This window comes from Equus przewalskii, chromosome 1, assembly GCF_037783145.1.
Source record: "Equus przewalskii isolate Varuska chromosome 1, EquPr2, whole genome shotgun sequence".
Taxonomy (NCBI): Eukaryota; Metazoa; Chordata; class Mammalia; order Perissodactyla; family Equidae; genus Equus; species Equus przewalskii.
Window position 1 is genome coordinate 14386923 of NC_091831.1, and position 72089 is coordinate 14459011.

A 72089-nucleotide genomic window follows, 5' to 3' on the forward strand; every position below is an offset into this window, starting at 1 on the left:
ATTTCAGACTTCTGGCCTCCAGGACTGTGAGAGACTAAAGTCACCAAGTTTTTGGTAATCTGTTACAGCAGTCCGAGGAAACCAAGATACTCCCCACATGCCCCATGCACAGAAAGCTCCAAAATTGTAAGCTTCATGAGGGTGAGGCCTTGGTCTTTTTCTCTCTCTATCTCTGGTGCTAGAGCAGTGGTAGACATTTAGTAACCAATACTGGTTAATGAATGAATAAAATCTGTTCTCCCTGCCTCCCTCTAAAATAAATCAAAAGCCCTAGAGGCAGAGAATAATAGGTCATTTCCTACAGACTCTAAAAACACAGATGCTTAGGACTGACCATCTTGAATATAAGAATCAGCATTTAGAGAAGGTTAAGTAAACTTTTATTATCTTTATTTATGTAAATAACTAAAGGAAAGCTCTTCCATTGTATTTCAGCTCAGGTGCAATGTTGGAGGTAAATAAGAACGGTTCATGACTTGCCTAGAATAAGACATTCATTCATTCAATTTTCGTTCAATCAATGAATATTTCAGATATGTCTTCAGCACTATAGTGGTGGTAAGCACTTTGCTCAAATCATGGGTCTGAGGCTACAACAAACAGGGACTTGTGGGACCTTTAGCATAATGGAAGAGGAGAGGGCGGTTCATCAAGTTTCATTGCAAACATAGTAAGGGCAGTGGAAGGGAAGCACAGTGCGCTCTGTTCACAGGTAACTGATTAGTGTGTGTTCCTGCAACTCACCTACAAGGTCTGTGGGGCAGGGACCATTTCTCTTTTTGCTCACCTCTCTTTTGCTAGTGCCTAGCTCAGTTCGTAGTCCAGATATATTTCATTAAATAAATAAATGTTATTGTTCTATCATCTAGAATCCCAGTTACAGTGTTTTTCTGCCTCTTCCAACTGACTTTCATATAGCAACAGAAATGCATCTTTTACCATAATCAGAGTTAATGGGTAGGCCAGCATCCCAGGCCATCAAAAGTCAATAAGAAGCCAAAGAAAGTCCATTATCAAGGACGTGGCTTAAGGTGAGGATCACGGGCAGAATCACAGGGTCTGGCTTCTTCACAGTGAAAGGAAACTTCATCCAGAGAATCGCCAGCATCCTGCCAGGCCCTCTGCTTTGGCAGCTTCAGGCACCTGTTAAAACATGTGGCACCTAAACAGAGCTGGTGTCTACAGACATAACCACTGTGAGCTGCATGACGTCTGCTAGCTAAAAGAAAAAAGTCATCAAGGCAAGGTTTCGATTAGCCACAGTTTTAAAAATGTTGATTATTTCTGGCTTTGGTGATATTAGTCAAAAAGTTTATGTAGATAGTTATCAATCAACTGATGCCCTCTTGAAACACCTATTGAGTGTAGGATCCATTCTGGGGAAAGAACAGAGGTAGGAGCTGAGATATCTGTCCTCAAGTTAGCTTATAACTGGATAGGGAGCTAGTCTCTATGGCGCGTTTGCATCTCTGCTAACTGTATCCATTGTCTCCTCTCCTTCTGTGAAGTCACTCCTCCCCCACTTTCAGTCCATGTGCTTCAGGTAGATTTGACTCCACCCAAGACTGGAATATGTGGCTTGGATCAAGCTAATCAGCTCATCACATTGTCCTGTTCATGATCAATGAGATTCTGACTGGGAATGTGGTACCAAGATCTTCCTATCTCCCACTGCATAGGAAGCTGGCAGGATAGAGCCCTGGGAGCTGCTGGCAGTCACCTTATGCCCAGGTAGGGCCACCGAACGAAATCAACGCCAAAGATACGGAACTGAGAACTGGAGAGAGGAAAACTGGATCTCAGGCGCAGCATCTGAATCAAGACGGGCGTGAAATCGACAGAGTCCCCCCTGGACTCTGTTCAGTTATAACAAACAGCAAATTCTTTTCTTTCTTTTTTGCCTAAGCTAGTTTGGTTTGCATTTTGTGTCACCTGCAACCAAAAGAATCTTAACCAACATAGCGATACTATAGAAAGGAAGTTAGCAATAAATGCTAAAAGTCAAGAGAGTGGCCATTTTGGGCTATAGATGCAGTAACAGAGGAGGCAGAAAGGGAATATCCTGGGCTCAGTCTGGTGTGTTCCTTAGTAGAACAGTGTGGCTGAGGGACATCTCGGAGAGCAGAGGCAGAAAACAATATGAGGTAGGCTCCTGCCAGTTCATTGAATGGCTGAACAATGAGTTTGGAATTTAACCTGTGGCCCTTAGAACTTTTGTGCTGAGGAATGACCCGATGAGGAGGAAATTGATTCTTAAGGATATTCAATTTTGTCAATCAGCTCTCCACACAATTAGGAGAGAGGGCCAGGCTGGCTTGAAAGGCAACTTAATGCTTTGTTTGTTTAACCATTCTTTGTAGAGGCTTTTAGCCCATCAGAGGATACTTTACGTTGTCCTGTTCTCTTTGGTGACAGAAAGCAAACACAACAAGGAGCCCTCACCTTACCCATGAAGACAAAGAGCCAGGTAAATGTACCATTAGCCCCCAAGGAAGATGGCAGCAGCGTGTCAGTAACTGTCCAGGCTGCTTTGGGGGATGTCAGGCCTGATGGTCAACCACTATACTGCCTTTGGATAAACCTTAGTCTTGAAAGTGCATCCAACACCAGGTGACAGCAACCTGGGAACTACCCAGATCAGAGCCTCTCGAGTCTAATAATTACAGGATCCTTACATAGGAGCTTCTCCGCTTCTCTTTCCCAGGAGACACAGAGCGTGTGCTTTAGGCGTTTGACTGAGGCTCAAACACATTGGATTAAAACCAGATCTGCAACTTGTCTCTAGAATATTCCTAAGTGAGTCTACTACTATCACTATGGATCCTGCTTATAAATTGGGGGCAGAACTGGGAAAATCAAAAGGAATGTTTTTATTCTCTTTGAATAGATGTGTAGACTCTGTGACTCCAGCATTGGGGTAATTATCTTTCAACAGCAATTAATTCCGAAGTTCTAAAACATAGAAGTAAACAGTTCCTTTTCTACATAGCGTTTGTTTTAATATACCATTACAAATAGTAGAAAAAGGCATCCTTGAAGATAAAATTCCAAAGGAGGAGGAAATTATTTCAGAGAAAATTTTGTAGGCTTTTAAGGATAATATGAGACTCACAGTGGTATTATGTGAAAAAATGCCAGAACATCTGTTATGTTAAGTATAACAACAACAAAACCCAAATAAATCTCTAGTGAGGAAAAAAACTCATAATAGATTGTTGTGGGGCTTCTGCATTCGTTAAAGGGAAACTGGCAAAAGCCCTGCAGTGGGAACATGATGGGGCAAAAGTAATAATATGATCTGAATGAAACGATGCCAACTTCCAGGGTCTGCTAGCTCAGTCTTCTCATGCCTGGCATATTTGTGCAACGAATCCGAAGTCACAACAGCTAGCTCCCAAGGAAACCAGCTGTCAGTCACATACAACTTTGTTCTTTCTTGTTTTCTTCATTGTTTTCAATATAAGCATTTTTCTATTAATAAGAAAAGTGTGATCTGATTGGTGACAAAAAAAAAACCACACACACGTTGTCAAGTCAGCTTCCTTCCGTTCATTTTAATGCGTAGCCATGCCATTTGAGATGAAAAGACTTTAGTCTAATCTGGCTAGATATTAAGAAATAAACAGATGAAATGCTAAAATCATAGCAAATGTTCAAAATCCAGATTGGCTCAATCTGATTTATAAAATTTTTGAATAATTTTCTAAATACAGCTTATACAGGCAAACTTCCATATCCTCAGGAAATAAAATGCTCCTGATCTAGTCGAATCTGAGAAGTCTTAGCACTGTGTAATACATTTAGAATTTTTTGAGCAAATTTAAGAGATCCGAGGTCTAAATTGGTCTAACCAGTAACAACTTGACGTATTCTTTACATCTTAAAAACAAAAGCTTCTAAATAATTGGTTAATGAGCATTAAGCATCTTCAAGTTAAATGTCATGATGTGATGTTTTGCCACTTTTAAGGTAGAAAGTCTGTCCCTTTTGGAACAGAGTAGCTGAAATCTCAAAAATTTAGTAAATCTAAATAAGAGGAGATTGCTGAAAGATCTCCAAAAAAATTTGTCACATAGGGAAAGCCCTTGGCTAGAATATTCTAATGACCTAACCCCTGCCGTCCTCTCTAGACTCATAGTAAGTCACTGATGCCCTGGCTCTCCACCCTTCAGACATAATGATCTTCTATTAGTTTCTTTTAAGTGTCAATTTTTCCTGCCACTCCCTCTGTCTGGAACATTCCTTCCCACTCAACTCTTCACATGGCTAGTTTTTTCTCCTCGGATCTCAGATTGTCATTTCCTTTGGTGGACCTCTGTTATGCATGCCTTCTGGGCATTTCTCCCCACTTCTTTTGGTAGCAAAATCCAAATTTTCCTTTGGAGGAATCAGCCTGCCCTACCCTCAGTTGATGAGATTTTGGAGGAAGAGGCCAAACCCTTTCTATGAAGTTCCAAGGCATATAACCTAGCTCTGACTGCAGCGATGGGTTCAAGGATTGGCATATGATTTATGATTGGCCAATGAGGGTCAGCCTCTGAAGTCTTTCTGGAACCCATGAGAAAGAGGTATTTTCTTTCCACAGGGTTGGCTAAGTTGGTAGGACGTGAGCTTGGAGTTGCAATGGCTATCCGGGAAGCACAGGAGGAGACTGGCAGGGGGCGGGGCTTGGGGGAATAGAGAAGACCGGAGAGTCAAGAAACAGAGAAAGGGACAGAGAAGCCACGTCCCTCCCAATGACGTTGACTAAGGCCTCCAGTACTCATGCCTGCTTGCTTGCTTTCTCTTTCTTCCTTTTCCTTTTTCTCTCTTTCTCTCTCCCCCTTCCTTCCTTCTTTTCATTTCCTCTCTTTCTTTGCTTTAAGTGTTTTGAGTTTGGTTTTTGTCACTTGCGAACCAAAAACTAGGGACTGATGGGCTTCCTCAAAGAGGGCATTTCTGCTCACACCATCTACAGCGACTGCTTGCCCCTTTCTCATTATTTTCTTAGCATGTTGGGGTTTTAAAAACAGCTCTAATCATAAGTTGCAATTATTTTATGGTTTACACATTTATTCTCTGTCTCCCTCCATAAAATATAAGCTGTGTGAGACCCGAAGTGCCAAACTAAGGAGGACATTTTATTCTCTAGGCTCTAGGATGGCAGCAATGGTCAAATCTGAGTTTTGGTCCAAAAAAAAAAAAAAAAAAAGGAGTACAAAAGCAATAAGAATATTAAAAGCAAGATATGAGTAGATAATAGAAGAAACACTTGTGTGTCTTAGAAGTCTATATCTGCTCTTTCTGTAATGGGAGACACTTACTAACTTAAGTTAGTAACCAATATCTTTATCACAAGGGTCGGTTCACAAAAGAGGAGCCTTGAATTCCAAACCTTTCTGTGGAGCATCAAACATCATATGGGTGGTGAGTGCTTTTGGTGGTGCCAGTTATACTGGATAATCCAACAAATGAGCCTTGGGAATTCGTGTATAAGTGGAACACCAATAGTTCTCTGGAGCTCCGCTGAATTGCAGGCTTTATGTATTTTGGTATTTAGTTAGATAACTCACTGAGTGAGTCAACAGGCGGGGAGGATCCCACGGAAATGGCCATGAGTTTTCCATGTCATCAACTTGGGAATATTTAGGGGAGAGGTGAGATTTCAGAAACTGTTGAAATGTTGTGGAGGGTAGAGGTCTCACAGCGTGCCGAGTGGGGCTGGGGAAGTGCAGGCCTACAGCGCTATATGAGAGGGGGGTCAGGGAGTTGTCTCGGCACTCCTCTCTCCCCACCCCCAGCACTTGGGATGGATGGAAAAGCTGAATAATCTCACCTCTGCCTTTCTGCGTGAGGTATTAGTTCAGGATTCTAAAACTTACTCCACAACAAAATGACCTGAGGACGGGGCCAGCCTCCTCTTAGAAGGACCCCCTGCTTGGTTTAATGCTCTGCTGTCACTGTCTTGAAATTCTTTGTAAGTTTTTAACAAGGGGCTCCACATTTTCATTTTGTACTGGGCCCCACAAATTATGTAGTTGGTCCTGCCTGGGGGAGTTGGCAAATGCAGGTATCCAGGCCCTGCCCCAGAGCATCTGATTCCAAAGGTCTTCATGAGTCTCAGAATCGTCATTTCTGACGCATAGCCTGGGTGATTCCTTACGGACCACCCTTGCAGTAATATTTGCACCAACGCTAACTATAGACTCACTTAGGGTACCCAGGGAGTTTAAATGAATTTTCCTAAGAAGAGCTGAGGTCTGAGAGCATGGAAAGGGCAGGCCCCAGCATTTACAATAAACTGGAAAGAACATTGTTCCCAGTTCCCCCTGAAAACAACTTCTTTCTGTCTTAACTCTGTTGTTTCTCTGATGATCACTGCAGTGCTTAGAAATCCTTGGATCCCTGGGTTTTTAAGAGATCCCTTACAAAGAAACTCAGAAATGCCAGGATCACTGTCATCGGTTGTCCAGAAAGGAGAAGGGCTCAGGGTGCCTAAATTCATGACCTAAATGAATCTCATGGTAACTGACAGTGATGGTTAATACAAAGGAGCAGTCCTTCCAGCCCTTTCCTTAGCAGACTTCACCAATCATGGCCCCAGACATCACTAATCACTCACATCACTCATTTCCACCGAGCCCAGGTAAGGGCCCAGATCCCCTCTCAACCAAGGCAGCACCCCCCCCCCGCCCCCCTCCCCCCGCCCCCCCCCCCCCCCCCCCCCCGCCTCCCCACCACCACCAATGAACCAGACTTGACAATGCAGGTGAAAACTATTTCCCAGGTCTATCAGTTGGACCCGGAATGGGGAGCCAAGGCTAAGTGAGTGTAAAAGAGTTACTTTTTTTCAGGTAAAGTGGAACCATTAAAAGGGTCACTCCTTTTGAGGATAAATTTACTTACCAGCTGCCTGTGTTGAAAATAAACAGAAACCCAACTCTTTCAGGGGAATGATATTATCACTGTCCCTCCCTCCCCTGGGGTGGTTTAAAACTCTGGGGCCCTCAGAGTAACTTAATCACTTTTAATGGGAAAAGTACTGGGTAATTTTTATTAACATAGCTCTGTTTAACCAATGGTAGGGCAGACCTCTTTGAGTTCAGATAGGGTTGGGGGCTTCTCGACTCAGCTAAATTCATTAACTACTGTGCTTCCAGAGGAAATGGAGGAATGTGCATCCTTCAACAGGAGGCAGCTCCGAGGTTGCCTCTGAGATCAGGATCTCATTAAGACACAACAGCACATCTTGAGAGCTCTCTCCCCAAACTGACATTCCTCTGAACTAAGCTTTTGGTTGAAAAATGTCACACATACTAAAACTCACTTGAAAGTATATTAAATTCCAAGACCTTGCTGTTGGGTAGAGATGGGGGCACATACAGCCCAGGTGATTCTGGGATCCAGAGCTCTGGTTCCAACCACGGCATTATTGAGCACTTCATCAGGGCACAAGCGCTTTCTCTCAAACACAAGCTGATCCAGCCACTGCTTGCAACATGCTGGGGGTGGGAAGGGGGGACAAGGCTGCAGTCAATCCAGCCTTTCCAGAGGCATCCTTGGAGCTTTACAGCTCCTGCAGTGACAGTGTTTAAATAGGAAAACAACCCCTCCAAACAAGCCAACAACAAAATTCCCTTTGTCACCTTCTATAATGTTCTATATAATTCTATAATATTTTAAACTTTAGAAGGCCTTGCATCAGGATGTGTGCTATGTTAAGAGCAAAGCTGGAGGGAAGGTCACAGGGACAAAAACATGTGAGCAACAGTTTAGTAAATTTCAGTCAGGAAGTTGCTTGACCTGTGAAATTCATCATCTCAACAGTGTTTAACTTTAGTAGCAAAAGGAGACATTTTCCCCAATCAGCTGCACCAAAAACCTGTGTGATATATACATATGCAAATATATAGAGGAAGGCCTGGAAGGAAACACAGTCACCCCCCTCCCCCAAAACACAAACATAAAGGTGGTCCTCTTGGGGCTGGGGACCTCGATTAGGAATGATGTTCAAAGAGGGCATGGTCTTTTTCAAGCTTCCATTTTTCTCAAGGAAAATGGACCCAGTTGTGAGTTATAAAATTAAAAATTACTTTCAAAAAATATTTTCTATGATCTCCAGATGGACATTTCATGTCTACACCTGCCCTTTCCCCAGCATCATGCTGGGTTTTACAGAAAATACAAAAAGATGTAGTGCCAACAAATTACATGTGACAAAGAGATGAGCCAGTGTGACAGGGAGGCTGGCTGGCTGGCTATTGTGAAGGCAGCTTAAAACCAGGCAGACACTTTAGCTCTGGTCTCTTAAGCTATGCGGGTCCCTGGTGGAGAAGGAGAGAGGAGTAGCCTGATGGGGGTGGTGTTTGAATTAGGGGCTCTAGGAGGAGCTGTGGGTGGCAGCTGGAATCAGACAACCCACCCAGATGATCTTGTGGGACTTGATGAGAGTCTGTGTTAGGCAGCAAGAAAGATGGAAGGTGGGAGAGATGTGTCTAAGGAGCTGTCTGAGTGTAGTTCAAAAATGATACTGTGGTTTTAAATCTAGGAGACTTGGAAACCTGGTAATGCCACCTATATCTCCATATTGGAAAGGGGAGTCTTGGGAGTTGAAGAGGAAGAGAAGCTAGTGAGAAAACCAAGGAGGAGCAGCTAGGAAGCCAGGAGAAGAGTGGCGAGTCTCACAGACAGGAGTCACAGAAGCAAGGATTTTCAAGGCAGTTCGTCAGCAGTGTTCTGCAGACAAACCATAAAGAAAAGACTAAGGGACATTTTCTCTTTGAATAGCAGGGTCTAAACTCATGCTTTTGAGGACCTGGTGCTGTCACTCAGAATTCGGAATGCCGATATTGACTTCTTTTGTCTATTTGTCAGTTCCCCACAGTTTAATGGGTCAACTCCTCAAAACAAAGATGGGACTAGCCTTCTCAAAAGTCAGCAGAACTTCCTCCTAAAGCATCCGTTCAGTCTGTTGTGAGAGGAAGCTGTCAATTGACTGGGGGTGGATGGGAACATGTATGTATATATACACACACATATGCATGTATATTTTTTAAATCAACACTGCACAGGTTAATCCTATAAAGTCATAAAAAATCCACATATTTTCTCTCCAAGAAATAGTAATATAGCACAAATATAGCATTAAATTCAGAACTACTCAAACTTCTTCATTAAATGTCATTTCCAGTCAGGAAGGTAAAGTAGGGGAAATAGGGTAATTTCTGCTTGCTCAACGAACAATTGAGATATCTGAGAGCTTACTCAGGTATTTCACTGTTGTGAAATCAATTCAGCTCATTGCTCCAACTGTCATGTCTGCAGGTTATGTCTGTATTTAAGAGACTTAAATATTTATCAGTATTTTTATTGAGTCATTTGAAAAATTGGCTTCTGCAGCTCTCTATCATTGGAGGGAGAGTCCCGAGGAAGGGCTGCCCACCGCGACAGAGCTGGGGATAGTCTCCCATTTCATCCTTTGCCCCCTCTCCGCTCTGACCCCCACCAAGAAGTACACGTTTCTGAAGAAGCAGCTTTGGGAATGTCAATTATGCAATTGATTATCTCTGAAGATAAACATGAAGGGGGCGTGGGAGAAATATTCTGCTCAAAAGCTGTGCTGAAGCTGCTGAGAGAGGATTACTTTTTCTCCTTCCTCTCTCAAGCAGAATGATTCTAATTGTGAAGACAGCTCTGTTCTCATATATGTTTTTGTTTTGTAAGCCTTTGGTAAATATTATATTATTTCAAATAATTTAACATATGTTAGGTGACAAAAATAAATTAGCACCTGTCTCACTTAGCCATCACTGTATTTAATGTAAAGATAGTGATTTTGTAGATCTGCATCTTTGTGTGTGATCATATACGTGCACTTAAGGTTAAAAAAGAAAATCAAAAGCCTACAGCAAAGTAACATGGTATAATAAAAAGAGCTGAGGGGCTGGCCCGGTGGCATAGCGGTTAAGTGCACACGTTCTGCTTTGGCGGCCTGGGGTTTGCCAGTTCAGATCCCGGGTGTGGACATGGCACTGCTTGGCATGCCATGCTGTGGTAGGCATCCCACATATAAAGTGGAGGAAGATGGGCATGGATGTTCGCTCTGGGCCAGTCTTCCTCAGCAAAAAGAGGAGGATTGGCAGCAGTTAGCTCAGGGCTAATCTTCCTCAAAAAAAAATAAAAAAAGAGCTGACATCTCTTCAGTGCCTACTATGTGCAAGGTGCTGTATGAGGTATTTTATATCCATTATCTCATTTTATCTCACAGATGTTTGAAGGTAGATGGGGCTCTCTTTTTTTTTTAACAGAGGCATCAACCAAGACTCACAATGGTTAACTGACTTGCCTAGGATTACCCAGCTGGTGAACGTTGGAGTCAAGATTCAGTTCTAGCTCTAGCCACCCAAGGTTATGCTCTTTCTACTCATCTCCTTGCCCATCTCCATTATAGAGAGGAATTTCCCAAGCACCAATGGGCTTTGTACTCCCTGCATTTGATTGTGTAACATTTCCCAAGGGAACAGTCCAAGAACACACACATCCCTCGATCAGCGGTTTTGGACCACACTCCCCAGAGTTTGTTCAACAAGGTGCTTTCTCCATCAAAATGTTCTTAATTTTGAGCTGACTGAAGAGCCTAAATCATCATCAGGTAGGGAAGGCTTATAAAGACTCCATCGTCACAGCTGTTCACAGGTGCTTTCGGCTCTTCAGCTACTTGTGTAAGGCAGTAGCCGTAGCCTCCAACAACAGGGACCATCTCATTCTTCCTGCTTACCCCAGAAGAAATAAAACCTATCCATTCCCATTGGTGTTAATTTTCCTACTCTTGAGCATATTTGTAAAAGCATATAGTGCCATATGGATGGCAAACAAACAAACAAAATCTTTGTCTTTTATTACATTTGCTTAATGATCAAAGATTCCTAACTAGACCTTGCTTCCTACATTGATCATTTGCATTGAATATGCAAATCTTCTCTCTTGCCAGGCTGGTCTTGAATATATTTACAAGAATATCGATGCCCATTGTTTCACTTAAAAATAGATTATGAATACTGACCAATATTTTTAGTCAAAGATTTTGATCATTTTCAGATTAAACTTCACACTAGGACTTAACCTCAGTTGACTTCCAACAACTTTCAGGTACGCATTCCCGCAAACCCAGAGTTTCAAAAAAATGCATTAAATAACCTTAAAGCCCTTTATGAATAATTATGAGTTTTTAAGTTTTTGTGAATCTGCATATTAATTCTGTCCCATAAATAAAACATGAAGCAAAAATCCAGCGTGTTGAGTGTCAAGGGGATAGAAGAAGAGAAGGAAAGATAATTATCAGTTTAATGTGGGACCATACTTAACCTAAAAGATTACCTCCAAAATTGGTGACATCCTAAATATATATAATATACATGGATGTTTTCATTTAAATAAAAGGAGAAAAAGATTTGTATTGAGTTTCTGCCATTTTCATAGCTCTCTCAGCAATCCGTGGTTGAAAAAGCAATTGTCGGAATTTTTATTTGCTAGGGATTAATCCTTCCCACATATTTAGTTCCTTTCTTCCCCATGCACTGTGTGCTTTGATGCCATATAATTCACATTTCATATTTGCTGTGTGTTATTTGGTTATCCATCTATAACTATAGGCTTTCTTAGATGAGAGACTTAATAAGCTGCTACAGGCAACTAAATTGACTGGATTTTATTTGCTTTCAGACCTTACACACATAAAGGGCAGGAGGAAGCAGAACTGGCGTCCAGATGATTCCAAGTCAGTCATGCTCAGAGTCGCTGGGGTGGTAGCACGGGAACAGCGGCAGCCCAGGGGGTGTGGATGGGAATCCATGACGATCTCTGCTAAGAGCGTGATGCTCCCAGACACCATCTTTGCACCTTTAACCGGTTTGCAAATAAGAGCGACAATGATTAACCCAAGGCTCTGTGGGCTCGCAGAGCCTCTCCCTTCACTAGAACTTGTCCAACTAGAGCACTGACTCTGAAATGCATGTTCCTGTGCCTCCAATGTCCTCCATGTTTATAAATGTCTTCTGAGAAGAGCTCAAAGTCCTCCACAACTTTCACTAATCATACCTGCCTCCATACGTAATTTTCGCTTACCAGCCCAACTTGGACTGTCACCCAAGGTGGCTTTTCTCTCAAGATTCCAAGCTGCCTTCCCCAGGACATATGATGGCCAGAGCCACGTGGGGTGGAAATGGGTTCTGCACAGGATACTCTACTGCTTAATTGGTGAAAAACAGTATCAAAGACTTTTTGAGGGCTTTGAAAAGGACCAGCCAAGTAATGATAATGGTACTATGGACTCCCGAATTTATTTAAAATGTTACTTTCTAAAGGAATTTTTACCTAAAATGCCATCTTTTCCCCACTTTCTGATTCCCACCGAGCTGGATGGGGCAGGTGCCAGGAAGGCCTTGTTGTAGATGGGGACACTGAGGCAGCCTTCCCCAATGCCATAGAATTTGATAGAGTTTCCAGGGCCTCCAGTGACTGCAAAGGTGTGCAATTATGGATGCTCTACTGCAGTTACTTTTCTTTTCTTTTTTGATTTTGTTCTCTCTCTTCCTCTCCTATTTTTTTCTGTCCCATTTGCCCAATTATGAAGAGTTGGCATGCCTAAAAGTTTGTGAAAAATGGGCATATGATGTACAGCATGGTGACTATCGTTAATAATACTGTATTCTATATTTGAAAGTTGCTAAGACTATAGAGCTTAAAAGTTCTCATGACAAGCAAAAAAATTTGTAATTCAGTATGGCAATGGATGTTAACTAGACTTATTGTGGCAAGCATTCCACAGTATGCACAAATATCGAATTGTTACATTGTATACTTGAAACTAATGTTATCTGTCAATGATATCTCAATAAAAAAATAAAAAGAAAGAAAAAGTTTGTGGAAAGACAAGTTTAAAATAACACACATATCAGCGACTTAATTTCACCAACTCGGCCTGCTCCTAGTGTTACTGAAACCGAAGTGGGTCCCCTCCTGCTGAGTTAAATCAGACTCTCCACCCAAAGTAGTTGTCTCACAAAGTAAAGCATATTGGCAGCAAATAGGGGACCATGAGGAATCATTTCCAGAGTCATGGCATCCCCCGAACAAAGGGAACCAGGGCCATTTATTTTGGATGGAGAATGAATATTCAAAAGGGAGAGGTGGGTATTTGCTTGCCAGGCTCAGTTGGAAAACACACTTCCACATACACTGCAGGTTATGGTAATAAGGCCTAAGCTCGTCCTGGAGAGATCTTAGTGTTAAAAGTAAGGCAAAGGTCATAGGCGTAGCTCTCTGGTGAGGCTTGGTCTAGTTCAGGGTGGTTTAGTGATTGCATCTTCTTAACATAACAAAAGGAAAAATAGCAATTTGGAAAAACAGTTAAAATATGCAAACTCACCCTTGAGTTTCTTGGGGTAAGTGGTTGGTGACACCAGCAGTAAAACATGCTCTCGGTTCAGTTGCGCAACCAATATAGAATCAATACAGAAATCAATACCCTTAGAGAACTTCTCATAAAAAGCCAACAAAATGGTGACTTAGTGTTAAAGCTCAACAAAATATACTGAAGTTTGGCAAAAGGAGCCTATGGTTTGGCCTGATTTCAAAATGGGTTCTAACCACCATTGCTCCACACACCCTGAGCACGATGGGCATGTCACTTAATCTCTTGGAGCTTCAGTTTCCTTATCCACAAAATGAGGATGTTTGGAAGAGTCTTATGGGGTTTAGAGACAAAAGTATGCCATGACCTCTGAGTAACCGTGTCTCTGAAAGTCTTCTCTGCTATGGTTACATACAATAGAGTTCTCTAATGACAGACAAGCTGCCTCATCAAAACAGAAGGATAGCTTCATTGTCTGATCCATTTCTTTTTGAAGACCTTCCTGTTACTGGCATTATGCTTGGTGTGAGAGGTTTAGAGTAGAATTAAATAAGCCTTCCAGCCTCCATGAGCTCAGAGGGCAGCCAAGGAGACAGAGAGACACGTAACCCGTTTCAACCCAGTGAGGATGGAGATCTGAATTCTTCTGGGGACTTGGGCAGGCTGCGAAGAAGAGAGCATCTTAACCAGATTCTCAAAGCATGAGCAGGACATTCCCAGAGGGAGGAGAAGCAAGGGCCATCTGGCAGAGAAAAAAGAGGAGCAAGGTCATGGAGGTGCAAAAGTCCCTGCATTCTGGAGAGAGCATCGAGGTCCCCTAATTCCCACTTCCATTTTGTAGACAAGTCCTTGGCCCTTACTACGTACGTACCAGGCGCTGCTCCATCCTCTGGGAATGCAGCAACAGGCAAGGTCCCTGCCCTCCGAGAGCTCATAGTCCTGTGGGGATGCCAGACAGTGAACAACAACCAGAAAGCAGAAGATGGACAATGAACCAATGCTGGCTGATGGGGTGGAAGCGATTGGGAGCTGCTCCAGGTGACCATCCAACTTGTGAAGGCGACATTTAAGCTGAGACCTACCTGAATGACAAGCAGAGGCCATGAGAAGATCCAGAAGAGAGGATTCCAGGAGGAAGGAAAGGCTACTACGAAGGCCTTGAGGCATGTCTAAACAATGGAAGGAGGGCTAGATATCTACACCCCTTTCAAGACTGCATTCGAGAGAAATTCCACATAAAAGAAGAAGAAAGGGTATCCCTAACTGATCCTGAAATTCAAAAGGAGTTAGAAGTTTCCAATTTTGGAGAAATCACCTTTCCAGAAACTCCTTACAAACGTCAGGCAACAACTAATCATTTTGACTACCATGATTTCCTTTTTCCCACTGGTTCCGCCCCATTAGGAAGGGAGAAAGCGTTTGTCATTAAACTTGAAAGTTTATAAAATGTGTAAATTCAAACTACTCCTATGTACCAATAGGTTCTAGTTGCTGAAAAAATAGGCATACACAAGTGGGATGGGCTTGAATATTATCCAAATTCAGAGAATCTATTTCATAGAGTGATAATTCTTTTGAATTTCACAATCACCATTCTATACTTTTTGGTTTTAAGCAAGACTTTAGTGCATGGGTTGGTACTGGCAATGCTCGATCTCTCTAATGAATGGGTTGTCAATTCAATTTATTAGTGAAAAGGAACGTTCTTAAAGATCTGGGGTGAGAAGAGAGCTTGGAATTCCAACTGAGGAGGGGTCTGCCCCACTCAGGTTAAGGGAATGGTAGAATAAAGAAGCATGCACCTTCATAAAAACCTTTTTAAAGTTTATGCTCTTGTTTATAAGTCTGTTACTTAATTATCACTAATAGATGATAGAATAGACAGCAAAATTCCTTCTTTGAGCTACACAATTGGCCTCATTGCTGGACCTCCTTAATTGAATCAACATTTTATTGACAGTACACAAATCATATTTGGCTGATTTCTCTACTTGTATTCTAAGATAAATCTTAGATGATAAAACTTTGGTTTCTACAGCCAACATTTTAAAACTATATAAAATTGAAAAGGCTGTGCTCTGGATCAGCAAGAAAGCAATGTTTTGATAGTATGCTTGCCATTGTCACATTAAAGCAAAATCTGAAATGCATCACATAACTTAACATAATCAACAAATATTGTGTTTCATTTGGAGGGCCTGGAGCTATATTTTTCCCCCTAAATTGCGATATTTTCAGCTAACCTTGTAGTTCACAGCTTAAGTTAAGTCTGCCATGTGTAGGACTTGCACAAATGCATGGGCTTTATATTATAAACTCAGCTGCAGTTTAAATTATTAGGTAAACTCTTTTCATGGAGCTCTGACACTGTAGAATCCACAACAAAAATAGTAGGCCAGCTGCCCACACCGCAAGGAGAGACCCTCATTAGATGTCATTTGCATTCCATTAACTACCAAGCAGTGGGTCAGTCATTGCCCGTCAGGCATTCAGCTCCTTCTTTTTGTGTTAATTAGCAGAGAAATAAGGAGTTAATGAAGATCTTATGATCTGTGATGACTCATCTGGCTGTTTCAGAGGAGTCGCCACTCTGGACCACTTCAGCGCACCCTGCTCGGATGCTCTGAGCAGCGCTGGGGGGAGGCTGCTGAGCGAGCCTTCGGAGGGGCGTTCTCAGGGGCCTGTGGCATGGTGGGCTTTGTTAGCTCAAGATTAGAAGGAGTTAATTGCTTCAAGATTGCTGGGAGATTAGGTTACTGGGTGGGATGTATCTATGTAAGCATATGTCAGCACTAGTTAGAAGATAGGAGACGCTTATTTTAATAAACTTTTGAAAAGAAGAATTAATTTGTCATTACATTGGAAATCTTATTTTATTAACTTAATTTGAAAATGTAAAGCTGTCTGAAACGCCGGTTTTTCACTCACTTTCCCTCTGAATATGTATGAATCACAGATTAGTGGAGGTGCAACACTGTTCATTCAGGGCTTTTTTTCCTGGAGGGTTTTTTTTTTTTTTCTTCCTAATTCATTTTGCTGCTGGCATCTGGCTTTGGGGCAGTGGGCTGGTTCCAGTGACCTCTGGGTTTTCCTCTTGCGGTGGGTGGAACACGGCCTCTCAGAGACCCTCGCAGTCCTATCAAGAGAAGAGAATCAATTTGCTTGTGCCTGTCCTGCATCCTCCCCAGTGAGTGCTAGTTGCCTACAAAGGCTGTTTCTATGTGGTGCCCATGAAACAGAGCGGGAAAGAGAGAACAGGAGGGAGCTGCAAGTTCAGTTTCTGAACTAAGGCCATCAAAGATGTTTCTCAATGCTTCCTTTACATTTTGTGGCTTTTTGATGACAAGGTGTAAATTGTCCTCATCTTCCATATTCTTAGGGGCGGGCATGTTACTATATGCCAGAAACTGCTCTAAGCACTTTATTCTTATTACCTCTTTTTAATCTTTACAACAAGCTTAAACAATAAGGACTATATTATCCCCATTTTTCAGGTGAAGAAACTGAGGCCAAGAGAGATTCAGTAACTTGCCCCAGGGGGTGCAGTGAGACCTGTCAGCTGTGCATCCCAGAGCTTTCCCTCCCCACCACTGCCCTGCATGTTTCTGTGACTGAATGAGGGAGCTTGGCTGTGTGGCAGGAGGGGTGAAGGCAGTGGTGACTCCTTCCACATCTAGATTGGGCAAGGGCTGCCCCAGTGGCTTGTGGCCTGGGGTAAATGTGGGTTCAGTGTCATCAGAGCTTCTGAGGTTTGGGGTTTTCTTCCCCAAAAGAGAAAATCTGGAAATGGAAATCTGAAGTTTTAAATAAAATTACCTGCTCTTAAAATATTTGTTCAAGATTTTTTTTTTTAATACTACGCAGTTTAAATAAACAAAAACAACCTGTGAACAACTATTGGTGACCTCTGTAAAAGTTGGGGAGTTTTTTAAGGCCGCTTTTCCCCCCAAAGTGCCTTGTACACAGCGGGTACTCAGTAAATAGTTGAACGGAGCAATGCACAGTTACACGAACCCAGAGGTGGGTCCCCAGCCTCGTCGACACAGTGAAACACCGATTTATAGAGCGAGGGCATTCTGAGACTCCGACCCACTGCAACAAGAGTCCTTTTATCGGGTCAGCAAAATGACCCATCCCTCTTGTGACCTTTCCGCGGATTATAATTTCAGCAGAAACCATTTGAATTCTCTTCCTGGGGACTTTACTGGGTCCCCTTTCCTGTCTGGGGTGAATATAAATTTGGCCAAAAATAATTTTCAAAATATTTAACAATTATGTAGCCACAGAAGGGCTAACACCTGGCTTAGCAGAGCCACGAGACCCTGACACATACTGAAGCCGTTCAGCTTGGCCAGTGCCCTGCCATTCTGCTGTTAAATATTTTAATATCACTTCTGCAAAACAGGTCTAAATGTAAAGAAAATAGAACCCTTTTTCCCTCCCTCTCTTCTTTCCTTCCTTCCTTCCTAACAGCTTGTAGCTGGATGCTAGTACCCAGGGCCCCCCCTCCTCTCTCCACCAAGGGAAGCTGGAAAGCTTCATCAGGTCCGAGGGAGGCTGGCTGTTGCAGGCAATGGTAACTTGCAGAGGGGATTAAAGCAGGAGTGAATGTGCGCTTGGACTAGAACTTGCATCTGCCTCCCCCTGGATTAATGCTGCTTTGGGTGATCCACAGGTGCTTTCTAGAACCTGCCTGGTGTTTTACAACTCAGACAAAAACAGGGCATTGACAAGTGTCAAAATGGCCTTTTCTTATTACTTAGTATTGGCAATATATTAAAAAAATTCCAATTATCTCTTTAGCCTGCAGTCAAAAGTTTAGCAGAAGCAGGATGCAAGCTCTCTGCATTAAAAAAAAAAAAAAAAAGTGTGTAGGAAAAGGAAAGGAGTACGACAGCTGCCCATCAACTGAACGCTCGGAGACAAGTCAACGCTGGCTCCTCTCTCTCAGACGAATCTACTGAGAAGAGCAAATGTGGAAATTGTGAACCATCCTTTTTTTTTGTTTTTGAGTTATAAAATAGGTTTCCTTGCAATGAAAATGTTCTGGTTACATTGAATCACTTGTCTGTACAGTAACTGGACCGGACCTGGTCCATGAGATTCACTGATTTGAAAGGGACCAAAAAACAATCACAGAGAGGTTAAGAACCAGGGGCTGCAGGTCGCGAAGGTGTTACTCAGCATCTGAGCTCTAAAGATGGGTCCAAGGAAAGAGGATAGGCTTCCAGAATATCGTTTATTTCCTTATTTCTTGACCTTTATTAAAGAGGCAGAGCCCAAAGGAGGTCATAAAAGGCTGAAAATAAATGATGCATGTGTTTATTTATAAGAAACCATCATCGCTGAAGTGTGGGACAGGTCCTGGTAAGGTGGCCGGCCCCTCTCAAGGGGCATCTTGTTCTAACGTACTGTTTTGCTAAGGTTCTGGTGTAATTGTCACTTGGTTTCCAGTGTCCCAATTTTCTCAGGAAAAATTTGTGTTTCCCACCTCCCTCCCCTAAAAATAAACATTTTGTTCCAAATATACCATGGATGGACATTTTCTGAGGACTGGGGCTACTTTCTTAGGAGAGCTCATTCAGTTATTCAGAGACGTGGTTTCTGCCCAGGACACCTGCAGGCCTCTGGGGACACAGTTGGCCAAGATAGTCCCTGCTGTTCAGGAAACCAGAGTCTGGCACGGGGACAAACTCAGACATTAGTCCATTTATCCATGAAGTGTTTGTTAAATGTCTTCTAAGTGCTGAGCACTGCAGGGACAATTATAAATAGGGTGGTGAGTAGAGGTCTGTTCTCTGTTATAGGGAGCCCAGAGAGAGAAAGAGGAAAGGGAGTTAGAAGGAGGTGACATTTTGCTGGAGGATGGACAGTTGGCAGATGTTAAAGACAAGTGGGAGTTGACCAGGTGAAGAGGGAGGAAGAGAATGCCGGGTAGTCGAACAGTAGAAATGAAAGCACAAAAGTAAGAAACAGCTGGGAGTCCGGGCCCTTGTCATCAGACTCAAGACCCAGCTCTGTGGCTCTGATTTGTCAACGCTCAATAGTCGTGTTATGTGCTGTCCTTAGGCATGATGGTATGATCTGGAAGGATCCATTCATCTTCAGTGAGTGCAGCATTAAGCTGGCTGCTGGCTTTCTGGCCTCCTGTTGGGAAGAGCTGTCCCATGCTGCCACCCTCATCCAATGGCCTGGGGTCCGCTGTCCGTGTGTGCTGTGCAAACCATGCTGATGAGCGGGACCATTCTGAATTTTTCTTAGGGTCTGAGCTAAAAGTGGATGTTCTCTCCATTTAGAAAAAATGTAAATGCTGTGTTGTTTTCTGCGAAGAACTGAAAGCACGTCCTGAGCTGCCCACCCTGCAGCCCACTGCAGGAACTCTGGGGTGGGCTCACGAATGGCTTCAAGCTCTGCGCCACGTGGAACTTACCGCCTGCCCCCAGGAGTGAGCCAAGGTGTAGAAAACAGCTTTGTGAACGGCTCAAATGGCGGTTGAGTGACTTTTTTCGAAAAGCCTATTAAATGCCTACTTTAATGGAGATATAATCTGTAGAGATACAATAATAATAAAAAATAATGTAATAGAGATACAATCTATATTCGAATTCTTTCTGCCTATAATCCAATTTATACAAAAGCTGCTGTATAGATTTTCTCCACATTTGAGAGATATGTAAGGGCTGGACTGGCTTAAAATACAAGCCACGCAGTATACAAAAAAACTGAAGATTTCTGGGTCTGGCACCTCAAAGATATAGTTATCTTCTAAGGGGCCTGAAACTGATGTATAAACCATGGTATCTGGATGACCATAGAGACATGTCATACACATTAACACGCCATGGACAGAAAGCCAACAAAGTTTTCAAATAGCTGCAAACAGAAGGCCACCAGGACACACGCTCCATAGGTGGTGTTTCGCTGCTTCTTACATGAGCAACTCTGTGTAGCAGGCTCCAGGGCAAGTGGAAACAAGGATTTATTCATGTCCTTAGTGATGGCCAATAGTTCTCCCTATCAACACAGAGGGTGGGGAGGACAGCTGGTTACTACTATGAAGATGTCATTTTCAGCTTTCATCGTAAAAAGCGATGTTGGCTCTTGTAGGCAGCATCGTAGGAGCGGCTACACGGCTGAATGTCCCGGGTCCTGAGGTACGATCCCCAGAAGATTATGTTGGGTCCTCCACCCAACACCCATTTTCTTGTCTTATGAGCATGGACACAGATATCAACCCCTTCAACCCTTTACCACCCTTTGTTCTTAGGGCTCATGGTGTTGATGTCTTTCTCTAGTCCCAGAACTGGATATAAAGTCATAGACAGTTTCCTCCCTGAAATGAGAGAAAAGCTTGCCTCCCGTTGAAGCAACAATCCAGAAACTCAGAATGGATGGTCCAGATTTAGGAGGAAGCTTATTATTCATGACGACTGCCTGGCAGCGTCACGACTCGGTAATGAGGACGCTGCTATCACAGAGGGATCAAGCCCAAAACCCGGGCTATACATCTACGAAATGCAGTGTTGTGTTTACACATTGCAACCTCATCCTCAGAAGGGAAGGAAAAAACAGGGCTTCAAACGTGGCTGCAGCTGAGATGTCCTCTCTCCTAGGGCACCCTGGCCTGAGCTGGCCATTCCAGGAGCAATGAGATGGTCAAGAGGGAAAGAAAGATGACGCAACCACAACACTGCCAAGTGAGCTTTAGTAAAACCAGACTGTTGACATTTTATGAACTTAATGGCATAAAGAACATGCAGTGAAAATCATTTGCATTCTCTGATTATATATGTTGGATCCCTAAATATCTTGATCATGTTATTTTGCTAAAGATATCCTGATGGTGAATCTGTGTATGATTTACATAAATGAGGCATTTGCATAAATTAAATTAACAAATATAAATACACGCTTATAAAATGCTGATACCACTTACTACTCTCATAAAAATAAATTATGAGGGATGACATATGATAGGCCATGTGGTTTCTGGGCAATCATCGCGTGCCCCTGATGCATACTTGGCATTTTGTTGCCAGAAGAAGGAAGAAACTCCAACTCAAGCATTTCTGAAGGCGGGGTTGTCCCAGGGAAGCTAGAGAACAGACTTTTGGAAGGAGATGGTGTCTAAAGTGATCAAAAGCCCAGTTTAGTGTGTTGACTAAGCACACGGGCACCAGAGTCGGACTGCCTGAGTTCAAATTCTGACTCCATTGCTAACTCCATGTACAGCTTAGGACAAGTCACTCAGTCTGTGCCTCAGCTTTCTCATCTGTAAACTGGGGGTGGTAACAGTACCTACCTCAAAAGGTTGTTGTAAGGATGAAATGAGTTAGTGTACATGAAAGGATTTAGAACAGTGCCTGGCATATGGAAAATGCACAGTAAGTGTTAGCTATGTTAGCATGATTGTTATGCTATCTCAGTATGCTGGAAAAATAATCTTTCAAGGCTACATAGACCTTTGCTTCCTACCTGTTCTTTCTATCTCTTGACCAGCAACGCTCAAATATTCTCCGTCTTTGGAGCCCTGGAGTGAGAGAAGGAAAATTCCCTGTTACCTATATTCAGATCTCGGCTTGAATTTGGCTGCTGGGTGACCCTCCCTCCAGGGTGGATTCTCATGAGGCAATTGCAGATTTGTACCAGATCTAAGACATGGACCCCGAATGATCAGCATTGCAATGGCAGGCGCCAGTGGACTGGTGTGGCTGCCGGATTATATGGAAAGGACCACAGATAGTGGGTAGTTATCCAATCCCCGCCCCCCCCCCCCCCCGGCCCCAGTTCTGATCAGACCAGGGATGGGATGAGGGAGGAAGGAGAACTTAATTCCACAAGCCCTGATTCTTGGTACCCAGTCCATCTCAGTCTTTGTCACCATAGCAATCACAGGCACCACGTTTTGGGCCAGTGGCTGCTGATAAAGTCTGCATCTGAATCCCCCGGGCTTCTCTACAAACGCACCAGATGTGCCGTGAGCCACCATTCCCTCCCTTGCTCCACACCCATGGGAATGATTTAATTATGACTCCTCTGGAGAGAATTATTTTATTTTTCTTCTCTAAATGAAACTATACTTTATTTCATTCTTTTTAACTGATTCTCAGAGATCAGATTGCTCAGTCTCTTTGATTGCCTTTTGGATCACTGGAGGAAATCGTCTGTTAACTGGTGAAATCCAGATTATTCCTATTGAGCCTGGACCAACCCAAATATATACTTCTGTTCATTAGCTGCTCTCCAAACTGTAAAGCACCTTCAGAAGTTTGTAAACCAACCTCTGATTTCTCTCGTGGAATTTCCTTCCCGTTTGAGAAGAGCACTGCCCGCAGCGCCCTCACTGGTGTTGAGGGCAGGGCTTGGGGCAGCTTTCCTGGGACCATGATCCCAGCTGTGGGGTCTGAGGGCACCAAAAGGCCCTCTGCCCTCGAATGATCACACCTGCTATGCAATTTTCCCTCTCACTGGGCTTGGTTGGACTACCCCAGGGCAGTGTACATGGTTCTGGGGTCAGAACTGTAATTACTATAATAGCAGCTATCAGTAATCCAGCCCTTTCTATGGGTCAGGCCACATGCTCCACATATGCTGGCTCAACCAACCTGTGAGGCAGCTTTGCAACTTTTTCATGAGTAGACATGGGACCTCAATGCTGGGATGTCAGGCTGAGGCGTCATCCCTGGTAATGCACCATTTGTGCAGATGGTGAAGTTCAACTTCATGGCCCACTGGTGTCCATCCACGCTGGGCCTTAGTGTCTGAGAAGGGAACCATACAACGTCCCGTTATCCCCAGGGCCATCCTGATGTCCTGAAGTCCTATCTGCCCTGTCATCTCCATCAGACCCTGTCATGGCTCTCTGATCCAGGAACTATGTATGATCCAGCTTCTCATCCAGCAGCTCTGGACCTCAGCTCTCACGTCTGTTAGATGGGAAAAATTGAGTTCCTGCACAGCATCTTCAGGGGGTTATTGCAAAGATCAGATGAGATGATGGTATGAGAAGAACCAGCACCAACGTTGTTATTGGCGTTATCTTTTCACTGGGACAGATATGCTCTCGGGCTTGTATCTGAGCAGCTATTTATTGGAAGCTTATACATTGAAAGAAAACAACATTATTGAGATTATTGCTTGAATTCTAATTCTGATTTCCAGCCCTAATCTTTCTTTTAAGCTGCAGACTCAAACATCCACCTGCAAGCTGGAATGGTCAGTCCATGGATGAAATGAACATTGGCAGAGGAGGCTCGTGTTGAAGGAGTGCTAAGTGACGTGGCCACTGGGGCCAAGGGTGGGTCATGAAGTCTCCCTCTTTCCCCTCCTCCAGTCCAGGCCTGAGCCCAGGGGGCTTCTCTGGAGATGATAACCGCTTGCTAATACCACATGGAGGTCCCAGCCTATAAAGAAGCTCTAGGTGATTCCAAAGTATGTGCTCAGTGGTCGTAAGAACAGCGCTTCTTAATAAGTTGTCCAGAAACCACCTACGTCAGAATCTCCCACGGTACTTGACACAGTAGCGGGTTCCCGTGTCCGCTGAATCCAGGTCTGAGCGTGGACCTGAGGCTCTACATTTACCAAGCTTCTTAGATGATCTTTTCATTCTAAAGGTCGAGAATCACAGCTTTAAAATTATCACTCTCTGCTCTCCGTACTGTTTCATCATGAACAGTGGTGGTTTTTTTTTTACTATGCATTTAACAGATAGTGTAAATGGTGTTTAAATCCATTTTTTCAGTTTGCAGCATAAGTTGTAGGATTGAAGGTATTAGGAAATCTAAGGGCTTTGAGAAAGGGAGCCCATTATAGAAAAATTAAATCTTCATATCCATCATTATAATAATTTTATTGCCTTTGCTCCTAAGAGGAATTTCCCTTAAAACAGCCCACCATGTTTACGTGCGTTCTTTCATTCACTTAGTACTTTTATGTGTCACATGGTAATGAAACAGATGAACAAGACACAATCCCTGTCTTTCAAAACACTTCTTATCTAGTAGAGAAGATAGATAGAAGCCTAAGTGCAGAAAGGCACTGCAGGACCCTGAGCGCTGCCTCAGATTTGCCCTCTGAACATCATGCCGTTAAGCCAGCCATTCCAGCTTAACGTGGAACTGTGGGGGCGGGGCTGATTTTTAGCAATAATGGCTTGAAATAGATTCCTTCAATTTGTCTGATTCAACATAATGCCACAAAGAGGATCTGTACCCTATCCAAACAGTTTAGTTGCTTTATTCAATATAATGTATACCAACCATTTTGGCACTGTGCATTGCCTTTTAAAGCAGGCCCTGCGCTTGGAAATTACAATTATGACAGCGAAGCAGTAAGGGGACAATGTGGCTGGGCTACTGGGCATGTGGCTGGGTTGAGAACGGGAGATGAATCTTGTAAGAATTCAGAATGTAGGAATGGGGAAGAAAGAGAAATACAATGGAAAGCAGAATAAAAGATAACAGCAGGAAAAAAAAAGGGGGAGTGTGGAGATGATGAGAGAGGTAAGGAGTGGTTCCGAAAGGTGGGCCAAGCCGGTGACCCCCAGGTGGGGGCTGTCTCTCCTACCACCCCGCCCCATCCCTCATCATGGTCAATCCAGACAGTCCTGGAGTCGAGTCTGCCCATCGCAACGACAGCAGTCTCGAGGAAGCTGGACTGGGATGGTGCCAACTCCTCCTTCCCTCTCTCTGTGACACCCATCAGAAAGGGCTAGCTTCTGAGCACTGAGAGAGGAGGGAAAATAAGCAGAAGTAATTTATTCGGGATCTTTGAGAGGATAATAGCCAATTATTTGTTTATAACACTGGTTAAATTTTCATTAGGCAGATTAATGGAATATCATGTACTGTCAACATTGGACTGAGGGGTGGTCTGTAAGAGATAAACGGGCAAACAGGCTCTGTGTCTCTCTGAGTAAATTAGTTTTTGCTTTCCTGTTTTTCATATGAAAATGGGAAAGGTGGGCAAGGTGGTGCATTTTAAAACAGGTCTTGAGATGGGCCAAATTGGTTAAATATGAAAGCAATGCTGGTAATAAATACATTATAATAACTTAGCATCATGGCCATAATTTTGATTTCATGAAAGTCTGGGATAATGTCGATTTTTAACCTGCTCTCTTAATACACAGTTCTTCTCCCTGAACTCAAACGCTGCTTCCTGTGAGGTGAAAGCACAGGACTTTGGGGGCCTGATTTTTCTGTATAATGTGCTCAGCATTAGAGCTGGTAAGTGCAAGAAGCGTCTGGGCTCTCTTGTGAGTTCCAGCATTGTCATCCCGGATGGCAGAGTGGCTCCCCCAAGTGCTTTATCAGGATCAGAATTCCCTAGGCTCGGCAAGCAGGAGAGTTGCTTATCACTCTGGAAGTAGACTGAGAGGCGCACACTCGACGATTTATTTGATGCTAAATCTCTGGTTAGAGTTGAAGCTCTAAACAGGCTGGTTTCTGAAGCTTGATATTATTCCATGTAAGAATCAGTGAGTCAAACTTTAGAACCAAAAATTCTATTAGCAAACTGAAAATCACACACACACACGCATACACGCACATATACACACTGAAATGGGCCAATTTATAACAATTGATATGCTGAAGTTTTAACAAAAATAATTGGCAGTTAATTTTTTTAGTTTAATTAGCATTGGAGAGTCATTAAATTTCCCATATGTAGAAGGCAACTAAGAATTTTCATTTGCAGTTCAACTCTGGATTTAAAAAAGATGTCATTGCTTAGAAGGAAGATGATAGAATGTAATTTCTTCCTTAAAAATAAAGAAGAGAGAGAGGGACAGAGGCTGTAGGAAGAAATGGAAGCGAGGCAGAGCAGTGGGAAAAAGGGAAGGAAGGAAGGATGGAAGGAGCGAGGGAGAGAGGAAGGAAGGGGGGAAAGACGAAGGGACGAAAAAAAGGAGGGAGGGAGAAAAGGGCATTTGCAGAGCTGTAGAAAATCAACTAAATGAGATTTGTTGTTCTTTTTTGTAAAACACTGAAATTTGAGGCAAATATGTCTATTAAAATTCCTTTCAAAAAGATAAGGCACTACTGTGAGTAAATCATTTTATTTGTCTATATATCGACTTTTCAAAATAATTGTATGCCTCAAAGTAATTCCCAGTGTGAATTGGTTATCCAAGTACATTTGTTTTCTAAAAAAGAAAATTGAGGTAGTTTTCCCTGCCAAAGACACATCGCTACAGCTCACCCTGGTCAGGTCCCAGAAGTTCATTTCCAAGGTCATGTGACTGGGGTAGTCCTTTCTGTGCACAGCCGGGGAGGCAGAGAAGACGGACGACAAGTGCCACTGCCTATGCTGCTCTCCTTTCCTCTCTGCATCTTTGCAGCAGTAACCAGGATGAACAGAGAGCTGGGGTCTCACTGAGCTTGGTAACCAGGTGCCTGCAGGGACAGTTGGGCTTCCTGCCCTTCTTTCTGAGCAGTCCGAGTCCTCCCCTAGTCATGGATTCCAGGTCAGAGAACCACAAGGGGACGTGTGTTGTTGGTGAGTAAATTCCTCTGAAATAGGGAGAGGTATGGATGGAAGGTCACATTTGTCTGCAGACTACAAAGTGGTGAGCTGGCCAGGATACTGACCTTTCGAAGTCTTTAGGGAGATTCACGTTTTCAATACCCAACATCTACTTGTTGCCTCTGAACTTCCTTGCCGTGGCATCTTGAACACAAATGCTTCCACAGTTGGGCAGCTCCGGGCAGAAATATGACAGCCTTCAGGAGAAGTTCAGCTGGAGGGGAAGGTGGGTGGGGGATCATTTCAAAGTCTCTAAGCACTTAGAACAAGCATAGGACAACTGCCTTTAGATACAGCACCCCCGAACCTCAGTTCTCAGGGTCTGGGCTGCACGAGGCCCTTGTAGGAAGGCCCTTTTGATTATTCAACAACTAAAACCCTGTTGGCTGGAGGGTCCAGACAGACCCACCAAATGCAGAACCTTGCACTGCTTTGCATAGCATTAAAGGGTCGTCGTGGGGAAAAAGCCAGTGCTGAATTTTCCTAATTTGAAATATGAAAGATATTCTCCGGGCTATTACATCCTTTTAGTGAAGGCAATTCACATTCTTTTAGTGGTTTATCCTACTTATAATGATCAAATCCTAGAGTCAGAACTTCTAATGCAAACCACTTTTGCAGCTGTAATTGGATCTAAGGCAAATGCAACCACCAAGTTGCCTAAGACTCCCTGGCAATGTTCAATCAGGATATGATATCGCTTCTGAAAGTGATAGCTTACTATTGATACCTCGCCCAAGAGCAGCGCAAATTAGAGACATACTTGAGTGATTCTGAGGCCTCGCAGATGGACAGCGTGAGAGTAGACCACGGTAAAAGCCGAGATTCTCAAACATAGCATGATGCACATTTCATTGTGGTCATTTAATGGAAACCCTATGAAAGTCCTATGCTGAGTCTGGGGGTAAAAGAAGTTCTAACATTTAGGGAACCACATGAAATGTGGTTCTTAAGAAAATTCAAGAACTGATAATGCTAACAGCATCTGAAAGCAGACTCTGGGGGACTATGGGATATACGGTCACAAAGTGAAAACACATGGAATTCCCCGTTACATCCACTTGCACAGGACCCTGCTCAAAGTTCAGGCACTCCACACACACGCGCACACACACACACACACTCCAAATCCAGGGGCTTGTGGATGGTCTCTGAAGGTACAGAGGTCTGAGTCCTATCAGGGGATGGCTTCAACTCCTAAATGCCAACATAAAAACCAGGCATGAATCTCAGTGCGTAAATGCGAGTGTGCCAAGAAACATACTTGCTCTATTGACTGTATCTATATATCATATATTTTAAATATACATCTCATGGTTTCTATATTCAACATAATTTCCTACATTAGCACAATGCTGATTGACCTCCATTCTCCCCCATCCCTTGGGTTAAGCTACAACTTCAGGATCCTATGCAGTGAGAGTGGGAGATGGGGAGCATCTGGTCTACCTGCCTTCAGCCTACAGAGGTTACAGCTGAGACATCTACTGTTCCCTGGGGTGGCTCCTTCAGACCTGAGCTCTCTGTTGCTTCCATGCTGTACTTGAGATGTGGGAAATTTTACCAGGTTGCCTTTGGACCTCTGCCTAGACACGTCTTCCAGCCACTTCTCTCTGGGGTCTTGACGTCTCTTAAGAAGCCAGTAAGTGGGACCTGTCTTCTTCTCACACAGAAAGAAGCCCCGCCTGTTACTTAACCTCTTTAAACCTCAATTTCCCCTTCTGTACAATGGGCATAATAATAGCCATAGTAAGCACTCAATAAATATTAGCATTTTAAACCATCATTACTAACAGATAGGTTTGAATGGCCATAGATGGAAGCAAAAACACCTGGCCTCACAGGGCTCCCTGACTCATTAATGCTGTGGTGGTCACATCCTTTTATATTCAAATTACATCACTGGCATTTCTAGAAGCAAAGGTGCCTATACCACAAATTTCTGGATGCTGCTATGGTCTTCTTTCATGGCTCTTTATTTTTTAACTTTCCACTGAATTACACTATATATTACAATATGTGAAAAAGTGCAAGTAAGTATACGGCTCAAACACACTCATGTAACCAGCACCCAGAAGAAGAGACAGAACGCAACCAGCCTCCCAGAAATCCCACTCCTGCCCTTGTTCCATCACTACCCACCCTCCCAGGGTAGCCTTGATCTTGACTTCAAACAATGTAGATTAGCTGTCTTTATATAAGTGGAACCATATACTACACACTTTTTGGGACTGGCTTCTTTCACTCTATATTGTGTTTGTGAGATTCAACCAGATTTTGTATGTAGTTGTACAGCATTCAGCATCATTGCAGTATAGCTGCCCATTATAGAAATATACCTCAGTTGACTTATTTTCCTTTCAGAGCATTTACAAGTGACAATGCTGGAACTTGGTGTCCCCTCCAGGATGAGTCTGTGGGATACTTGCGGGCCTGGTCCTCATGATGCAGAAGTCTCCGCTCACGTGGCTAGCTCTGGGTGAGTGTGGCCGGATGAGTTGGAAGTATCTCCCTGACACTTGAAGAGTGACAGCATATTATCTCATCGGCACCAGTCCTCCTGCCGTGTCTCTGAGCACGGCCATGCGCCGCACCTTGACTAATCTTGGGTTTCACGCAAACCAGCTCCATAGCTTCAATGAGGGCCCTGGAACATAGTGATTAATAAAGGACACTAACTTTTGTGTGATGCCTATGAGGTGACACATGTGCCCTAGGAACTTATGTGTTACCTCATTTAGCCTCACAAAATCCTGTGCCATGGATGATCATTTAGTTTTCTTTTAACTCATTTATCATCTACTATTGAGTATCTACTATGTCACCTACTCACTGTTGGATGGATGAAAAACAGGGATATGTGGGCCAGGCCAATAAAGGTGGACAAGTGCTGGGAGAGGTGTGAGCCAAGGGTGCTGCAGAAAAATCTAGAAGGACTGTGGGACTCAGAAAAGGATTCTGGGAAGAAGTGACATTAATCTTCCCATTCTCCATTCTCATCTGTGGCTAAGAGAAGTTAAGTAGCATGTCCAAGGCCACAGATCTAAGAAGCCTGGAGAAGGAACTAAAACCCAAGTCACCAGTCTCCAAAGTGGCCTCTGCTTATCCCTTCCATGGGTGCCACCTAACTCCTAGAAAGAATCATTCTTTTCCAGCTTGTCCCAATCCATTGACAGAGTCCAGGGGCAGGACATAGAGAGGAATAGGTGATTCCTGGAAGGGAGACAACAAAGCCTTATTGAGGAGAGGGAGCCAAAGGAAGGACCCAAGACGGGATGGAGCCTGGAGATTTATAAATGCCCTCCCTTCTCATTTTGAAAATCAGAAAGAAGCCGAGAGTCCTAAGAGCCCATTACTGGAGCTGAAGTTGCATGTGACACTTCAGATAAAATTGCAGAAAAAATGATAGTAAATTCCTCCATCCTGTTTAGACGGAACTGGGAAAAAGGAAGGACTAAGTTTTGAACTGAATAAGCCTACGTATTTATACCCTTCATTGTTTTTATTTTCTGACTTTAGGAAGAATACAGTGTTCATCAGAAAAATCTCAAGCAACAGTTTGGTGTAGAGTCATCCAGATTCTCTCTCATACATATATATAATGTCTTGGTCAGTAAAGCAGAAAACCCGTCCTACGTATATGTCAAACCACAGCATCTGAATCACAGAAAGCGTGGAGCTGCCAGTGGGCTCCACCCCCACAGGTGAGGTCATGGAGATGATAATCTCCAAATTGCCTCTAATCCTGTAATGGCTTCCAAACCACATATTATGCCACATGTGACAACCCAATTACTAATACCACCATTTTCATGTATGCAAAGGGCAGCTAGCTTTTCAGTCCTGTGATTAGATGAATGCACAGCTACAAATTAACTTGGAATTTCAGTGCAATATGAGGAAACCGCCATTCATATTACATTCCAAAGAAAACCATGACCAATAGCTATAGTGAAAGCCGAGTGTCATCCAAGCATACTTGTCAATCAGCAAGGCAAACACATCTCCAGGCCCCCTGGCTGTTCTTCGAAGCAGGAAAACCCTCTTGGTTCTTTATTTAGTGAAGAGGCTAATGAGGACCCACAAGTATGAGAATTCCAAGGTGCAAAACCAGAGTAGTACAGACTTTCTGTACCAAGTTTCCCCAACTCCGATAATTAGAATAACAAATGGTGGGGAAAAAAATCTACGGTTGATGTCATTTTCAGAACCAGGACTGTTTAGTTGTTCTTTGATAGGCCTTACAGATCAGCAAGTCCAGGAAGACCCAAAGAGGAGAGAGGGCTCACATGCGGGCCAGGCAGGGCTCAGCTCAGCCCATGACTCTGGACTTACAGCATCAACCAGGAGGCTGCCAAGACAGGTTGAGAGCTGGTGACCACATTTTGAAAAGAAAGGATCCTCAATAGAAGAATAGCTCCTCCCAACCCTCCTCCACCCCATGAGCATCAAGATGGCTCTCACCCAGCTTTTACCAACCTCTCCTTTGTCTGCCTGTTCAAAGGAACAGTTTCTCAACGGATGCTCCAACATACTCCTTCTTTAGCTTCATAGTTTTCCAACTACTCTCCACTCTTCACCTTCATTTTGTCTCACTACTCTTATGGCTCCCCCATGAAATCTTCCCCTTTGTCATCCCCAGGCAGATCTGTCCATTCCTTCTCCTGTGCCCCTGTTCCACCCCAAATATGGCACTTCCCACACATTGTGCTTTAAGGATACACGTATCTCCCCCAGAAGATGGTCAGCTCCCTAAGACCAGGGGCTGTCTTTTACCTGCATTCGTGTTCACACAATCACTGGCACATAGGAGGCTCAATAAATATTTGTTGAATGAATGAATGGCTGAATGACGAATGAATGGATGGATGGATAGATAGATAGATAGATAGTTAGATAGATGAAGAAAGGGACTAATCTCACATTCCATTTATGTGTCCTAGCCTGATTCAAAGTCAAGTGGAAACAACTGTCTTTTCACAAAGATCTAACTAGAACTTTCTTTTTCTGAAAAGAATGTCATGAGCATGATATAGGACATAGGACTGTATATCCACTCCTTAGACTTCAACATGTTCTTCTCCCTTAGAAAAATATGGTGGCCCTCTGGCTCAATGAAGGCCTGTGTTCTTTGCACAGTGGATGTATGAAAATAGATTTAAACTAGAGATGGATGGCCCCAGATGGATGTGGTTGGGGTGTGGAAGAACATCTTGAACTATTTTTTAAACATTTCAGTTTCGGCAAAAACCAAAACATGTTTTGCCAATCACTTGCCCTTAATTTTAAAACCCATGGATTTCAAAGGAAATTTAATCTGAATGTTTCTACTTCATTTACCCCATCTCTTCAAAATGTTCTCCTGAAAAAGTGAACTGATGTCCTAGAAGTTTAAAGGACCTTTTATAGTTTGCTGGTTTCTTTTAAACAACAAGCCACTCAAGAATTCGGGAGAGAATCAAAAAGCCCTAAATATTGAAAGAAAAGAAAAAAAGAGTGCAAGTTGGTTTCAGTTTGGATCTAGGAAGTGGGCAACACGTTTCCCATGCTAAAACAAAGAAAAAATGGTTAAGGGAAATATAATTGTTTAAAAAGTGGATAAATGGTATATGATCAATGGACAAAAATAAAGCCAGAGGTTATTACAGATACTGATTCATCTGTAGTAGAGATGATCACAGATCTTGGTTCTTTTGTTCCCTTTGGTTTATTTGTGATGGAGTGTGTTGTCAGTAACTCCTTAATCATAACAGCATGTGACCATGGCAGAAAAATCACCATGATGCTTTAAAGGGAAGGAAATAGCAGAATTGTAGGTGCACAGCTCTCTCTAAGCTCCTTATAATATGCCAATTACCCCCCTGCCCATTACTTCATAACTCAGTCGTTAGTGACACTTGGGTGGGATTTGTCAACAATTTGCTTCCCGATGTGTTTACATGGGGGCGGATGCTCCCTGCAGACCTTACCTGATATCCTTTTGTTCCACCAGATCCTGCTACTGTGCAAGTTACAAGCCTGGAACAACTTGGACCCCTGGGGCATGCATCTGATTCATCGGAATCACTAGGGGAAATTTAGTGCACGACAGAAATCCAGTCAACACCCTTGTTCCCAATAGTTAACATACTGTTTGACACCACTGTGGCCAGCAGAAGAATTAGTCCATCTCTCTCAGACCACCCACACCACTGATAGCTAATAACTAACACATGGGGAGACCATGGCTAATGATCTCCTTGGGTTCAGTGGTTCCTTGTGTTTTTATTTCTTTTTTTCCTTCTTTATTAGCATTCATTCATTCAATTAACAGTCACTGAGCGCCCATTGAATACCAGGTGCTCTGCTGGGCCTTCTGGAGGGACACAAAGACGAGAGAACTATAGTTACTGCTGTCAAGAAGCACGCAGACTCAGAATTAACTGTCATGTTGGTGCTTTCATTCATGCACTGCTGTGGTCAATGCAATACATGTTAAGGAGGGTACATTTTAAATCAAGCCCTTCTACATTCTGCCTCCAAAAGGAGTGAATTATTCAGTTAGCTTCTCAGAACCAATCAATATTGACATATTCATGCAAGGAGAAGACCCCGGCAACAGATGTCTTACATAGATTTACTTGGGGATAAAGTGAAAAACTGGAGGCAATTCTTGAATGTCTTCTGAAACACCATGAGAACGCTGGAAATATGAAAAAGGACAATAAGGAAAAACATGAATCATAGACTCCAAAAAAAGCTGAAGGGGAATACCTCCAAATGAGAAGCGATAATAGGATTTTCCCCATCACTCAGTGCATCTGTCTTTTGACCAGAAGTCTTTGACTTCTAAGAGCTTGCCAATCCTAGTCCCGCCACATTAACTTGCCTCCCAAGCAAAGATTCCAAGAACCACACGTTTTTAATTATACAAAGTAAAGGTTGATGAATGATTCATACAACTAATCTAAACTTGGGCCAGGTTAAAATAATACTGTGTAATAACTTATATTTATATAGCTCATAAGAGCACTTTTCTTCAGAGCTCAAAGTAGTTTGCAGATACTATCTCGTCTCTTCTCAAAACATCCTCGTGAAACAGACATGCTGAGGGTATCCTCGCTTTCCTTCCATGGACAGGGCAATAAAGGGCCAGAAAATTTCAGACCCAAGTCCAAGATCACACAGGATGACAGACAAAACTCCAGGACCATCTCTGTGCTTAGGAAAGAAGTCATCTCAAAAACCTGGAAAGTAAGGGACAGTGGCACCAGCAAAGCAATCTTCCTTCCTGATGGCAGATGACCACATTAATGGTGGAGGTTGGGATAGTGACAGCTCTAGGCCATAATATTCCCCTTCTTTTGGTAGCTTTTGGGGGCATAAGAGGTACTTGGGGTTTCAGATACTAAAGACATAAGAAATGCCATTCTGAATCAAACCCACAGCCCATCGGCTCCAAGAGTCTTCCTCTCAACTAGAAACTGAAGGACAGTTGTGAATCAAGATGGCCACTGCAGTTGACATCAGTGCCCTACGTAGCTCCTGTGGCCTTAACACTTTAGTCTGGGGCTTCCTCTCAAGTCCTGGAAGAAAAGTGTCTTGCCGACTTCAGGCAGGCCGGAAGTACCTGAGAATTAACTCCCCCTGAATGGAACTGTAAGTGAAGGTCTGAGCTCCTCATCCTCTGGGTGGGATAACTAGGGATTTGGTGGTGGGCGGGGTGGGGGGTAGTATTCCCTAATGTCTCCCAGAATCTCCCTGTGGGACTAAGCTCCAGGTACCCACACTGGTCATTGCCTGGATAACACATACTTCAGAGCTGCCTTCCCATCCCTGTCTCATTTCCCAACCCAAGACCTGCCTAGAGTTCTCATCTCAGGGTTGGTTTCTGGGGGAACTCAAGCCATGACAATGATCCTTTCTAACATCATGCTCTACAGCCTGATGACTCATTGTGGAGCCACATCCATGGACCATGCCTCCATGAAAACTTGCACGGATCCCTCCCCCAGGGTGTCAGTTTCCCCGTGCTCCTTACGCATCACGGGAAGGAGAGGATATTGTTAAGTCTGGGACAGAACTTGAGCAAAGAGGAATGAAAACCTGAAAATCATCTCAGCCTCTGTTTGGGTGTTTGGGTTTTTTTTAATGTCTAGTGAGGATGGTATCAGGAAGTTAGAAATGAGCAAACTTTTGAAATCCATTTTCTCATTCTTTAATATAGTTTAGATGAGCATTTTATTCCATCTATTGTATGGCCAATGGCACATGTGAGAGGTACAATACCGTTTGAATTTGTATTCCTAGGTATGCCAGCCATACGTGGTATGCTTCCATGTCAGCCAGTGTGATGAGTATATTTGCCCTCTGGTGGCTTAGCAGTTATTTGCAGAATGTGAATTCGCTTCATTCGTTCATTCACTCAGTCACTCCATCAGTCAGTCAAGTAATTATAGTCTTTATTTTGTTCCAGACATAATGCTAGGGGCTGATGAAATAAACAGCGAACCAGTCCCTAGTCTCAAAGAGCTTATAGTTTTGTGAGGGAAATAGATATGAAAGCAAATTAACACTAATAATCAACTAAGTGAAAATTGTGATCACACGGATGAAGGAAAGCAATGAGATGCTGTGAGAGAAAAGCAGGACATATTTAATCTGAAGTGGGAAAAGAATCAGAGACAGCCGCTCTAAGGAGTGAGGTTTCAGCTGAGATCTGAAGGGTGAACAGTCAGGCAAAATGTAGGGAAAGGCAGACTTGGCAGAGGGAACAGCATATTCAAAGTTCCCAAGAAGGAGAGAGCTTGAAATACATTTTCAGGGCAAGTATAGGCTAGTGATGAAGGGCATGTACTATGCATTCTGGCAGGTGGGTCCCAAAAGTCCTACCTCTGTTGTTAGCTCTGTGACCCTGGGCAAGAAATTTAACTTCTCTGTGCCTCCTCTGTAAAGTGAGGTCTGCAATAATAGTAAGTATCTCGCAGTGTCCAGCACTCTGCACGGACTCAAAAATGTTTTGGTTAGTCATCAGAGTAAGTGGACTGAATTGGCACAGAATCAGCCAAGTCTTAGGTGGCCATTTCTGACACATGCACATGCGCACGCATGCGCACACACCACACACACACACAGACATACTTTGCTTAATGTCTCAGTGCTTCATTCAAGACCCAGTGTTCTTTAGAACTTTGCTGCTCAGACTGTGGTCCAAGGGCCAGCAGCATCGGCATCACCTGAGAACTCGTTAGAAATGCTGAACCTCAGATCCCACCCGAGACCTTCTGAATCAGACTCTCATTTAACAAGACCCCGTGTGACTCTTCTGCGCATCTAAGTGTGAGAGGTGCTGCTTTAGCTCCAATGCCGTGGCCACGCAAGGTCAAAATTCCAACGGCACATGTCATCGTGGTACGTGCTACCAGGTGACACCCCTTTCCTATTTTGACTTTGACTGTCACCTTGAGCAACAGATGGAACCTACGATCCAGAGGAGGAAAGGTTCTCTTCCTTTTTACACAAGGATTGAAAGGCTGGGGACAGGCGCTCAGTGGGGAGATGTGAGCCCTGAATTGTGGAGTAGGGGAGGGGAAAGGAGTCACGCAGGCAGAGAGGAAGGAAAAGGAATAGAGCTTTTCTTCTTTCGTAACCCTGGGTTTTACCCCATCTCTCCCTAGAAAACCTTCTAAAAAGGCACTGATGGGTCTCCCTCTCACATTTGGTGACCACTACAACAAGAGTTCTCCCCATTCTCTTCCATCCAAAGCTTGTGATCGACATCACTGTGTTGTAATGGAATCACATTTGATTATGTTGCTCTGAAAAATAAATTTTTGCCAAAAGACGAGAAGCATGTACAAAAGCAATACCACCATATGCAACAAGACTAAAAAGCCTAACTTTGTATTTTTAAAAACTCATCAGGTTTTTGATCTGTGTTTTATAAATAATCCGTGACTTTGGGATGCTTCTAATATTATTTACAACACAAAGAACAAAACACAAAGGCTTATAAGCTGCTCATATTATCTGAACATCAAGCAAGAATTTTTAGCACCATTTCCCTCTTAAATGTACAATTTAGATTTTGTCACATTTGTAATTACTTTGAACATTTCACATATGGAACACAAAAGATTCTGATGCGACATTTCCTTTGATAGCCTATTATGTTCAATGTGAATTCTAAATCAAATCTTGTTACCAAATAATATTGAGCATTAGAGGTTTTCATAGTTTATTTGCAAAATAAATAAATAAGCCCACAATAATCTCAAATGAAAACAAATGAAGGATGCATTCCTAATAAATTTGTATTACGTTTGATCATTTTTGTGATAAGATTTAGGGACCCTGACTAGAGAGAACTGGCTGAAAAATAATTTACCAGTTGGACAGGCCAGTCTCGTCTTTAGTCTTTTAAGCACACATTTTAAATAATGTCCGTGTGATGAAGCGTCTCTGCCTGTGTCTAAAGGGCATCACTGAGGGTGATTGAAGGATTTCTGTGAGGAGCTCTCGAGAAAGGATCCCTCCATCTCGTCAGGAAATAAATCCATGTCCACAGCAGAAGATAACAGGGCGTTCCAAATTGTTTAAGTATTGAACCTACTTGACATTTTCCCCTTGACCTCAGGCTGGAGTCTTTAAGAGTAGAGCAGAGAATATATATGCACATGGAGAGGGCCTGAAGTTAGAGAATTCGTTAAAAAATGTGCATGGTCATTCAGTTCAGGGGATTGAAGAAAAGTGGGGGAACTCTGTGAAAACTTAAAATACAACCTACACGATAGTTCAATAAACCTTAAAAAAGTCAATACATGGAGGTGCTAAGAAACTTCCCCCAGAGCCACACCATCCTATTCATGGGACGACCTTTCTAACTGTTCATTCTTGAGGAATAGTAGCTGTTTTACTGGGTCTGTGGCTTTGTGAATGTGCCTGCAGCCCCTTAAGGAAAGGATGCATGTCTCATTCGTCTTTCCTTTTTTTCACATCTAGCTCTAAGTGAGTGCTCAATGGATGTTTGTTGAATGAATGAATAAATGGGTGGATGGGATGGATGGAAGAACAGAAGAAAAAAGAATGGATGACTAGATACTATGCTATCTCTCCAATTGGATTTGAATTGTGGAAGAGCAGAAGTGAGGAAAAATGAGGCAGAATATTATTTCAGATTGTATTCTTTTGATTTCATGTAACAGAAACACAATTCAAACTAGCTGGAGCAACCAAAAAAAAAAAAAAAGGGATCAAGTAACTACGAAGTCCAAGGAGTGGTCCTGTTTCAGGTAGGGCTGGATCAAGATGCTAGAATGACATCCTTGGAGGCTTGGCTGTTTGCTCTTTTCCTTTCTTGCCTCTGTTTCCCTCCATGTTGGCTTCACTCTCAGGCAGCTTCAGGTTTATATAGTCTTTGCAGCACTTGGTCTCAGAAGGAGAAAGACCATCTTGTCCTTGGGGCCCTCTCCCTCCATTCCCCACCTCCACTCCTCACTTCCATCCTGGACACATAGACAGATACCCCATGATTCCCTTAGAGGTATGTCATGATGTTTGGAGAAGACTATGAAGACCTATACTCATGGGCAATCAACTGAAAAAGATAATTTTAAAATGTGTTTAGCAATCAAAATATAGGATTCTCTATGTGAGACAAATTTTTTTCCCAAGAATCGTTAACTATCATTTCACATTGTTACCCCATTTTAGAGAAATAACAGTTTAGTGGCAATTGAAGCACAGAAAACCTAAGTAACTTGCCCAAGGTCACACAGCTGTTACCTGGCAGAGCTGGGATGCAAACCTGGGGCGGTCTGTCAGCAAAGCCATAGCTCCTAACCTTTCTGCTCAGTTGCGAAGCTTATTTCCCCATCTGTAAAGACGGGGATAATAATAGTGCCTACTTCTAGGATTGTTGGGAGGATTTTACGAATTGATACATAGAAGTGCTTAAAATAGTGCCTAGCACACAGTAAGCACTCGGTAAATGCCAGCAGTTCTTTGCTCTCGCTGGAGAGATTGGTCTGGGGTGTGGACTGGGGAGGGGTCGGGAGAAGGCAGGAAACCAAAGCATAATTAATGGCGTGTTCTCCTTAGTAGCGTTCTGGCTCACTGATATTAGACTACATTGAGTAGACAAACGTCAAACAATTCCTCTATGAGGCTTAATTCGCACGTGTTTAAAGTAGCTCTGACGTTTATGATTTTTCACCCAGAGACCCAGCCTCTGACAGCAGGCTCCCAAAATTGGGGCTGCCTTTTGCAGCCAATCACAAGCTTTATTCTGCAGCTGAGTGTAATTTTAATTCTGCTATGGAAATTGTATGAGTTGCACGCAGTAGAATTTCAAATGCCTTACTTTGTAGTTAAAAAGATACCAGCAAATAAGTATGTAGGCTTCTTGGGGAAAACGTCAGATGTCTAAAGAGTGTCGAGCATTTGAACTTTGGGCAAACGATAGCGTCATAACCTGAGCTTCCTCTTGTGCGCACCACACACTCCTCCCAGCCCTGAGGATGCACCTGAGGGATTCACCTGTGCTTTCCAGCTGCTGGGAAACTCGCTCCATAGCTGGCAGGTAAAGACCCGGGCAAGCAACACAGCTGCAACTAACGAACCCACCCCCAACGTCCCCCATTTCTTCTTCCACAAGATAGTGTGTTTCTAATGTCACCAAATATTTTCCTATAAATGATAGATTAATTCCTGAGATGGAGACACAGCGGTCCCTAGCAAGGCAAGGATTACTAAAAATTTGGGGGCGTCTTTCTAAAGAGGGACGTGAGCTGTTCGATGACATTGACATGTATTAACAAAAAGGCCGAAGCAGGTGTCTTGCTTTGCCGATTCAGCACAAAGGAGAGGATTCAAGCATTATGATAACAGAGCCGTTCATGTTGCTATAGGCTAAAGTTGTGTGTTCACACTTCCACAATAAACCTATTTTCAGGGGCTTATAATTCAACCGTAAAAATCTGCTCCATGCTCAAACTTGGCAGAACAAAATCTCAGACTCTGAGCAGAGAATCCCTTCCTTACTTAAAATATGTTTAAAAGATGTGTTTTGGATGGATTTAAATTTACAAAGTGTCAAAAACATTAGGGATTCGGACGGCTACTTTTCTTCTGTTGATATCTAGAGACGACTAATCCGGTCCCAGGTAAAGGAAGCGCCAGCTTTTTTGATCAGTTTTGCCTGAAAGGATGTCAAGTTGGGAAGAAGTTAAACACCAATCTGAAATGAATTAGAGAGCATTAGACAATAATTAAACTGAAATTAGGGCATCATTTATTCATCAAGTCCTCACTAAGAAAAGAATCCAATCCTCATAGATACCTTTAAAATATTTAGATATCTTAAACACCTTTGCAAGTAGGGAGAGAATGATGGGATTGTTTCTGCTCAGAGGGGTTTACTGACGACAGTGACTGAATTTTAAACGCCGTTCAGCCCTGGAGTGGGGTGGGGGCGGGGCGTGGAGTGGAAGGTGAAGCTGCACTTTAAAAGCCCTCTTCGACTTGTATTGACAAATGGAAGCAACAGCTGATAGCAAGAAAAATCTCTCGCCTCTCCACAGGATGGCCTTGGTCCCAGAATCCCCAGGGTCGAGTGGGGCAAAATCAGCAGGTGGGGACACATCCCTTTAACTTCCTCCTGTGAAGTTACTGTCACAGGCAGTGGGGCTCATCCCACTAGGGTGCTCTGAGGAACCATGTAGAATGTGCCTTGGAATTGTCTCTCCAAAGGAGGCAAGGCCAGGCCGTTCATTCATTCAGAGAGTTAACTTCCACACATTTCTGGACTCCCAGGGCTTTGGAGAAAGCCTCAAGGCAGAAAAGAGAAATGCAACAGCACTTGAGGTGGGACCCTGTCAGCTCATGCGGGAACTGTCCACCACGGCTGCAGCTGAAGTCAGAGGTGGCCCAGGGGCATGTGGTGGGTGAGGAGGGTGACCAGCTTGTCCTCATCTGCCCAGGACCTTCCCAGCTTTAGCATTGAAAGTCTCACATCCTGGGAAACCCTTCAGTTGCAAAAGATTGGGATGGTTGGCTACCCCAGTGACGGAGGAACCAATAGTATCTGCTAATGGGATGAGAGACCCAGGGCTGTGCCCCAGGATGAGAGACTCTTCTGGAACTGTTTTCTAATAGGGAGAGTCCACTGAGCTGCAAGGCTTTTTGTGAGTTGGGGCCAGCACTGAATTGCTGGGACAATAAAGGAGATACCCATGGAGGTGGGTTGGGGATGGGGTTCTCCTTCTGTACTCTCCGCCTCTCACCCCACCCACAATATTCAACCTCTAATCTGAATAAATGCTTGATAGATACCAATAACCATTGATTTGGAAGAAAATCAAATTTCATCTTGCTCACGTGTCTCTATCAGCCCTGCTCCCATCTCTCCGTGGAAATTAACCACTTCTCTCCTGCTGCCCTTTATCCTCACCCTCAGGCCTCGAACTGCCACCACAGCTTACACGGACCCCTTCCCAGGTGGCTCTGTCCCCTGGTCTGCACACTCATTTTTCAGCTCAGTCACCTTCCCCTTGAAGGCTTCCTGAGCTGACCCCTCTGGAAGAACTGACTGCCACTGTCCCCCACCTAGACTTCCATCAGAGCTGTCAGACCCTTCTTGTGCATCTCTGGTCCTGGGATTGCCACCTCTGCTGGAGAGGAAACACTTCAAAGGCGGGGACTGGGTCTTGTTAGCTCTTTTCAGCGGTTCCCATCTTTCTGGGTGCTCCATACAAACATGTGAATCAACGAATGTGTGAATATCCCTTCCCAGAGGTGCACCTCAGGTGACCCTTGTCATCTCATGCCCTTGTCACACGCATCTCAGGTCAATGTCTGTTGGGACCCATGCAGGACAAGGATATCAATGCAGGACAAGGACACAGGTATAATCCTGGAGCCCGTGAGGCCTCCTTGCAACCTGCCCTGCAGCCAGTCTTCTCTGGGGCCTTCTAGAAATTGTGGGCTCTCCCTCCCCAGAGGCTTGCTGATATTAACAGAGCCTCAGAGAGTGAGAGCTGGAGGAGGCCCTGCAGGGCTTCACGCACCCCTTCTTTATTCAAATGGAGAAACTGAGGCTCAGGAGAAAGATGACTTGCCTTCAGCTGGCAGCCAGTGAGGGCGAGGCCGGTCCGCATTGAACACACTGCCCTATTTCTTTCCCCAAAATGATGCTGAATCCCATAGGCACTCAGGAACAAAGAAAACTAAGTCATCCGGGCCCTGCTGCCCCAGGTGTTGTTCCCAGACCAGCAGCATGGTCTCACCTGGAGCTTGTCAGAAAGGCGGGCTCTCAGGCGGCACCCCAGCCCCGCTGAGTCAGAGTCTGCATTTTAACAGCATGCCCAGGTGCTGTGTGTGCACGTAAAGTTTGAGAAGCGTTGAGCAAGTCCGCTGGGGCTCTCAAGCCTTGCCCTAGCTCCTGGAGGATTCCAGTCACCTGGGGAGCTTTGAAAAATACAGACGCCTGAGCGCCACCCCAGACAGGTGCAGCCAGTGAAGAGGAATGGTTTTAAAGCTCTCCAGTGACTCTAATGTGCAGCAAGGTTAGAGAACTACTGACTTGACCAATTGTGTCCACAAAGCCTTTGCCCGAATCGTGCCAATGGCAGCAACCTCACTCCCTCCGTGGCCAGCCTCGTCCATCTCTGGACACTTACACATTCTGCCTCCAACAGCAGAAAGGTCTTCCTTGGAGGTAATCTAACATCTCAAGTTTCCCTGCCTGACTTCTTGGTCACTTGCCTTGGTCCATGCCACAATTGCTCACAACGGGATGCACACCTAAGACACAGGTGTGTGCAGGTCTAGTTTATTCCATACTCATATACTCATACGAGGTGCCTTGCATTCGTCATATTGGATTAGACATGCGTGCTCTCTCTGGTTGGGGTTACTGCTGTGTTCTAGAAAGCAGTTTCTTTGTAATGCCTCGGTATCTGGAATGGCACCATCCTGGAGGAACTAACTAGAATAATGGTGGGGGAGGCATTTTAGCTGTGGTTTTAAATTCAGTGCTGTTGATGAGTTCTTTGCTTTCAAAAATACTATGTAAAGTGGTGGATTTCCTACAAGAATCTTTAAATATTTTTGTGTAGAACCTTAGATCTTCTCATTATGTCACTTTGCTTCCCTGGTGTCATTAATCATTAATATGATTACAGCTTTATGACTATCTTGAAACTAACTCAAAGAAAAGCTTAAATGCTGGAAAATCTATACAGTGAGATTCAGGTGAAAGTGGAGGTGGGTAGAAATAGCTTGCTCGCCCTCTTTCTCCGGTCCTTTCTTGGTTTGCCGGCTGTCTTTCCATCCTGTTTGTCACTTCCATTGCTGAATTGTATGCACTTCCAGTTGAGTGAATGTCGAAAGAGAAGACCGTCCCTTCTGTTGAGCTGAGAAAGTCCTCTCAGATGACGAACGGATGAGCGCCAGAAAGTGTAGCATTTCAAAGCTGCCAAAACTTTGCGGAATACTTTACATTTCGGTGGATTCATCTGTTTCACAGCCATCATGCGCCTGGTGTGCTCCCCTTCGGGACATGTGCTTTCGGTTTGGTCTTTATTGGGTTTGTTCCTTATTTCCACTCTTTCCTTTACACAGGCACAGAGGAATCATGACTGCAATCAGGTTCAGAAAGTGGGGTATGGTGTGAATCGAAACAAATATTCCCTTTCTTCCGAGGAAGAGAGGAGTCTAAAAACAGTTTGGGGCGATTGATCATCTCACTGCTGATGTTGGTTTTGATGGGTGTGGAGGGGACCGCTGGGAAGAGAGTCCTGATTAAAGACCATCTTCCATTATGCTTCACGAGGCTCAGAAAGGCTCCAGGAAGTTTAAACCCTGGTAATATCCATATGGATGTGCGTAAGGACCAAGTTGATAGGTTTTTGTTTGGTCCAACGTCCAAGGGAAGCTTTCTCCATTTCCTCTCCCAGCCTAGAAATGCTTTAGGCCAAGTGGAAACCCGAGTCTTTAGACATATCCATTTGTGCCGAGGCAGGCGTTTGTTTCAATGGCTTCCACAGCAAGGTCCAGGCTCCTTAGGTATGTATACACGACCTTCACAAATACAGCAGCATAGGAAAACTGGGGATTTCTGCTGGGAACAAAGATGTTACAGAGAACGTGGGGAGAGAGATCCCTGATTATAGTACGAGGAATTAAATAAAATGAATATCCTAAATATCACTCTGTGTGTGTGTGTGCGCGCGCGCACGCGTGTGTGACAATGGGGGCTCAGGAGAGACTACACTCAGTAATGGGTACTGACCCTTTTTTTTATTTTCATGAGTAGTGACGACCACCACTGAACTGAATTGACATCCTAAATTGACTGAGTCATTTGGCAGCGACAAGAAGTTCACAGGCCAAAATCTGTATTGATCCTCAACCCCAACTCCACGTACACCCTTGCACACACAAATATATATACAGATACACACACGTGTGATAGAAGTTACACTCTGCTGTTCATCCGATTGCCTGTAAACTTCCCTTTTTCCCATTTTTCCTGACCACGTCGACTGATACGCTGGCTCGTCTGCACCTGCTCCAGATTCCAAAGACAGAGAAGTTGGAGGGTGGGGGTGGGGGTGCGAGCACAGGGAGGGGGAGGGGGGCAGAGGCCGTCTACATGAGGATAGGCGAGCTTTATAATAAAACGCAGTGCTTAACTCCCTCTGTTTGTGGTGCTGGGGATTTAAACAGCTTCTCCCTCGTCTTAGCACCACCCCCTAACAGGCAAAGCTTTATTCTGTATAACATACCAACAGAAAACTGCCCTGATCCTAAGTGTGCAGCAAGGATGTCTTACACAGACGTGCACCCTGTGGCCACCACTCAGATTAGGATATAGGACATTTTCAGCCCGCAAATGGTTCCTTCATGCCTCTTCCTAGCCAATATTCCTACCCAGAAGCAAAACACTATCGTGACATCTATGACAACTGTCTACCACTATAAATTGGTTTTGAACTAACCGGAAGTTAAATATCCTAGAGAGGCAACCCAAAATAACTAAATTAACTACTACTAATAAAAGTAATAAAAACCATTTATTCATCATTTACTGTACGCAGGCACTGTGACAAGAACTTTATTTTAACATCATAGTTTATCTTCATATCGACACTATGAGGAAAGTCGTATCCCCATTTAATAGATGGGGAAATTTCAGCTTGGAGAAATCATGTAATTTACCCAAGGTCACACAACTAGCAGGGCATGGAGCCAAGTTTTGTACATGGGTTTATCTCTCCAAAGCTTTAGCCCTGAATCATGGTGCTGTATTATCAAGAAGCGTCACACTGAGTGGAGTTCAGATGAGTATAGGATAATATTCCATCAAGCCATACGCCTGAAATATTAAAGATTACTTCAAAATTCTAGGTCACATATGGATTAGGTTGAACAATACAAAATTATTAATATATGACAGTTTTTGACCTGTAAAATGGTAATTTCATATGATTGAACTGCATTCCTTAATGAACAACAAATTTCATCAAAATACATAACTAGCCTCAACTAACTAAAATGCTTAACTTGGATTATTGCTGTTGATTCATTTATTTGTTTAGCAAATATCTATTTGCCCCTTCCTGTGTATTAAACACTGAGAATATGGAAGTAAACAAAACAGTTTATAATGCAGTGTGTCCGCTTTTAACAGATAAGTCAAATGGAATAAACACATTCGTGAATCAGAAATTTATTCCTAAAAACAAAATCCCTTTTTCTACACTAAGGCTGTCTTAATTTTTGTATTTTTATAATATTCTCAACTGTCAGAGACTAAGCCTACGGTGTTTGTTGCTCTGTACTCCTAAGATTAGAAAAGTGACTAATACATTTTCTAAAGATTTGTCACAAAAGTTCTTCAACAAAAATACCCCATATGGTGAACCTTCTGTTTATTTGGGGTTTTGTTAAATAGTATAAACAGTAACTCAATGTTTTTTCAAAAAGGGCCAGAGTTCTCGACCCCAGGCAATCGGATGTTATTTTGCATAGGATTTGCATATTGTTAACGGAATACCCAAACTAACTGAACTCAGTTTTCCCCACCCCACCATCTACCTTGTGCTCTTTGCTTTTTCTGTTTCTGGAGTTCTCACTGAACTCAAGTGAAAAAAAAACATGCATTGGATTCTTTCAGGCACATCCGGGTAAGGCTACAGTAGTGTTGCCAACTGATAGAATTATTTTTTAATAGGTTTTATTTTTTAGGGCAGTTTTAGGTTCACAGCAAAACTGAGTAGAGTGTAGAGAGTTCCCATATACCTGGCTCCCGCACAGGCACAGCCTCCCTGATGGAGTTTTTTATTTGTAAAGATGTTTGAATGGGCAAAAAATTATGAAAGGAAGTATTGAAAATGGAGTAGTTTGAATCAAGATCACAATAAGTCCAGACCATAGAAAAAAATTAAGACCATTCTGATTCATTTTATGAAACCAGAAAAAAAAACCCAAATCTTATAAAAATTGTACTAAAAGAGAAAATTATAGATCCAACTCCTTGTGGTGACAGATGCAAATTGAATCCAGAATACATTTTAAAATGAATGTGTCATGACTAAGTATTGTTCATTCCAGGAATGGAAAGATGATCTAACGTTTAGGAAATCTGACAACGTAACTCATTACATCAACAAATTAAAGGAGATGTGATTATATTAGCATTTGATAGAATTAAACAGCCATTCTGAGCAACAAAAAATTTTAATAAAACAAAAATGACAGGAAATGATTTAAATATGGTAAATGCCATTTACCCCAGACTTCTAGCAATCACTATGTCGCGTGGCAAAATACTGAAATCATTCATATCAAATAAACAAATCACAATGTCTATTATCCTCATTATTATTTGAAATAGTTTTAGAAGTGTAAATATGATAAGACAAGAAAATAAAATAGTTGCTATAAATGATGAAAATGAAGAGATAAAGCTATCTTTATGTATACTTGATATGAGTGTATGTATACAAAACACATCAGATTCTACTAAAAAACTTTTTCAATTAATAAGAGAATTTGCTAAGGTGACTGGATGCAAGATACATCTGCAAATATCAATAACTTTAAAATTAGTGGGCAAAAGTTTTAGGAAAAATAGCATTTGCATAATCTCAAAGCATTTTGCCTAAGGTATTTATTCACTACAAGGAAAGATGTAACTTTGTAGTGGAGAAACCTAATAGAAATTGCTTTAACCTGGTGATTAGGGTAAACATCACCAGTGATAAGACATCATGAAACCTTTTTATATCAGGTACTGAGAAGGATACACAACATCATTCTTCTTGTTCCTGCCAAAAATGTATAATCTCAGTCCAATCATGAGAAAATGTCAGATAAACCCAAATTGAGGAATTTACTGATAATTTTCCAAAAGTGCCAAGGTCATGAAAGATAAGTAAGGAATGGAGAACTGTTACAGGCTGCAGGAGTTTAAGAAGAAGCAACTAAATACAACACGGGGCCCTGAAGAGAATTGGAACACAAAAAAGACATTAGTGAAAAAATGTGAAATTCAACTGAGGTCTTTAGTTTAGTGAATAATATTGAACCAGCGTTAAATTCCTGGCTCTAATCATCATTCTACAGTTTTGTAAGGTGTTAGCATTAGGGGAAGCTGGGGAAGGGATATACAGAAACTATTTTTGCAACTTTTCTCAAAATCCAAAATTAGTTCAAAATAAAAAAGTTTAGGGGAAAAAAAACACCCCAGTAACTTTCCTCTCTACCAGCTTTCTTAATTTAGTTTTCCCCAAAGCATATCTAGAGACAAGAATTTGAGGACAAAGAATTTATTTGACAGGCATCTTAGTCAGTGTGGCTGCCACACAAAATACCAGAGACCGGGGGGCTTAAACAACATAAATTTATTTCTCACATTCTGGAGGCTGGGAGGACCAAGACCAAGGTGCTGGCTGATTCGTTCCTGGCGAGCGCTCTCTTCCTGTCTTGTAGATGACCGCCTTCTCATCATCTCCTCATGTGGCGGAGAGGGAGAAAGCGAGAACAAGCTCTTTGTGTCTCTTCTTATAAGGACTCTCAAACTATCATATCAGGACCTCACCATAATGACCTCATTTAACCTTAATTACCTTCATAAAGGCCCTGTCTTCCAACACAAGGCATCTTGTATGTTTATCTTCACATCAAGGGTTAGGGCCTCAACACACAAATTTAGGGGGGACACAGAAACTCTGTGAGCTCTTGAATAGTGATTCTGGCAGAGATGGCACAGGCAGGAAAGGCACGCCCAGAATATGTTTCAGTCCCAATAATGACAAATCGCTGCCTCCTCCAGGGTGAAGGAGGTCCGATGTAATCAGCTTATCACCCAATGGCGTGGTTTTCTTCCTCAAGGAGGGTACCACACTGAGGGCTCTGCATTGGTCTCTGAAGCAGACAGATCATGCATTTAGCAGCAGCGGCAGTAGATGCACCAGCCGTGGTGGAAGGGAGCCTGCCATGACTGTTCTGTTCGTGGACCTGTGCAAGCACAAGGGTGGCCAGGGCAGGGGCTGGCTGATGCCTACCGTCCGCCTCATGTTTAGGGCCTCCTCTGCAGTGGATACTCTCTGGTGGACACGGATGTGGGTCCCTGTGTGCCTCCTCCCTTGGATCCATCCACATGCTTCTCCCCTAGACCTCTTTGCCTCTGATCTTCTAATCTTTTCAGATACTTGCCCAACCAACCGGTCCACTCACCACTTCCCAGGAGTCTATGTATATCCTTACATCCAGGCACTTCTCCCTCCACCCCCAAGTTCATGACAATGGGTCCTCCTTGAAGCTCTGCCCCCTGGGAAGTTTTCTCCTTCCATTGTTTTCAGGGTCACCCTGACTGAGAGTGTAGTGTGGCAGCGTTCATTTTTAGCTTCCACAAGACCCACCTGTTAGCCCCAGAAATGGGTTTTTCCTCCTCCATCAGCTGGCCTTACGGAATTCCCATGTGGCCATAGGTATGAGCTGGGGGGGGGGGCGGGTGAGGTAGTGGGGGAGTTGATAATTCATTTCCTATTCTTCTCCTGGAGAATGCCGATTCCCTGGCACTTCAAGAAGGATGTCAACCTGGGAGCACTTAAGCAGGAAGGCTGCAGGGATGTGAGCCAGCACCACAGCGTCTGCCACACCAGCGAAAACCAGTTACAAAAGGGAAATGAAAAAAAGATCCTGTTCACCATATTAACCAGGAATAAATTTAATAATAAAAGCATAGAACCTATGTAAAGAAAGCTGTAAAATCTTATTGAAGATCTTAAAATAAGACCCCTGCAAAATGGCAGAACATATCATATTCCTGGTATAAGAAGGCTTAATACCATAAAAACATCAGCCCTCAAATTAACCTAGAAATGAAATGCAATTCAATTCAGCATCCCAGGGCTTTTTTTGGTGGGGCCTGGGGGTAGGGTGCTGGGTGTGTATGAAACTATTTTAAAGTTTATATATAGCAATAACTGTCTGAGAGTGACCCAGAGAAGTTTGAAAGAGAAAAATATTTGGAGCGGTTCCTTTACAAAATAGTGAAACTCGTTATACTATATAACATATATATGTGTGTATGTATTGTATAATATACTACACTACACTATAATCTAAACAATATGCTATTGACAGAGGAATAAATTAATAGATCAAGAACAAAATGGAGAACTGGAAATAGATTATAGTCTATATGAGAAGGTGATACATGTACAAGGTCATGCTATGATTCACCATATAAGAGGATATTTTATGTACTAAACGACGTAGGAGTAACTAGTTGGCTATTGGGTGGAAGTGAATGCTGGATCTCAAGCCTCACATCATAAACAAAAATACATTTCAAATGAAATACTCAAAAACTATGAGTTTGGAGAAAGTTCAGTACTTCCCCCCTGAGAAGCAGGTGCCCAGGCTCTGTCCTCAGGGAGGAGAGTGACGAGAGCTTCATTGCTACCAGCTTCGGTGCCCCACCATTCTTTGGCAAAACTCCAATGCCTGGGATGGTGCAAGGATGAGCGTTGTGCCCCAAAGCACTTTTCCAAGTGAGCCTGTCCCCACACTGGGACAGTGCCTCGTGTCATCCCAGCTTCCCCAGGTTAAGGCTTTGCCTGCCTTGGAAAGTTGTCTTCAGACCTCAATTTCCTCACTCACAAAAGATTGTGAAGATTCAACGAGATGAGGAAGGTAACACACAAGAGTTCCTGGTGCATAGTGAGCAGCAATAAACATTAGCTGCTATGATCTTTATTATGGTCGTTAATATAATCCTTGATTTCCTCAATATCAAGTAAAACCAACTGGTCCTTACCAGAAAACGTCCGCCCCCCACCCCCCCCCCAACATTCAGGATATCAGCCACCTCCCATCTGATCACTAACGCGCAGGCGCTGGCCCAACAGAAACAGTTAAAGTAGCAGGTCGTGACCACCTCCCTTCCCAGTAGCCCCTGCTCTCTGGTACTTGTTAGAGTTATTATTACTGTTCTGCCAGCTCCGTGACTCTAACACGTGGCTGTTTATTTTCCTTTATAATTTCTTTCAAAGGCTGTTATCTCACTCTTTGTGAAAATCCAACCTAACTAGGTCTACTTGCAGCCTCTCATTTGCTAACGTATTTTCTGTTTGAGAAATTTTCTCCTCAAACTTAGAGAGTAGAGGTAAGGGACCGTGCCTGGCTTGACCCTATCAGACTGGCCTAATCCCCATATCATATGGTTCTCTTTTAATTAGACATCCCAACAGTTTTCCCAGTTCCAAGCTGAGACTCCTCAGGGATCTGTCAGACCTGAAAAAGATTTTCCACAAAATAATCTTAGAAAAGCAGAAATCCTGAATCATGTCTGCTTTTGCCCTCTAACTGCAGAGCTTGCCGTAATGGGAGACCAGCTGTGGCCCTCTTGTCCCCCAGACTTCCTCCTGGCCAGATCTGAGTGTCGTTCCCAAGGCTCTTTGAGGTGGCGCCCATTGTTACGCTGGGTTTGGAACGTGAGATGTTGTCTCTCCACGCTTTAATGGATGACAGGCCTTGGGCAGAGGACATTGACATTTATTAAATGCCTACTGTGTGGCCAGGCACTATACTCAGTTCTTTGCCTGTATACAGAGCATTACCTAAGTGTTTCAACTGCCTCGATTTTTAAAAATAACTTTTTATTTTGAAATAGTTTAAGATTCACAAGAAGTTGTGAAGAATAGTACAGAGTTCCCATGTACCTCTCTCCCAGCTTCTCCCAATGATAAAATCTTCCATAACCACGGCATATTGTCAAAACCAAGAACTGACGTTGGGATAACAGTGTAACCCAGGCACCACCTAATCAGCTTCTGCCTGAACCGCTTGCCTTTGAGACTGGCTCCTCATTAGCTAGGTGCAACTTTGGGGAGAACCCTGACATCTCTCTGTTTCAGCTCACTCATCTATAAAGTGTGGACGACAATCGTACCTAAGCACAGATTCTTGTGAGAATTAAATAAGATTGGCTATTATGATTTGTGAGTCCTTACAACAACCCTGCGAGGTAGAGAGTATGGGAGGCTGTCTGCAGACTGGCTGCCATGGACCCCCTTCCTTGGTGACTTGTTGTTTCTCCCCATCAAGGGCTGGGGTCCACTTCCACACCCTTTGAATGTGAGACTTGCTTTGGCCAGTTGAACATAGCAGATGTGATGCTGTGCTGGTTTTGAGCTTATGTCTCAAAGGCCCTGTGTTCTCTCTTTCTCTGAATATTGCTTCCACCACACAAACAAGCCCAGACTAGCCTGCCTCACGAGGAGAGACATACAACCCGAATCACCTCTGTCACCCCAACAGCCAGACCCCAGAGGAGCAGCTGTCTAGCTGACCTGCAGCTGACTGTCCACATGCGAGGGGGCCCAGTGGAGACCAGAAGAACGACCCAATCAAGCCCAGCCTAAATTCCCACCTCACAGTGACCTAAAGAAATGGTTCTTGCTTACCACGACATTTCCAGGGGTTGCTTGCACCTGTGGGTAACTGAGACAGATAGCATCATGAAAATGCCAATAGTAATAACAATATTGGAGTATGATGAGAATTAAGGAGATAACGTACGTAATACTTTGAGCATCCAGCCCATGAGAAACCTTCAGTAAATGTGAGCTGGTTCTCATCGTCATCCTCATCATCTCATTCTACAAATGAGAAAACTTGCCTTTAAAAAAGTTGAGGAAGTTGGCCAATAAGCATCTGAGCCTGGTTGCAAACACTGGTCTGGATCCAAAGCTTTGTGCTTGTCCTTGCAGGAAAATGTCTCTGTCTCCTCTGACCTCACCCATCAGTATACCCAATGCCAAACTAATTCACCTAAATTTAAATATTGATACATGGTAAAGTGGTTCTCTCTCCTCCCCTCATCTCTGTGAATCTGTAATGAACTTTTACATTAAGAGTTGATAATGTGAATATTTATGTATATGCATATATATATACACAAAGAAACATGTTGGACATTTTAAATTATTCGTTTAAAATGAAAGCACTCAAATTAGAGTTTTGAAAGATGATCCAAGTTTTCTTCAAATCTTCATCTATTAAAATACTTTCATAGTAACTGATTTATATCTCAATGTAGGAATGGTTGTCCCAGGAACTCTCCACGACTGTTGTCTTTGGAACATTCTGGAATGCTGGGCAGAAGTCAATTGAATGTTGCCGAGGAAAAATATAAAAGAAAATAAAATCTTAAAAGTTCTTAATAATTGTTAGTCCTACAACGCTATGATACTTTTTTTCTTTTCCCACGAGAGCTATGGGGTTAGCCCACACACCAGTGTGTGAATGTGTTGACATCACTATATTAATGCAAATGAGGAGACGGGACTGCATCAAAGACTGAGGGAAAGAAAAGATGTGAATTTGCTGCACTGGTGTGTACCATCACCAAGAATCCAGACATAGCAGGAGTGAAATGTTTGGGAAAGGGACACAGATGACTTGAATGTGGCAACTTTTCATTTTCCATTTTGATGACTATTCGATGATTTTTATACAGTCACAGATCAAACGGAATCATAGTTAAAATGTAATGTGTACACAGTTGCTTTCATCTTCTTTTGTTAATTCACTCATGTAACCGTGTTTATGGCCACTTTATAAGTTATCACCCCAACTCCAAGAGGAGTGAAAATGTGCCTCTCAGTATGCCACATAAGCTTGTGTCCCAGTGAAGGAACCGGAAGGCAAAGGGCCAGCCTGATTTATGAACAGTATCCTACCTCCACAATGGGAATTAATGGAATTCTTCCCCAGAATGAATGAGAACGTCATGCCTTAGGGCAGAGCCTGCTGGCAGTTCACCCAGTGCTCACTCTTCCCATTTTCAGACTAACAGAACCCTGATTTTGTTGGGGGCAGACTTGAGCCAAAATGAAAAATCTATTTCCCAACCTCCCCTGTAGCCAGCAATGGCCGTGTGACTAAGTGGTATGTAGGCTGAAGTTATTAGATGAGGGGCTTTTGTAACTTTCCTTCCTCCTCATTTCTCCCTGGAATGCAGTTTTGATGGTTGGAGCTACTGCAGCTAGTTTGCAGTTATTTAGTATTTTATGGCATCTTGAACCTCATCCCAAGTTCCCTCACTTAGTACTTGAACAATTAATCTTACCCTCTGGTGCCTCAATTTCTCATCTGTAAAACCAAAATAACAATAGTATTTGGTCACAGATGAGGTTATCCACGTAAATGACCTTGCAGAATGATTGGATATACTGAAAGTTTTATTAAAGCCAGGTGCATTTTGTAGAAATAGTTGGAGTAGAGGTAATAACAGTAGTAGGTACAATATTATTAGTAGTAACAATTACAATAATAAAGTGAGCTGAGGACCAAATTAGGAAGCACTTAAAATGCTATTATGAGGCTTTTGGCTTTTATTCCATAAAAAGGACTTATTGAATACTCTTAAGCAGGAGCGTGACATGACTGCATCCACATTATACGAAAATTCCAGAAGGATTCAAGAACTGTTGGAGATGGAATTAACTTCATTTGATAACAACTGTTATACTAGGGGCGAAGGTGTTGAATGGGAGGAAGGACGACTATTTGTTCAGAAATTAACTTGATGGCCTCAGTTGCATCTTCCCTACATGATGTCTGCCCTGCGGGGGTTGATGGCGCGGTGGGCAGGGCTTCCTCACACTTGTCTTCGCTGTTCCTTTGCAGGGCGCTCTGGGCTCGGCTGTTTGCGCAGCTCCCTGAAGCAGGACTTCCCTGCTCGCGCTGTGGAAGCTCAGGCACAGAAAACTTTTTAACTCCGTAGTTGGACACTAAGTCACTGTAAGGTTCTAAAACATTTCCAAATTCCGAGTGTAGCAACTGCAACTGATCTAGACACCAAACTGCTTGAATTATTGGCATTAATGGAAGAAAATATTATTTTAAAGACATCTTTGGCTTCAAAACAGGGAACTACAACTTGCTCCCAATTGGGAAACTGCTCCATATTCTGCCTTCAAGGAGTTGGTGTGCGTGTGATCTGCAATGGAAATGTTCTATATAAAGACTGTAAGACATTGATAGTTAGGCTGAGTTAAACTACAGAAAAACCTGAGTTAACACACATAAAAATCGTTATTGAGCAGGAGTTTTTAAAATTTATTTTGATATAATCAAAGATCCAAAAATACTATCACTGTGCAGTAAAATTTTCCCCAGCTGAGAAAAGCCCAACGAAGGATTTGAGAAGATCATCAAATTCACTGTTGCTGTTTCACATTTGTGTGTTTTCAGACATCTGTGCTTGGACACTTGCAGCCTTTGGGGTACCATGTGCTCGATTTCTTCCTCCATCTTTGGGGGGCTGAGTTCAGCACTGTCCTATCGGATGGCAGGGTGAACCAACGAGGTGCCCACCGACAGTTCCCTCCCAGGTCCTGTGATTGCAGAAAACAGAACGGGGGAAAGAGTCAGCACAGGGTTCCCACAGGGACCAACGTTGGCCAACAGGTACTGGCTCTCTGGAACCCTGTGCTAAGAATTCTGAGACAATGTGTGGAATTGAGGGGGTAGATAGCAGACCTGATTGGTCAGCAGCACCTGCCATGGACCCAGGAGGTGGGAATAACCCTGTGAAGGCCAGGATTCACCAGTCCCAAGGGCCCTGTATCTCAGGGAAAGGCAGCAGGTGGTGGAAACCCATCAAATCAGCTCTCAGTCTACTTATTTGTAACCTATCTTGTCCCAAAGAAGATTTAAGGTAATTTACAAACATATGCAATACATCCATATAATAAAAAGAGAAGAAAAATACTGGAGTGAAGGGAAAGAGAGTGTCGGGATCCAGGTCTGTTGGATCTGGGGGCAGTCTACGCCCAAGTTTTCACTATCCAAGAGTGTCCTTGGGGCAGTCAGGTGACCTCTATGGGCCTCAGTTTCCTCCTCTGTAAAATCAGGTGGAATGGACCAGACCACCTGTAAGGTCTCTTCCAGCCCTAATCCATATACTTTTCAAAAAGTCCCACAACCAGGTGGATGATCATCGGTCTAGCAAAATCACTTCCACGGGCTTGCTATGTGCCAGGCTCCCTGCTAAATATCGCCTCGTCTAATCCTTACATCGACCCTCTGAATTAGGCAGCTACTATTATCTCATTTTACATATAAGGACACCGAGGTGCCAGAAAGTTAAGTAAGTTGCCCAAGATCACAGATATAGTAAGGGCAAAAAAGAGAAAAGTGAATTGTGAAGCTTAAGATAACATGAAAAGGTTGGGAGAAACCCCCAATTAAACAGATGACGTGAAGGAAGTGAACTTGCGTGATGGAAGAGGAAGAGGAACCTGAGGCTGGGTGTGGGTCTGTTTCTCAGTCCTCTGTTGTGGGCGTCCAACGGTGTTGGGTATCTCGCCCTGGTTGTGTCAGTGTCTCCTCAGGCCAGGCCTCTATGGCAGAGAGAAGAAAATTTGGAGTGATCTTGTAGGCAACAGGCTTTGGCCACGTAGTTTTCCTGTCCTCCTCATTTTGCCTTTCTGGCCTCCAACATAGTATGGGACCCTTTGCCAAATTTAGGTCTCCCAGTTAACCACAGAATGGCCAAGGTAACCACAAAACATAGACGGAAGCCACGAGCGGGACTGAGGTTACAGCAAGTGGGCCAGCGGCTGCCTCTGGGGTGAGAATCCCAGAGGGCCCTGGAGATGGATCAGCCATGTTGCTGACTCAGCTCCCAGCTTGACCTTGAGAGGGTCATCTCTCCGTTTCAGGAAATCACGGCTGGGGACCCTCAGCTGGTACTGGCAGAGGCACTGGGCTTTCTGCTAAGTGCTTGAGAATCCTTAGAGGTAAGAGATTTGAGGCCTGGCTAAAGAGTGGTCCTCGGACCAACAGCAACAGCATCACCAGTGAGGGGGTCAGACATGAAGAACCTCCAGCCCCAGGCCAGATCTGCTGAACAGACTGCATTTTAGCAAAATCCCCAGGGGAAACGCGCACATGAAAGTTTGAGGAGCTCTGAGTACAGGACAACTTACAAACGTTCAAGTGGTGGTGCTCACTTTTTAAAAAACTCTGCTAACTGTATCCCAAAGTAGGTCAGTTACATCAGAATCCCTGGGCGATGCCCAGGCATGGGGTGAGCGGGGGGAGGGGCGGAATGTGAAAGCTCCCTCAGGTGAGCTAAATGTGCAGCCAAGGTCAAAACCCACCCATCTCGTGTTGCCTGCCCCCTCCCTTCTAAATTAAAACCTACGCTAGGCGTTTCTGGACATCAGTTGGCAAGCCAATGTTGTTTCATGGCGAAGAACTCGCAAACTTTTAATCAAAAGAGGAAAATAAAGACAACATAATGAGCTTTTCACAAGCGAAAACATTTCGTTTAAAGGATTGGCTTTTATGCTAAAATTATGCCTTTACTATTTTCTTTTTGTCACTTTTTAAAATGTCCTTTCTTTTATGAAATGTTGGAGGAGGTAAATGTTTATTACAAAATAAAAAGAAAAAAAATCCTGATTTTTTTAAAAAAATCCAAAAGCCTAAGAACCATTCCTTAAGAAAACAGATTTAAATATTTCAGTGGATACACTCCCCTCCTTCCTCAAATTAAAACAAATTTGCTTCACTCACTAAGGTGCTACATCATGAGACAGAACTCAGGAAATGACTCTAGCCTTGTAAACACGCATTTCGAGAAAAGGTCGACGGACATGAAGTCAGATTAAGTAACACAGGGTGTCCATCGTGCGATGTACTGGATTTTTTTTAAAACAAATGGTGATGTTTATGATTAACAACCCAAACTGGCCATCTACAAAGGAGTTTCTTGGACATGGGCTAGATCAGTGGCTCTCAGATTTTAGCCTCAGAATCCCCTGAAAGGCTTGTTCACGCTGGGTTCCTGGCCTCATCTCTCAAGTGTTTGATTCAGGAGCTCTAGATTTGGGCCTGAGAAATTTGCATTTCTAACAAGCTCCCAGGTAACGTTGCTTGCCCAGGGACCACCCTTTGAGAACCACTGCTCTAGGTAAAGAAAAATTGCTAGAGAAAATATGAAACAGAAAAATATTTCTTGCAAAAAAAGCCAAAAAGCATGTTTTTAGTTTAGTTTGTCCATAGAGTATGCAGACCTCCAGCAGGAATAGGTCATTTGAAGGGAAAGATTTGTGCTGATCTTATAAAATGGTCTTTTAAAAGCAGCAGCATATTTGCTGGAGATCCCTCGGTGGGCGTGGGGGCATCTCTTATGTTGGAGCCGGGTGAATAATTCCATAGGCAGTGGTCTCCTTCCGGGCCTGATGCCATGTCCGTCAGTAGCTTCCTGCACGTCCCTCTGCCACTCCATTTGGACCTCTGATTTCTCGAACAACTCTAATAAGATGCAACCTTCCCAAAGGTTGGCTCTCTTCTGATCCCGCTGTCCAGTGCTGACAACAGGCCCACTAAATTTAGCAGAAGTGGAAAAAACCCCACGGAGTCCCACTCCGGGGCGCACCTGCAAGCCGCTGGACAGCCCACCAGCCTCCAGACCATTCTTAGAAAAATTAGGCTATCTTTCCTTAGCTATCTATCGTGTGGCCTCCACCCGGCTGCAGGATATGAGGGCCATTTAATTAGGCCCTGCACCACTCTCTGGTGTGAAAAGGCTCTCAAACGCTTTGATTCCCCACTGCTTCGCAGCAGGAAGTTGTTGGCGATAATTGACATAGGATTTCCTTGTTAACCAGCAGCAGACATGCCGGATTAAAGCGACAGAGATCTCGAGAAGAAAGTGAAAGAGATAAGAAGCTCGAGAAGACTTCTGCTTATTTGGCACTTGAGGACGGGGAGGAAACAGCAATAACCCACTCAAGTATTGACTCCCAGAGTGGAAGGGCGTCCCCTTATCAGACCCATTTCAGCTTGGCTGATCAAAGATTGACTCCCCGTAAAATCACATAGGCCTGGGGTTTGTTAGTTTATTAAGTGGCAGGTTTTAGGAATTATCACAGGTTTAAAGATGGATTGCAGTTTATATGAAGGGGGAGAGGATTATCAGGTTTTCATCTGAACAATTATAAAATATCACAGCTGAAAGCTTGCTTGCAAATGACATAATTTTCCACTGCCAACTAAACAGGTCATTGTGAGGCTGCATGTAAGCGTTCCCAAGCAGGGAGGAAATACAGGCAAATTAACTCTGGGGAGGAATGAAGATGAGGGGCCTGGAAGCGCCTTGTTCCACTTCGGAAGCTGGTGTGATCTCATTGTGCCTGTGCGATTCCATAGGTAATTATATTTAATTTCTATGGGGGCCGTTTAGGTTGGCTTGCATTAAGAGATCGGGCTGAGAGAAGCAGCCCACTGAGATGGCTCTTAAAAAGCCGTTGTGATAAATGATACCGAAATAGATCCACATGAGCCAAGTGAAATGAAATGTCTACTTTGGAGTAGAGACAATTATGGTATATCACTTAATAACGTAACCTTACAAGAGCACATGTGGCATTAATAAAGGGCTGCGAGCTGCAAAAGCATGTTATGGGACTTCCTTTTGACAGCTATATACCGGTCCTGGCATGGTGGAGCCGCTTGCCTTGGTGGAGTGGAGTCCTTGACCATGATCTGTGCTTCAGAGAAATACGTAACTACAAAGGCTTGCATCCCTGCCGGTTTTAAAACGTGGCATTTCCTGGTGTTTCAGTTTGTGTTTAGTTACCAAAGAAATATGCTTTTATGGCAGGAAATTTAGGAGATACAGCAAAATATTAAGAATGAATAAAAATAATTCCCCCCACCCAGTGGTAAGTCCTGGTAAAGCCCGGCAGGTTTTGTTATTACATATACACAAATACGTAACGTCTCATAAAATCTGGCTCACTTCTTGTATTTTTCAAAAAATGCATAGTTTACTTAACAATAAACCACAAATTTTTCCCATATTTAGTAAGTGTTATTTGAAGGTATGGTTTTGAATCATGGCATTGTGTATGATAACATCATTTACTTAGATAATCCCCAATAGTTGGACATTTAAATTGTCATCCATTTGGCTACTATAAACAAAGTAGAAATGACCAGCTTTGAACCTAAATCTTTGTTTGGATGTTTCACTGCTTCCTTGGCAGAATTAGAATTAGAAGGAGGGTTTCTGGCTCAAAGGGTATGGATATCTTTTAGGACACTGATACCTACTCAAATTTGCAGATTTTCAACATTACTCAACAATAATTTTCCCGATGTCGAAGTCAGAAGCATTTTGTGTCATCCACCCCAAAACGAGAGCACATGACAGCAGCTATTTCATCGAAAGGACCTCAGTCACTCTGTCTGCCCACATCACTTGGGTTATTTCGTTCTAATCTGACCTTTTGCCATTAAGTTCTGTGACAGTTTGTGACAGACTATGACAATAAAGAGTGACTCAGTAATCAAGTTAATAGGGCCAAACTCTGAAGATAATCCTGTCAATGTTAACGACTAAAACATCGAACACATCTTTTATCCAAGAAGTTCAAGTTCCCCTTAGACACCAATTCATTACCGTTCACAAGTACAAACAGAATTGGATGAAAAAAACCACAAAAACAAAAACCTTTAAAGCAAACTGGAAAGGGAGGCAGTGGGAGGAAGGAGGAGATGCCGACTCTGGACTGAGCTTTTTCTTTTTTTTCCCTGCTTTATCTCCTCAAATCCCCCCTGGTACATAGTTGTATATCTTAGTTGCAGGTCCTTCTAGTTGTGGTTGGACTGAGCTTTTTAACAAAACACCCTCAGGGCTTGATCTAGTATGCAGAGGAGAAAAGGCATTTTTTTTCAAATTTTTATTTTTTCATTTGCTGCAGAAAGGCTGGGCCAGTCAGCTATCAAGTCTTTGAGACTATCTTGAAAACAACAAAACAAACAACGTCTTTGCTCTCTGTGTCCTTAACGTCAGTCTCCTTCGAGTGGGATTTCAGATGTAAAGTCCGATTCTTCCTTGTCAGAGGGATGTTTACCGTGCGGATGGCTGAGATGGTCTGGAGCGTTATGTTATTCCTGAATGAAAGCAAGTGGTCTGCAGAGCCAAAAGTTGATGCTACTATAGGATTTTTCTGCATAATTTATTCACGAAGAAGATGTCAAAAAAGATGCTCTTAGTTGACCTATAGCTTTGGAAAATATATCTGTGAAAAAAGATACTATTTTCTGTATATCTATCTATGAAAGATAATCTTTCCTATTTGTTATCTATTGAAAAGCTATCTTAATTGACTTATAGTTCTTAAAATATATATTTATGAAATTATTTTTATAAAGCTCAATGCAGACAGTGTCTGAGAAGATAACATATTACAAGCAATATTTAACTGTTCATTATTTTGAAGCGACTTACGTTTTTCCCTCTATGAGCAAAGATGGAAACTGGTTGTTCACCTCTCAGCACCAGAGACTAACGCTCACTGTATTGAAATTACATTGAGCCCGAACACAGGGTACCATGCCAGAAATTAGCCTGCTCCTGCCTGGGGGAAAATAAACTAGCGTAAATCTATTTAGCCCAAATTTTCTTGTCTTGTCCTCTTGATTTTGGGTAATCTCTAATTGTTTTATAAGGCAGAGTACAGTGGAATTGTTATCCACAGTGTAACCTACTGGTTCAAGGCATTTATAAATTCTGCTGCTCTAATGGTAACCCCGACTTTCAACACTTTCACTTGTCTGAAGGGCTGAAGAGTAACCAGCCTGCTTGGCCCCCAGTCCTGCTGATGGAAGATACTTAGAAATCATTTCAGCAGCTGTGGCTATTTGCTCAGAGAAACATCTGTCCAGGGGAGGCGGAGAGTATCACTAACTGAAATAAAAAACAGCAAGACCATCACCTTCTCGATCTGGTCTTGGAGTGTGCCTTGAGAACGATTGTCCCTGGGACCCCTTGTAATTTAGGGTGCAGAAATCAGAGACAAATGGATCTTGTTGTAATAGTGTTCTCATAACCATCTTGGGGAATTTCCAGCAGAGGTCTTGGAGAATTACACAATGCCCCTGATGCTAGGAATATAGTCTGACTCGCAATTCCAGCTTTCACAGCACTGTAGAGGTGAATGAAAAACAAGTTCTAAGCTCAAGCCTAAGACGGTACCTACAAAGGATAGCCCCGGAGCAGGTCAGGAGCTCTTTCTAAATAGCAATGGTCAATTTTGCTTTTCAAATAAGAGGAGGAGAACCCCAGTTTTGAACCCCTTATGATTTTCCACTGGGGCCCAACAAAGCAAGATTTGTTTTAAAAATCTTTTCTTCAAGGAGGGCCTAAGGATTGTTTTTATTTTATTAAGTTGCACATCCTTCGTCCACGAGATAAGGGGCGTTGTGTCATACGTGATACATATATATCATATGGTGTATATAATATAATGATGTGTCATAATGATAACATATAGCAAAAGAAGAGCAAAAAAGCGATGTGTGTAGGCATTTTACAAATTGTCATTTTTTTAATTGAGGTATAATTGACATACAACATTATATTAGTTTCAGGTGTACAAAATAATGTTTCAATAGTTGTATGTGTTGTAAAATGATCACCACAATAAGTCTAGTTAGCATCTATCACCTTACATAGTTAACAGAATTTTTTTCTTATGTTGAGAACTTTTCAGATCTACTCTCCTAACAACTTTCAATGATGCAATATGGCGTTATTAACTGTAGTTGCCATGCTGTATGTTACATCCCAGGGCTTATTTATTTTATAGCTGGAAGTTTGTACCTTTTGACTCCCTTCACCCATTTCACCCACCCTATAAATTGTCATTTCTGATTTTTCTTTAATCCTCCATGGCTGGTATCGTGTGTGAAGACTCCTCTGTAAGGTGCTGGGTCCTCCAGCAGACGAAGCCAAGACATCGTTCCCATAGGAGAGCTGACTTCTCAACACCCGTAATGGAAGCCGCTCGCATATCCCAAGGGCTTCCTGGGGGAAGGCAGGCACGGTTTTAAAGTGTTTTACATCTATGATCTCGTTTAATCCTCATACCACCCTGTGTCTGAAAACAAATTTCCCGAACTGGAAGTCTTCATTTATTTATTTGTTTAGAAATAGGCATTGAGCACATCCAGGAAGAATAGACCCACAGAGGAACAAGGACAGTAGAGTATAATTGGAAGGAGGCAGCGAGCAGAGTGGTTAGTGCACTGGCTTCCGGTTCCGAGGGACTTGAAGTGGAAGCCCAGCTCTACCACTTACGACTGAGTGCCCTTGGGCAAGGGGTGTGGCTTCTCCAGGCCACAGCTTCCTAATCCATAAAGTGACAATAATAATACTGATTTCATAGGTTATTGCAAGAATTAAAAGATACCAACAGGTCAAGCACATAGTGAACAGCTGACATCTAGTATATGCTTAATGAATAGTACCACCTACTGATTTTTGTCATTATTTTCTATTAGTGCTATTACTGTTAGTGCTGTAACAATTTAGTAAAGTATTATGGGATTACAAAAAAATTTCAGAACAAAAAGTTTGCACCTCTAACATCAGTATCACTCCTCATAGATTTTACTAGATTTTCCAGTGGTTCCCAAGGATTGTCTGCAGACCAGCGCTGGCCAGTCATTACAGCTTCTTCCGCCTGTGGACACAACCCTCGGGCTCTCTCTCCTAGGAAGGAATACCTTCTTTCTGAGATTCTGTTCTTTTAAAGTTTTTACGTATTTAAAAATTCTGTGTGTGAGTTAAAATGTGGTTTCTTTATAGAATGATGGAGACAATATATAACATTTGCGGAGGGATATTAATGAGTTAATTTGGCAGAATTAAAAATTGGCAATCCCGTGCAGAGGTCTCCCCCTCCCAATTTTGAAAAGTTGCTTCACGGAGTCTGGGAGTTCTTGGGTTTTACGATTTGTTTTTAGCAAAGTAAAAGTCTACTTTCTTCCTAGACGAAGCGTGGGGTTTTTGTCTATTTGTTTTCATTTTTCTGTGGCAATGGGGCTTTTGAGTAAGACTCATTTTTCTAAGTGATGCATCTGCTTTTAATGTCTTAAACGCTGGGATGGAGCAGACATCTCTCTCTGGTCTGGATTTTCTTAAATAGCCAGAAGTCTTCATGACAAAGACAGCAACCATCTAATAGAGAAATAACTCTAAGACAAAGTACTGTGGCTGCGTGATGTCGCCTCCCTGACAACCTATAAATGGACCATATTGATGAAGTGAACGGGACTCTCTCTGGTCCTTTTCAACCAGAAACTAATAACACCCGGCACGATATCAGGCATGCAATAACCTCGGTTAAAACTGGGTTCATCAAATAAATCACTCAGGAATTTTTCTATTTCTTTCTCTGGACACATTGCACATCTGCTCAATGAAAGGAGGAAAGAAGCAATATTTCTTTGATCAGGATTTTCTTTTTAATATTCTTGTACCTGTCCCTGGGGGTGCTATCTTTTCAAGTGGGTGCAGATAGGCGGTCGCTTTCTAATGAATGTAGAGAATTTATGAATTTAAGCTATAAAACCAAATATGAGGGATTTTAGTTTATCTCAATCTATATTTTACATTGTCATGAGAAAATAAACCGAACCACAAAGCTGTATTGTCCCCAGTTCTCTAAATCTCCTGATCTCGTGTGACCTTTTCAATGTGTTCCATTTGTGGCCACATATGGGAGGCGGATGCAAACAGATGATTGCTTTGTACTTTTTCCTCCAATATGTCTAAATACATGTAACGCTTTTCATACCCTCTCGGCCACGGATAGTAAGAGCTTGGCCAGAGCATCAGACCTCAGCCTCAGCTAATATTGTCACATGTTAACATCTTACTGACTCTGTTAATACTTTCTAGGTATTGGGTGAATTTTGAAATTTGTAAAATGGACACGGCTGTCATCCTGTGTCCTGAGGATCTTAAAATCCCTAGGTCAGCTCCTTGAGTCTTAAGGAATTATGGATAGAAGATGTCTTTTCTGCTTGTAAAATAGAAAATAGCAGAAGCTGTACAACCAGGGAAGCTGAGCTTTTCTGAACGTGGAATAAAAAGTGAATGAAAGGGCAGAGTCCCAGTTTGTTCTTGCTGGCCCGTGCTACCAGCATCGAGAGAAGCCGAGTGTGGTGGTGAGGGCACAGGGCTGGAGTCCGGTGGACCTGAGTTCGAATCCTAGCTCTGCACCTGCCAGCTGTGTGGAAGGACAATTACGTAAACCTGGAGTTCCTCCTTGGTAAATTTGGGATGATGGTACAGATCTCAAAAAGTTTTGTGAGGAATTAAATGAGTTAAGGTTTAGGAGACATTTGGCATCTTGCCTGCTATGTGTTAGGTGCTCAATGGATTTGAGTTCCCTTTCCTTTCCTGACTTCAAGGCCCAGGCTTGCAAGCTGTGTGATCCTGAGCAAGTTACTTAACTTCTCTGACCCTCAGCTTCCACCTCTGTAAAATGGAGACTGTTTTATAAAATGCATCTTGCACGGTTATTATGAATGAGATGATGGATGTAAGCACCTAGGAACAGTGCCTGAGTTACAGCAGGAGTTATTGACTGTTACTTATTACTGTTACTTTTTTAAAAAACTCTTTGTTATTTCTATTTCAATTACCATCGTTTTTCCTGTTCTTGCTTCTTTTTCTTGGCTTCTGTTTCTTCACCTGGAAAATGAAGGGGTTGGAGCAGATAATACTTACATCCCTTCTAGCTCTAAACTGTTATCACTTGATGTGTGAAATAACATTTGTAAGAGCCATTTGCCGCCTATGAATTGTTATGCAATGGAAGATGGAAGGTTTGTAATTTGCATTTTCTATCAATGCTTTCTCCTTAAAAGAACAGCAATAGTCAGCATTTATTGAGTGCTTGCTGTGTGCCTGGCATACTTTTTTCTTTTAACACTTGTGTTAGTTTGGAATAATAATAGAGTTTTCAGCTTTAGCCTCTGTGAACATCCTCATATGGGTTTTTGTGTGAACTTAAGTTTTTCTTTCACTTGTGTAAGAACCTAGAAGTGGGATTGTTGAGTCATATGACAAGTATGTGTTTAATTTAATAAGAAACTGCTAAACTGTTTTCCGCCAGCGATGCGTGACAGTTCGACTTCTCCATACCTCTGCCGACTTTTGGCATTTTCAGTGTTTTTAAAGTTTTAGCCATTCTAATAATTGTGTTGTGGTTTCTAAATTGTAGTTTTAATTTGCATTTCCCTAATGACTAGTGATTTTGAACATTTTTTGTAAGCTTATTTATACTGTATATCTTCTTTGGTGAAGCTTCTATTCAAATATTTTGCCCATTTTTTTAAAAAATGAGTTTTTTGTTTTCTCATTTTTGAGGTTTGAGAGTTCTTTATATGAATTCTGGATACAAGTCCTTTATTAGAAATGAGATTTGCAAATACTTTTTCCTAATGTGTGCTGGAGGGTTTGTTTTTTTTTTTTCATTTTCTTAACTGTCTTTTGAAGAGCAGAAGTTCTTAATTTTGATGAGGTCAAATTAATCAATTGTTTTCTTTCATGGATCATGCTTTTGGTATCGAAATATTTGCTACCCAATGTCACAAACATGTTCTTATTATTTCTTTTCAAAGTCTTATAGCTTTACATTTTATATTTAGATCAATGATTCATTTTGGATCAAATTTTTGTTTGTTTGTGAGGAAGATGGTCCCTGAGCTAACATCTGTGCTAATCTTCCTCTGTTTTTTTTGTACCTGGGTCACAGCCACAGCATGTCTTGATGAGCAGTGTGTAGGTCTGCGCCTAGGATCTGAACCCGTAAACCCTGGGCCGCCGAAGTGGAGTGTGTGAACTTAACCACTATGCTACCGGGCTGGCCCCGTGGGTCAATTTTTGTACAGAGTGTGAGACATGGGTTGAGGTTGACTTTTAGTGTGTGGGTATTGAATTGTCTAGCGTCATTCACTGAAGAGGCCATCCTCTCTCCATCGAACTGCCTCTGCACCTTTGTCAAAAATCAATTGACCGTGTATGTGTGGGTCTGTTCCTGCACTCTGTATTCTGTTCCACTGGTCTATATTGCTGTCTTTTCTCTCTCATTGTTTTTGTTTTGTTTTGCTTTGTTTTGTTTGCTTTGGGGCCAGCCTCAGTGGCCCAATGGCAGATAAACAAACCTTTCTCTACACAAGACGGTGTCCACTCGTAAGCCAGAATGCACATGTGGACCTGCCTTCTGTCACCATTGGCCAGAGAGGAAATGAGTCTAAGGTTCGGTTAGACTAACCAATCTCATCACCTAAGTTCCAAGAAGACATTGATTTAAAAAAATAAATAACTAGAACTCAGCGTTTTTGATAATGTGGTCCCCTGGCTGAAAAGGTTGGAAAGGGGGTGGAGCCAGAGAGGGGTCCTAAGTGTCTGTTCTCTCTCGCCTGCCTTCTGTGGCCTGCTGGACACCCTAAAAGTAGAGGCCACGTGTGCTCCCTCCAATGGGACAGGCCTGTAAGGACCATGACCCTATGTGTGTTAACTCTGATGGCCACACCACTCCTTTTTAACCACCAAGAGAGAGCCTTGAGTAGGGCTTTGCAAAGATGGAGTGCTGGAAAAAATACCCCCAAGGACCTCAAAACTCTCTTTTTTTGAATCACGATTGAATTCAGAAAGTTGTGCCTTTTAAACTTAAAAATTGTGGCTCACATAAATTCTTTCAAACTGATCTGGCTGGACTGTGCATAGAAGCATTCAAATTCATTATATGTTTACATTTTAAAAATAATATTTCTGGATGTAGTTATATTTTTTCCACCATAAAGGTACCATTCTGCAATTTAAGAAAAACACTGTACTCCTATTTTTTCATGCAAGGCACCTGCACCATATAGCTTCAGGTGGGCAATTTAGGATATAATCGCAGACCACAAAATCCTGTTTATGGTGAAGAGCTTTCACTCCCATTCTGTGGGCGAAACCTCACCTTGTCCAAAGAAATAACAATTCTAAAAATTGTGAAACACTCAAATATCTCCAGTTTGGACTGATATGAAAGAAAGACGTGTTTTATCCATCCACTCATGTTTAGGGGGGCTCCGTTACCATCTCTTCGCCTCTTATGGATTTGGCTATAGAGTAAGGCCGAGCGTGTTTTCTGAAATTTAAGCATTTTCCGTAAGAAACTGATATGAGCCGGCTGAGCTGTAGGACACCTGGTAAGCTGGTCCCCCAACACCAGAATGACAAAGGAGGTCTGCCAAACACAGAGGGCCTTGAATTAGTCCAACAGAACACACCTTTGTGGGGGACCACGGGGACTCTGGCTTTATGAATAAAAAGGAGTGATTTATAATTAGCCCCGCAATGGTGCCTGAATGGGTGTTTCCAAAGAGATTGAAATGTGGGCCTCAACCAAATTGAAAAGTGCCTATCATTCTAATTATATGGGTTTCTTTTTTTCCTGCTCAGAAGAGCTGTTTTCTACAGACAGAAAGAAGAAGGGTGGGAAACAGCTATTTCTTAAGAACCTACTGTGTGTTTAGCACGTCGCATTCATGACCTCATCTTGGCCTCACAGAACTGCCCAGAGCTAGGTAGCAAATTCCAAATGGGCAGGACTCAAAAATGAGGTTGGCTGTATTTTTATTTCACCTGGAAAAATGACACATTCCTTAGAAACTGCCTCTGCCTTGTAGGGTCATTATAGCCAGTAGTAAGTGCTATTTAAGAGTTTAGTTAACAGGCACACCCTGGAATGTCAGCACCGTAGGACGCCATCCAAGTTAGGTTGCCCAGTTGTCCTCATCGCCCAGGCCCCTTGCCCTCTGATGGACCAGATCAGATATTTTTATATTTCTACCAAGATCTAGTCCGATGGCCTTAACATCCCACAAATTTACCAAATAGGTTCTGAAAAGCCAGAGAGCGGCAGAGACTGATGAAATTCGGTTCCTGTAGCCTATGAGCAATGGTACCTGTTCATTGACACTCATGTCACCTCCCTTTGTAAATCCTGCCTGGGCTGCCCCCTGCCCCAACTCAGAATGAAATATACAGACCCTTTGCTGTGGCCCCCATGGCCCTGCGTGACCTTGCCTCTTTCTGCCCTGCCCTTCCCCTCCACACCCCTGCGCCCCATCCCCTGGGTCTCCCCAGCACGCAGCCCCCTTCCCTGACCCTCATCCCTTGGTGCAGTTCTTTCTTCCCGTCACATTTCCCGCAAGATGGTCCTTCTCACCCTGTAGCTCTTGGCTTAGATGTCACCTTGTCCAAGAGTCCTTCTTTGACTGTTTCAAGTATGTGCCCCTCCCATTATGTTCTGTTTTACAACCTGCCTGTTTCCCTTGTAGCACTTCTTACTATTCATAATTATAGAGTTACAAGTGTGTACTTGGGTATTTTTTTTTTTGTCTGTCTCCCCGCTAGACAGAAACCTCTGCGGGGGCAGGATCTTTGTCCAGTTTAGTCCCCAGTGTATTTTCATTACCTAGAGCACCTGGCACAGACAGACCCCCATCAACATCTGTTGAATGAATAAAAAAGAGAACCAACACACTGATTTTGTGCAGGACAGGGAGAACATCCAGCAGCAGAGAGCAACTCTGCTTTCCCTGGGAGGGACCGTGCCATAGTTTGTGGGTCTAATTGTAGATCATTCGAAGTTGAGTTATGTCATCTTCTTGCATCACTGCAGGATCCGGCTGCAAGGCATCCCTTGCTGTGACCACCTGGAGCTTCTGTCTGATGGAGTTATCTTAGCACCCACACTCACTCCTGTGGACACCCCACATCTTGCTTTCAGATCAGAGGAGCTCCGTGCCCAGCCACAGGCCGACAGACCTTTAGTCATGCTCTTCCCGTAATCAGATGGGTAGCCATGGGCTTAGCCATGTGGCTGTAACTCATGCTTGCTGCTGGGCGTAATAACCAGAGTGCCCGAGGGAGGACGCCACAGAAGTCTATTGAAAATCTCCACCAGTCCAGGCAAGAAAGGGGAAGGGAGGCTTCCAGGAAGAAGAGGAGAAAGGAGGAGGAGGAGGAGGAGGGGAGGGTGCAGGGAGGAGGGAGAAGAAGACAGTACTTACTACACGAAGTGCATTCTATGCGAATTGTACCACCCAAGAAATGGACATAGATGTCTCGTTTATGCTCCTCAATGCCCTGTGAGTTGAGGAAGGTTGATGGAAATGATGTAAGGTGCCTGAAGTCACCCAGTTACTAAGGAGCAGAGTTGAGATCAGATTTATTTAAGGTAATACAATCTTTTTAACCAAGTCCTTCTTGGCTGAGAAGCTGGCGGTCTTTTGCATATTGTGCTCCGTTCTTCCTGGCTCTCTTCAGGAGCCTCTTAAGGAGCACACATAATCCACCTTATAATTCCAGAAGGGAACTAAAGAGAAGACTTGAGCAAAACGGTGATGTGAGGGTTGAAGAGGCCCAGGGGGGATAGCGAGGCTGGGGTTCTTTTCTACAACAACTTAGCCTCCTTACTCCTGCCAGCGTGCTGGCTACAGAAATGATAACGGGGAACGATGATGATGAGAACACTTTGGTTTAATGAGCGTTCACTGTGTGCCAAGCCCTAAGAGTGAGAACTACTAGTATTGGCCCCATTTTACAGGTGCAGAAACTGAGGCACAGAGACTCGCACAGATAGGAAGCTAGGAAGGCTTAGGTCCTGGTCCATCTCCCCATTGTAAGAGCCCATAATCACTGCCCCACAGCGCTTCAGGGAGGAGTTCTGTAAAGGAAGACCTGTGATACTTAAGATTGTGGGCCGTTGCCCAAATGCCACCTGTCTCTGTCCATGGAGCCTCCAAGTTGTGATCTCCAGGAGCCAATGGTCCCAAGCCACATGCAACCCCTGGAACAAGCTGTCCCAAACCTGCTATGCTTTAGAACCCAACTCAATGCTACCTGTTCCTAGAAGCTTTCCCGGGAGGCCCCCCACCCTCCTTTCGAAATGAACTTCTCTCTCCCCTGGGCCCACAGCCAGTGGTGACATACTACATTCGACTCCTGCTTCTGTGTCACCTCCTACTGCAACCCACAGTCTGTTTGAAGGCAGAGACCATGTTGTCTTCACTTCGACATGCCCTGCTCACTGCTTGGCACACAGCAGGTGCAAAGAAAGTAACCTCCATGTGGGCCGAACTGAGGAAGGGATTTAGACACGGAACACATCCCAGAGAGGGTGGCTGCCATTTTGCTGCCCAGCAGCGCAAAGTTGTTTCCTTCTAATGGTCATCGGATCTGAGCACCAGGGTGCCGGCTAACACCATCTGTCCCCTTGAGTCCCAGGCTATTTGTTTCTTCCTTGGGGCCATGTGGTATGGGCTTTGCATCTGACCAAGCTAGACTTAGATTCTACTCTGACCCTTCTTGGCTAATGGACCTGGGACAGTCCCTTGACTTTTGCTTCTCAGTTTCCTCGTCTGCGAAACCAGGCATACTGATGTTTATAGATGTGGTGTGGCTTAGTAAGGCAGTGTATGTGAGCAGGAATAGTGCCTGGCTCATAGGTCTTAGCCGTTGGCATTATTTGCATACGAAGCCACACCAACTACCTGGTCCCTAGGAAAACCTGATGGGCTGGGTGGCCACCCCACCTCAGGAAACTTGGCCCAATAGACACAGAGGTCCCTCTGTGTCCCGTGGCCCCCAGCAGTGGCTGTCACCCTTCTCACCCGCTCACAAGCCCCGTATTGTTCAGGCTTTGACTCCCAGACCAGGAGTAAGGGCTGCCTGCCCATTCAGCAGCCACCCTGCCCAGTGGAGAGGCCGCTGCCAGCTCCGGGCTGCATGAGTTGGATGAGGGGGGTGGCTGCTGAGTGACACACCTATGGGACCTGCCCTGGGGAATTCCCGAGAGCGAGTTCCTGGCTCATCTTTTTTGTGATGAGGTGTTGGGAATTGGGGCTAAATGGCGGACGCAGCAGAACTGCGGAGGAGGAGGTGGAACTTTGCTCCTGGGTTACTTTTGACACCATCTCCAGTAGATCCTTCACGTCCTGAGCTTTTATCAAGCTCCTAGGACATGCCGTGTGGCCTGTGACCTCCAGGAAAAGGGGGGAAAGAGGTCCACAAACAAGGATGATCATATAAACAGGTGGGAATGACTTACCTGACAGGGTGAGGAGGAGGCAAGATGGCAGGGATGGCGTTGCAGAGAGGGCGCCTCCGAGGTGGCCTCCATGCCGTTCTTGGCCAACTTCAGTGACTGGCTAGTTCAAGCACAGGGAACAAGAAAGAGAGCCCAACCCTTGATTGTCCCAACATCCAGACCACGGGGTTTTGCCTCGGGTTAAGAGCAGGGGTCTGGGGTCAGGCACACCGAGGATGAAATCTTTGCTGCACCATTTACTAGTTCTGTAAACTCGGCCCAGTACCTTGGCCTCTCTGAGCCTCAGCGCTGTCACTTATAAAATTAGGACAACCACAGTGCCTGCCTTACCACTGCATGAGATAATAACATCTCAACAAATGTATGCTAGTCTGATCAGGAGTGGCAAGCTGGCCCTTTAACACTTGAAACAGATCAGGTGGTATCCAAACAATGGACTTCTGCCTGCAAAGCTGCGTGAGCCCTCAGCCAGCTGAGGCCAGGCAGGGGAACCACAGCCAGAGCTGGGGAGACTCCTGGCCTTCCAGGGGTGTGGAAGGGAAAGGCTGACGGAGGCCAGCTTTCAAATGATGAAGTGCGTGGGAAGACAAGAAGGGGAAAGAGAGGGAGCTTCAGAGAGAAAATTGGAGGGAGCAGGGGAAAACAGTGTGCGGAGACAGAAGTGGACGGATGAAGTGTGATAAGAAGATTATGGG

General features: G+C 43.4%; 3 long non-coding RNA genes across 3 annotated transcripts; 2 read left to right on the forward strand and 1 right to left on the reverse strand.

Moving 5' to 3' along the window:
* Window positions 1-1551: 1551 nt before the first annotated feature.
* LOC139082339 (uncharacterized) lies at window positions 1552-33858 on the forward strand. Its single transcript, XR_011538358.1, has 5 exons — window positions 1552-1731; window positions 2361-2467; window positions 29282-29396; window positions 30437-30621; window positions 32910-33858. It is a non-coding gene; the product is annotated as an uncharacterized lncRNA (long non-coding RNA).
* A 20661-nt stretch (window positions 33859-54519) lies between these two features.
* LOC139082534 (uncharacterized) lies at window positions 54520-56499 on the reverse strand. The gene is made up of 3 exons (XR_011538700.1): window positions 56407-56499; window positions 55717-55818; window positions 54520-54810 (listed from the first exon to the last, which is right to left on the reverse strand). It is a non-coding gene; the product is annotated as an uncharacterized lncRNA (long non-coding RNA).
* Window positions 54921-59144, forward strand: LOC139082454 (uncharacterized). Its single transcript, XR_011538557.1, has 3 exons — window positions 54921-55133; window positions 58488-58636; window positions 58909-59144. It is a non-coding gene; the product is annotated as an uncharacterized lncRNA (long non-coding RNA).
* Window positions 59145-72089: the final 12945 nt, after the last annotated feature.